The sequence below is a fragment of the Mustela nivalis genome (genome assembly GCF_964662115.1).
Source record: "Mustela nivalis genome assembly, contig: HAP1_SCAFFOLD_2036, whole genome shotgun sequence".
Taxonomy (NCBI): Eukaryota; Metazoa; Chordata; class Mammalia; order Carnivora; family Mustelidae; genus Mustela; species Mustela nivalis.
In genome coordinates this window covers 4,611-76,699 of record NW_028134628.1, presented here as the reverse complement: position 1 = coordinate 76,699, position 72,089 = coordinate 4,611, and the positions used below count along the sequence as shown (strand labels likewise).

At 37.4% G+C, this 72,089-nt stretch overlaps 1 protein-coding gene and 1 pseudogene across 2 annotated transcripts; one reads left to right on the top strand and one right to left on the bottom strand.

Moving 5' to 3' along the window:
* Positions 1-18,392: 18,392 nt before the first annotated feature.
* On the bottom strand, positions 18,393-19,479 carry LOC309858218 (undifferentiated embryonic cell transcription factor 1 pseudogene; annotated as a pseudogene). The gene has a single exon. The product of its transcript is annotated as an undifferentiated embryonic cell transcription factor 1 pseudogene (transcript).
* A 15,855-nt stretch (positions 19,480-35,334) lies between these two features.
* On the top strand, positions 35,335-58,660 carry LOC309858219 (ankyrin repeat domain-containing protein 26-like). Its single transcript, XM_082750892.1, has 5 exons — positions 35,335-35,452; positions 36,297-36,511; positions 37,767-37,932; positions 51,519-51,564; positions 58,423-58,660. Exons 1-5 carry the CDS (start codon positions 35,351-35,353, stop codon positions 58,560-58,562), a joined length of 669 nt encoding a protein of 222 aa, XP_082607018.1. The 5' UTR covers positions 35,335-35,350; the 3' UTR covers positions 58,563-58,660.
* The last annotated feature ends 13,429 nt before the right edge of the window (positions 58,661-72,089 follow it).

Genomic DNA, 72,089 nt, shown 5'->3' with positions numbered 1-72,089 from the left:
CTTAAAGAGAATCTATTTCTACATGCACCCCACCAAAATTTTCAATAGTAACTTCATATTATAGAATTTATGAGAGTTCAATTTACAAAGTAGGAATATTTTCTACATTCTAAACCCTTTGTAGTTTCCTTAGAGAATTTTAATCTGACTAATGATTTTGGATAGTAGAAGATATCCTAGAGTTAGATGAATTTTATCAAGCATGAAATACTGCTGTTGGAACTTAGAGTTTTTCTGTGGTCTTTCTAAGCATGAGAAAAGTGTTAATCAGGTTATATAATATTATATATCTAGAAAATTTTTAAGGAGTCTTTTGCTTGTATAATTTCATGAATTATTTAATGCCTTGGTCTGGCTTTTTAAAAAGATTTTATTTGTTTATATTAGAAAGAGAGTTGGGTTTGAGGTGTGGTGGTGGGGACCAGCTGGCTTTGCACTGAGAGCAGAGCCCTGTGCAGGGCTTGATCTCACAACCCTGAGATCATGGCCTGAGCCAAACCAAGAATCAGAGACTTAACCGACTAAGCCACTCAGGTGTACCCTTGGTCAGGCACTTAAAAAAAATAGTGCTACATGTATGCAATTTAAAAAACTTCAAGATATTACAAAAACACTACGTCATCATTATGTAAGGATTGAACTAAACAAGAAAATTAAGTCATCTATAATCATTCTACTTAGCAATGAAATCCTTAAAAGAACCATGTACACTCAGTGATCCTTATTTCCCTCCCATTCACTATTGAATTAGCACTAGTAATTTTCACTCCCATTACTCCAGAATTGATTTTTCAAAGGTTACCACTGATTTTAATTTTAATAAATCTAGGCATAATTTCTTAGATCTCATTTTATTTAACCTATCAGCAATCTTTGACCCATTGGAAAACTCTCTTCTCCAAAATCCTGTCTTCATTTAGCTTTCAGAATATCACTCACTCACCTGGTTTCCCCCCTGCCTTTCTAGTCTGTATATCTCAGCCCAATTTGCTTCTTTCTCTTCATTCTCCACGTCTTCCACATTGAAGTCTTCCAGGAATCAGTCCTTGATCTTCCTTCTCTTGACTTTTACTATCTTGTATATTCTTGTATATTCTAATGATCCTCAAGGTTGTATCTCCAGCCCACATCTCTCTGTGGAATTCCAGACCTACATATGAAACTACCTGTTTGATATTTCTTTGGGATAGTTATTGGGTATTGCAAACTTAAGATGTCCAAAATTGAACTACTGATATTCTTTCTTATACCTTCCCTTCCTGTCTTTCCCAACTAAGTTAATGACAATTCTTCTAGTTGCTCTGCCAAAAAACTTGGTATCATCTTTGACTCCTGTCTTTTTCTTTTTCATACATGTCCCATCTACTCTGTCAGCAAATCTTGTCAGGTCTTCCTTCAAAATATATCCAGAAGCCAAACACATCCTCCATGACCAAGCCACTGTCATGTCAGTGGGTTGAATCTCTGCCTTCAGCTCAGGTCATGATGCAGGGGTCCTGGGATGGAGCTCTGCATAGGACTCTCTGCTCAGCAGGGGGGCCTGCTTCCCCCTCTCTCTCTGCCTGTCTCTCTGCCTACTTGTGATCTCTTTCTCTGTCAAATAAATAAATAAAATCTTAAAAATAATTAAGGCCTTTCTTGGTTATCCTATATTTCAGGAAATATCCTGATTTGTTAGTTATCCTATAGCACATCAAAATTTGATTTCTCTGTTTTAGTTTTTCTCCTCTACTACTGGCTATTTTGCCTGTGTAGTTTATTGTTTATTGTATTTACTTCACTCATGAGTAGGATTAGAGTTATCTGTTTAACAGTTTTAAAACAATAATTGCTAGCTTTGTTTTTGTTTACAGTGCTCTTAGGGGCTCATGCTCAATTCCTAAATTAATAATCTCTTGTGGGAAATTTAGTCTTTTTGTGAGTTTATGTAGCTATATGCTAATAATATTCTCTTGCATGCATTTAGTCTATGAAAAAGTAATTATAATTTTGTATTAGTAAATCTAGCTTTTATATTAGGATTAAATAGTAAGCTAAAAGTATACAAAAGTTACCAAATCATTTTCTTTAAGAAAATTAAAAAGAAATTATTTGTGAGAGAGAGAGTATGAGCAGGAGGGAGGGGCAAAGGGAGAGGGAGAAGCTCAGTGGGGAGCCTGATTTGGGGTTCGATCCCAGGACCTGGAGATCATGACCTGAGCTGAAGGCAGACCTTATCCGACTGAGCCACCCAGGCACCCCCAAATAATTTTATTTTCAAACACAATTAAGCACATTATTGCTATTTTTGACATCTGAGTATTGTTGAATTTTGTGCAGATTTTTTGAGGTATAATTGGCAGATAACTGTGTAAATGTAAGGTATACCTGTATTACTTTAATATACTTTTATATTGTAAAATGCAATAGTGTTAATAGCTCTATCACCTCACATAATTATCATTTCTTTTTTAACAACTCTTTTAGCAACTTCTAAGTATATAACAGTATTATTAACTGTAATCATCATTCTGTACATTAGATCCTCAGATCTTACTCTTCTTGTAACAGGAAGTTTGTACCCTCTAGCCAATATCTACCCATTTCCCTCAGCTTCCTACCCCTGGCAAACACAAATCCATAAATGTGTTTTGTTTTTTTTTTCAAGATTCCATGAGTAAGTCAGATCATAGAGTATTTATCTTTTTGCGTGACTTCCTTCACTTAGCTTAATTCCCTCAAGGTTCATTCATGTTGTTGCAGATGGCAGGGTTTCCCTTTTTTTTGTGGCTAAAAATATTCCATTGTAAGTGTATACCACATTTTTAAATCAGTGAATCCACTGATGGGCACATAGGTCGTTTCCGTGTCTTGGCTGTTGTAAATAATGCTGCAGTAAATGTAGAGGGACAGATACCTCTTTGAGATACTGATTCATTTCTGTCAGAATGTTCCCAGAAATGGGATTACTGGATATTCTGATAGTTCTATTTTTTCGTTTGTTGAGGAACCTCCACACTGTTTTGCACAGTGGCTGTACCAGTGTACAGTCCTGTAACAGTGTGTAAGGATTCCCTTTTCTGTACATCTTTGCCAGTGGTGTCTCTTCCCTTTTTGATGTAAGCCATTTTAACAGGTGTGAAGTGATAGATCATTATGGTTTTGATATGCATTTCCCTGATGAATAGTGATGTCGAGCCCATTTTTTGGTCCTGTTGGCCATTTGAATATCTTCTGAGGAAAGCTGTCTATTAAGATGCCTTGCCCAGTTCTTAACTGAATTGTGTTTTTTTTCTGTCGAATTGTATGAATTTTTTATATACTTTACATATTAACCTTTTTTTCAGATAGTGTGGTTTACATATATTTTCATCCATTCTGTAGGTTGCATGTTCATTATGTTACTTGTTTCTGCTTTGTTTTTTAGATTTTATTTAAATTCAACTTAGTTAACATATATTGTATTATTAGTTTCAGGGGTAGACTTTAGTGATTCATCACTTGCATGTAACACCCAGTGCTCCTCACAAGTGATGAGCCCACCACACAGTTAGACCATCTTCTAATGCCCACCACACATTTAGACCATCTTCCTGCCCACCTCCCCTCCAGCAGCTCTGTTTCTTTTCTCTAGTTAAGAGTCCCTTACGGTTTGCTTCCATCACTGTTTTTATCTTATTTTTTCCTTTCCTTCCCCTATATATTCAATGTAAATGGAACTAGAGTGTTGCTTGTTTCTTTTGCCATGCAGAAACATTGCTTGTTCCACTGTTTTTGCTTTTGTTGGTTGTACTTTTGATTTCACATGCAAAATCATTGCCAACATCAATGTTGGCAATATCAGGGAGATTTCCCCCTGTTTTCTTGTAGGAGTTTTATGGTTTAAGGTTATATATTTAAGTTTTGGTTAATTTTTGTGAGTGGTGTAAGTTAGGGGTCCGGTTTCATTCTCTGCATTTGAATATCCAGTTTTCTCAGGACCATTTATTGAAGAGATTATCTTTTCTTCCTTGAGTGTGCTCAGCTCCCTCATCAAATTTTAGTTGACTACATCCATGGGTTTATTGTCCAGTTCTTGATTCTTTTTCTTTGGGTTTTGTGGTTCTTTTTTTTTTTAATGAACGGTCATCCTATTTTGATTTTTATACCTTTGTAACAGTTTGAAAACAGGAAGTGTGATGTTTCCAGCTTTGTTCTTTCCCAGGAATGATTTGCTTATTTGGGGTGCTTTTTGTTCTATATAAATTTAAGGATTCTTTTTCCTATTTCTCTGAAAAATGTCCCTGGAGTTTTGACAAGGATTGCCTTGAATCTACAGATGGCTTTGAGTCATGTGGATATTAATGTTGATTTTTCTAAGCTATAAATAATGAGTTATCTTCCTATTTGTGTCTGATGTTTCTTTGATCAAAGTCTCATAGTTTTTAGTGTACATATCTTTCACTTCGTTGGTTAAGTTTATTCCTAAGTATTTTGTTCTTTTTGATGCTTTTGTGAATGGTAGTTTTAAATTTCTTTTTCAGATTTTTTGGGTTAATGTATAGAAATGTAATGGATTTGTATATGTGGATATTGTGTCCTTCATCTTTGCTAGTTCCATCTTTGCTAGTGGTATCTTCAGGATTTTCTATATGTAAGATCAGATCCTCTGCAGACAAAGACAATTTGATTTCTTTTTTTCTGATCTGGATGCCTTTCATTTATTTATCTAGTCTGATGTTGAATACAAGTGGTAAGGTGAGTGCCTTTATCTTATTCTTGAACTTAGAGGAAAAACTTTCAGTGTTTTGCCACTGAGTATGATGTTAGCTGTGGGTTTTTCCTATGTGGTCTTAATTATGTTCAGGTATGATACTTTGGTACCCACTTTATTGAGAGTGTTTATCATGAAAATATGTTGAATTTTGTCAAATGCTTTTTCTGCACATATTGAGATGATCATGTAATATTTTTTCATTCTTTTAATGTGTATCAAACTTACTGATTTGATTTGATTGATTTCTATAGGATAATTTTGCTCAGTAAAGTATTCTTGGTTGGCAGTTCTTTTCTCTCAGCATTTTTTTTCAAGATTTTATTTATTTGACACAGAGAGAGGGATCACAAGTAGGCAGAACATCAGGCTGAAGAGAGGGGGAAGCAGGCTCCCCCCAAGCAGACAGCCCGATGTGGGGCTCAATCCCAGGACCCAGAGATCATGACCTGAGCTGAAGGTGGAGGCCCAGCCCATTGAGCCACCCAGGCGCCCCCCTCTCAGCATTTTGAATATACAATCCTATTCTTCTCCTGGCATATAAGGCTTCTGCTGAGAAACTGCTAATAGCCTTATGAGGGTTCACTTGTAGGTGACAAGCTTCTTTTCTCTTGCTGCTTTTATGATTCTCTCTTTGATTTTGATTTTCGATGGTTTTATTATAATGTGTTTTGGAGAAAATCTCTTTAATTAGTTTTTTTGATGACTGAGCTCCATAAACTTGGATTCCAAATGTTTCCCCAGGTTTGAGAGTTCTCGCCCATGACTTCTTTAAGCTTTATGTCTTTTTCTCCAATTTGCTCCTTCCGGAACTGCAGTAATTTACACGTTGTTTCTTTTAGTGGTATCCCACAATCACATAGGCTTTTCTCATTCTTTTCTTTCTTTTTTCTTTTTTCTCCACTGATTGGATAACTTGAAAGTTCTAAAATTTGAAAATTTTAAATTCACAGATTTTTTTTTGATCCATTTTCCTCTCAGAAATTTCTTTTTTTTTCTCTCTCTTTTTAAAAATATTTTATTTTTATTTATTTGACAGAGAAAGAAAGATCACACGTAGGCAGAGAAGCAGGCAGAGAGAGAGGGGAAGCAGGATCCCTGCAGGGAGCCTGATGCCAGGTTGGATCCAAGAACCCTGAAATCATGATGGGCGCTGAAGGCAGACGCTTAACCAACTGAGCTACCCAGGCGTCCCTTGTCAGTGATTTCTATTGCTTTTTTCCATTTCATTCACTATATTATTCAGCTCCAGAAATTTTTAGTTATTTTTTTTAACTATTTCCAGCTCTTTTAAAAAATATATATTTTATTTATTTATTGAGAGAGAAAGTGAAAGAGATCAGGTTGGGGGTGGGACAGAGAGAGGGAGAGGGAATGTCAAGCAGACCTGGGGCTCAATCCCACAATCCTGAGGTCATGACCTGAGCTAAAACCAAGACTCAGACACCTAACTTACTGAGCACCCAGGTGCCCTTCCTACTCTTTATTAAACTTCTCATTTTGTTCTTCTAGCATTTTTCTCATCTTATTGAACTGGCTTTTTTTGTTTTTTAAGATTTTATTTGTTTGTTTATTTATTTATTTTAGAGAGAGCATGTGTGTGAGCCGGGTGAGTGGGAGAAGGAGAGGGACATGCAGACTGCACTGAGCATAAGTCCGATGCAGGGGTGGATCTCATGACCTTGCGAACATGACCTGAAACAGAATCAAAGGTCAGGCGCTTAACAGACTGAGCCACCCAGGCACTCCTGAATTGGCTTTTTGTGTTTTCTTTTAGCTCACTGAGTTTACTTAAAACTGCTATTTTGAATTCTTTTTTGGATAAACTACTGATCTTCATGTGTTTGAGATCAATTATTGGAAGATTATTGTGATCATTTTGTGGTATCATATTTCCTTGACTTTTTATATTCTTTGAAGTTTTACATTGCTGTATTTGCATTTGAAGTAGTCTTTAATGACTACCTTTCCAGTGTATCCAAACCTGTTTTGCTTTGTTTTTGCTCTAGTGGTGTGCTGGAACTTTACTGTAAGAAATCTCGTTTTCCAAAAAGCCTCTCTCTTCAATGGGTGATTATCTAAGTGTGTTACAAGGGCTCCCAGATGTGGTTGAGAGGAAGGGGCTGGAGCCAGTCTGTGGGCTATTGCTGGCTCTATAGCTGGGACTGTAGTGAGTGTGTCTGTTATCTGATGCACGGGTAGGCAAGAGTTTTCCTAGGTCCCTTGGTTTATGATGCTTGGTTCCACAGCTCCTACAAAGAGGTCCACAGCTGTTTTGTTGCCACAAAGACACTGTATTGTAATTGTATATTTATCAATCTTTAAAGCAAGGGATGTGTATTTGCTTATATATGGTTGGACTTCATAACCGTTCTGTGAACTAATAAATGAATTGAGATGGCTAGCAGAATTTTACAAAAAAACTGGTTTTTTATTCTTTACCAGTAAAATTATTAGAAAACATTAGTTTATTAAATCTTTTAAAAATATTTTAAAGGATTTTTTAGAATTTAATTTTTTCTCAGTGCTCCAATATTTATTGTTTATGGACCACACCCAGCACTCCATGCAATTTGTGCCCTCCTTAATACCTACCACCAGGCTCAACCAAACCCCCACCCCAACCCCTCCAAAACCCTCAGTTTTTTTCTGAGTCCACCACCCTCATGGTTTGTCTCCCCCTCCGATTCCCTCCAACTCACTTTTCCTCTCTATCTCCCAATGTGCTCCATGTTATTACTTGCTCCACAAATAAGTGAAACCATATGATAATCGGCTCTGTCTGCATGACCTATTTCACTCAGCATGATCTCCTCCAGTCCCGTCCATGTTGATACAAAAGTTGGGTATTCACCCTTTCTGATGGAGGCACAATATTCCATTGTATATATGGACCATATCTTCTTTATCCATTTGTCTGTTGAAGGGCATCTTGGCTTTTTCCACAGTTTGGGGATTATGACCATTGCTGCTATGAACATTGGGGTACAGATGGCTCTTCTTTTCACTACATCTGTATCTTTGGGGTAAATCCCAGTAGTGCAATTACAGGGTCATAGGGAAGCTCTATTTTTAATTTCTTAAGGAATCTCTGCACTGTTCTCCAAAGTGGCTGTACCAACTTGCATTCCCACCAGTAGTGTAAGAGGGTTCCCCTTTCTCCACATCTTCTCCAACACTTGTTGTTTACTGTCTTGTTGATTTTGGCCATTCTAACTGGTGTAAGGTAGTATCTCAATGTGGTTTTGTTTGAATCTCCCTGATGGCTAGTGAAGATGACCATTTTTTCATGTGTCCATTAGCCATTTGTATGTCTTCTTTGAGGAAGTGTCTGTTCATGTCTCTGCCCATTTTTTGATGTGATTTTCTGGTTTTTTGTGTGTGTGTGTGTTAAGTTTGAGGAGTTCTTTATTAGATTTTGGATATCAGCCTTCTGTCCGTAGTGTCATTTGCAAATATTTTCTCCTATTCCATGGGTTGTCTCTTTGTTTTGTTGATTGTTTCTTTTGTTGAAACTTTTTTTTCTTGAGGAGGTCCCAAAAAGTTCATTTTCACTTTTGTTTCCTTTGCCTTTGGAGACATGTCTTAAAAGAAGCTGCTGTGGCCTATGTCGAAGAGATTACTGCCTATGTTCTCCCCTAGGATTTTGATAGATTCCTGCCTCACATTGAGGTCTTTGATCCATTTCGAGTTTATCTTTGTGTATGGTATAAGAGAAATGTCGAGCATTTATTTAAGAGAGAGGGATAGAGAGTAAGAGAGAGCACAAGAGGGGAGAAGGCCACTGAGCCAAAGGCAGTGGCTTAGCCAACTGAGCCACCCAGGCTCCCAAAAATATTAGCTTTTGTTTTTTTAAAGATTTTATTTATTTATTTGACAGAGAGAGAGAGAGAGATCACAAGTAGGCAGATAGAGAGGAAGGGAAGCAGGCTCCCTGCTGAGCAGAGAGCCCAATGCAGGACCTGATCCCAGGACCCTGGGGTCATGACCTGAGCTGAAGGCAGAGGCTTTAACCCACTGAGTCACCCAGGCACCCCCATTCCTTGATAATTTTAGATATTCAGTGTCTTTGACAGTATCATGAATGGTTATGCATTTATTAGGGACTTTGAATTATTTGGTTATATTTGCTTAATATTTGTTTAGATTCTGGGGGAAGGGGGAAGATTTTATTTATCAATCTATCATAGATTATTACTTTTGGTTTATAAAGTTCTAAATTACAAAAGCCGAAGATTCCTGTACCAACAGTGTCATTGACACATATATAGTATACTCAATAAGTGTCTGTTTGGGAGTAAACAGTTGAATGAATAAATGAATGCCCATTGATCAGTTTCTGTAGAAGAAGCAAATCTTGAGTTGTTTGAAAGTAGATTTTCAATATTGCCTACATATGTAGTCTTTTTATTTAAAAAATGGTTAAGATTTATGAATTATTATTACAATTATAGCTAAAAATGGAATACTAATAGATTCATTTGCTATCCGATTACTTAAAAACACTTAAATATTACTTTCACCATATGCTGTAAAACACGTGTTTTGAAGGCACATTTCCTGGATTTGAATTCTGGGTCTACTCCTGACCACCTGAACTAGCTTTGGGAAGTTACATTTTTCTGTGCCTCATTTTCTTCCTGTGTAAAATACCTAATATAATTACCTATGTTTTGTAAGATTGTTGTGAGGCTTAAAATAGCTTTAAAACATGTGAAGTTTTCATAAAAATGCATAGTACTTACACAATAGATCCTCAAAACACTAATATCATGATTATTTAAAAAGGGTTTCTTCCATATCAGAACTTAACTTGAAGTTTCCAAATAGTTTTTAGAACCAGTAAAAGCTTGATTTATTGAAAATGACAACAAAAATGTGGTATATTTCTTTGTATCAAATAATGCAAGTAATGTCATGATTTTCCTTTGCTCAGTTTGATCTGAATTTAGTGCTTTGTTAACATTATTAATAATATAGTTTAGATATGATTTAGATATTCCTTATATTTAAGTATTTAATATTTGACTGGAAAGAATTGTGTTTTTTTTTTTTAGATCTTCAAAGAAAACGTCTAGTGTCAAGGAAGAGGTAAATATATATATAGAAAATTTTTTATTAATTTTTAAATTTTTATTTTATTATGTTATTTTGATAAATAATGTTTATCAGGAATATTATTCCATGATAAAAGATTACTTTAGGAAAGGTATAGTGAAAAAAGAGAAAATCTGCCTTTGTTGTACAGACATATACTTTGAAAAAGTTGTTCAGAAACACTAGCTATTGATAAAGGTTGTTTTGATAAAAATCAGTCCTTTTGAAAGTACCTTTTTTTTTGCTCCTATAAAGAGATATGTGTATTTATCATCTCTCTACACTCCGTATATTTTATCAATATTCAGGGAACATTTTGAAGTAGTATTATTTATTTGTAGGTCAAAAAAACAATTGATTCTAAGGATGACTTCAATGACTTAACTTTGTCATCTGAAACAATTTCGGAGGATTTCCACATGCCTGACTGTCATCATATGGCTTGCATGTTGCTAACTGAACAGCATGGTATGTATTGTAAAAGTAAGACCATTGTGTAAATATGAAGCCTTTGTATGTACATTACTATAGTAATATGTGCACTTCTTGTCTAGTGCTGTACCATACAACACTGATGTGTTATAGAGCTACTCATCTCAGAAATACATTTTATATGAAAATAGAGAAATGTTGAATACTCTTAGCAAACAGCCGTAATTTCCACTATACTTTTCATCATGGGAATGGCACACCTGATGTGTGTTAACTCTCCTCTTCTGTGCCTTCACCCAAGGTCAGGTTACCACTATATTTGTCCTAGAATACTGAAACAATCTCGGGACTGTTTTCCTTGTGATTCCACCTCCCAGAATCTTGGTCTACTCTGCAACCATAGTTACCATATATTTTTAAAAAATTTATATTTCATCACGTGACCCCCTTGCTTAAAGCTTAGCTATTACTCTCATCGTTCTGGGATGAAAGACCACAGTTCTCAGCCTCATCTTGGATTGTTTCATATCCTTCTGTCCATATCTCAGCCACTGTTTTAGATATTTTTCCTTACAATAGAGCTTTTTTCCCCTCAACAGCTTAAGTTAGGACAACTGCACATGTATAAAGTGTATAATTTGATAGTTTTGACATATGTATATGCATATGAAACCATAACTGTAATTCAGGAAGGTAAATAACCCTTAAGTCTCGTGTCTCTTTGTAATCCCTCATTATGAAACTGCCGAATGGTTTTCTAAAGTAAATTGCACCATTTTCAATTCCCACCAGCAATGTCTGAGAGTTCTGATTTCTCCATGTATATTCATGAACACTTAGTATTGTCAGTTTTTTAAATCTCAGATGTTCTGATGGGACTGTAGTATATGTATCGTTATGGTTTTAATATACATTTCCCTAATAACTTATAATGTTGAGCATATATTTGTGGGCTTATTTGCCATCTGTATATCTTCTTTGAACTGCCCAAATCCTTTGTCATTTTAAAAATTGGGTTTTCTTACCTGTTGAGTTTTGAGAATTCTTTGTATATTCTAGATATAGTTCCTTTATCACCTGTATTTTTTTTGCAGAGATTTTCTCTCAGTCTATGACTTTTCATTCTCTCAGCAACATCTTTTTAAGAGCAATTTTTCTTTTTTGATAAAGTCCAGTTTATACCTTTGTTATTTTATGAATTTTTGCTTTTGGTGTTCCTATATGAGAAATATTTGCCTAGCACAAGGTCAAAGGTTTTCTCTCTGCTTTCTTTTAGAAGTTTTGCAGTTGAATAACAAAGTTTTATAGTTTTAGGTCTTACATTTCGATCTGTGATCCATGAGATCCAGTTTGTATTCTTTTTTTTTTTTTTAAGATTCTATTTGTTTATTTATTTATTTATTTATTTGACATAGAAAGCATGAGCAGGGGGAATGGCAGGCTGAGGGAGATGGAGAAACAGTCTCCCAGCTGAGCAGAGGGCTGGACATGGGGCTTGATCCCAGGACCCGTGAATCATGACCTGAGCTGAAGGCAGCCACTTAACTGACTGAGCCATGCAAGGACCCCCATTTTGAATTCTTTTTTATTTGTGATACAGGGTATGGGTCCAGGTTTATTCTTGAACTTAGTAAGTTTACTTATTAGTTTTAGTAGCTTTTAAAAAAATTCTGTCAGATTTTTCTACATAACCAAAGTTTATCAAACTTTTTTTAAACTACTATTTTACTAATTTCTTAAGGTGGAGCCAAAGGTCATCAGTTTGAGGCTTTTCTTCTTTTTTAGTACATACATTCAGTGCTATAAATGTTCATGTGAGTGCTGCTACTGCAAGATTCCAGAAATTCTTATGTGTTATATGTTCATTTCCATTCAGTTCAGAATATTTTCTAATTTCTTTTTTCTTTACTTCTTTGACCCAGGGGTTATTTAAAATTTTATTTATTTGAGAGAGAGAGAGAGAGAGAGCATGAGCTGGGAGGGGGGAAGAAGACTCCCCTCTAAGCAGGGATCCCAGAGTGGGGATTGATCCCAGGACCCTGAGATCATGACCTGAGCCGAAGGTAGACACTTAACTGACTGAGCCACCCAGGCGCCCTGACCCAGGGTTTATTTAGATGTGTGTTAATTAGTTTGCAAATATTTGAGTATTCTCCAGAGATATTTTTATTCTTGATTTCTAATTTGATTTCTTTGTGGTCATAAAACACACTCATGACTTCAGTTCTTTTGACTTACTTCTCCTATTATAATTTATTTTATGATCCAGAATATCGTCTCTTTCGGTAAGTGTTCCATGGATGCTTGAGAAGAACAGTGGTGGTCAAGTCTACTATGTCCTTGCTGATTTTCTGCCTACTGAAATCTCAGACTATAATTGTGAATTTGCTTGTTCCTCTGAAGTTCTGTCAATTTTACTTTATGTATTTTGAACCTGTTAATAAATGCATAAACATTTAGGTTTATTATGCTTCCTTTAGTTGACTGTTTTATCATTATTAAATGAACTTATTTACTGCTGCTAATGTTTTTTGTTTTGAAAACTATTTTGTGTGGTATTAATGTAACCGCTCATGCTCAGCTTTCTTTTGCCCAGTGTTAGTGTGGTCTGTCATGTTTCTGGCCTCTTAACACATTTTTAGTTTTTACATTTAAAATGCATTTTTTAATAGGTGGCAGATAGCTGGGTCTTCCTTTTTTATCCATTTTGATGTCTGCCATTTCATTGAGGCTTTTAGACCATTTTCATTTAATGTGATTATTGATGTAGTCGATTTGAATCTGTCATCATGTTGTTTGACTTCAATTTGTCCTTTCCGTTCTTCATTGCATTCTCTTCTTTTCTGATTTCTTTCAGATTGAGCAAGTAATTTTTATGATTTAGTTTTATTTATGTGTGTGTGTGTGTATGTATGTATTTTTCTTACTAGCTGTAACTCTGTAGTTTTGCTATTTTGATGATTAGAGCCTAAAGTATATGACCTAAGCATCATAGTCCTCCATCTAGTAATGTTATAACAGATCATATGTCGTTTAAGAAAATTATAAAGGTTTACTTCCTTTTCTTCACTCCTAGCCAGATCCTTCTAGATCTGTGGGTTTGTAGTTTTCATTAAGTTTAGAAAGGTTTTGGCCATTTTTTCTTTTCTTTTTTTAAAAAAGATTGTATTCATTTATTTGAGAGAGAGAAGGAGAAAGAGAGAGTTCACGAGCCAGGGAGGAGTGGCAGAAGGAGGGGGAGAATCAGACTCCCCTCTAATCAGGGAGTCTAACACCGGGCTTGATCCTAGGACCCTGAGATCATGAGATCATGACCTGAGCTGAAGGTGGACACCCACTGACGAATCCACTTAGATGCCTCCATCGTTTTTTCTTCAAATATTTTTTCTTGTTCCTTTCCTCTACCTCTTTGGGGAACTGTATATTAGTTACTCTAAGTTTCTCACAGTTTTCCGATGTCAAATTTCAGTCTTTTATTTTGAGCTGTCTAATATGTGTTTATTCCAATCCAGTGTGTTTTTCATGTCTGACATAATTTACATCTCTGTAAGTGCTATTTGGTTTTTCAAAAATTAGCTTCTATGCCTCCACTTACCTTTTTATGCTTTCTTTGGAGTTACAGCTCAGTTAATGACAAACAGTTTGATCCTTTCCCATTCTGCTTTTATGAATTGTTAGGTGAATCCAGAGTAGTGTTCAGCCTAGAGCTCATAATTCCCCACTGCTGAGGCACGACCTACTTAACTCTACTCATTGTGCTGCGGGTTATGAGTTTTTCCAGCATGGCTAATGGGGATAGATACTGCCCCTGGTGCTATGTGAGCTCCAGGAAGGGTTTCCTCTGCTCTTTCTAGATGGATCTTTCCCCCGGTCGCAGGAGATTTCCTTACGGGCATGCATTGGTTATTACTCTTCTGATCTCCAGGGTTCTTTCTTTGTTCTGCTTTCTCCTCACCAGGGCTTTGACCTCTGATCTCATCTGTCTTAGTTTCCTCAGACTCAGTTTCATCACCTCAACTCAGGGAGTCTGGTGGAGTTTGTCCGTTTTTTCACCTGTGTCATGGCCTGGAAATTGTCCCAAGGCAGTGAGCTCAGGTATGTGTTAGGCTAACTTCCTATGTTTTCAGGGATCCTTGTCCTTCATTGCCTGAATTCCTTTGAAAATGATTTTAAAGTGTATTTTACCTGTTTTTGTTTGGCTTTTTTCAGGTAGGAAGATAAATCAGTACCTGTTATTCCATCATGGCCAGAAGCAGATTGCAATAGAACTTTGGCACATGCTGTAGACTGTCTTTAATGCTCTCCTTCCTCGTTTGCTCACATGCTTCCTGCTCCTCCTTCATTTCTCAGAATAGTTCCTCAGGGAAATCTTCCCTTCTTACCATAGATCAAGTTATGTTATGTGGTCATAGAACTCTTTTATTATAGGAACTATCTGAATTTATAATTGTGTTCTCCTTCACTAGACTTTAAGCTAAATAAAAGCCAGAGATCTGCAGAGCTTAGTGTAATATGTTTTGCTTTTTAAAAAATTTTATTAATTTAAGAGACAGAGTGCATAAGCAGGGGGAGGGGCATGGACAGGGGGAGAAGCAGACTCTCCACTGAGTGGAGAGCCCAATGTAGAGCTTGATCCCAGGACCCTGGGATCATGACCTGAGTTGAAGGCAGATGCTTAACCAACTGAGACACCCAGGCATCCCAGTAATATATTTGATATTGAAATCATTCAATATATATTTGTTTAATGTATGAATGAGTGAATGTGAAAGCATACAGTCTTTTATATGCAAAAAGTACTCATATATTTTATTTAATTTTCTTTTTTTATATTTAATTAATTTATTTGAGAACGAACATGACTGGGGGTGTGGGAAAGAACAGAGCAGGAGGGAGGAAGGGTGGATAGAATCTCAAGCAGACTCTGTGCTGAGTGGAGCCCAATGCAGGGCTCGATACGACGACTCTGGGATTATGTATGACCTGAGCTGAAACCAAGAGTCAGATGCTTAACCAGCTGAGCCACCCAGGTGCCCTATATATTTTATTTGTTTTTGTTTTTTCTCTGATGTAGATTCTGTCAGTTTATTGAAAACCCAGAATGTGGTTCTTTCATATGAAAGACTAATAAAATTTAAAAAAGATCAATGTGAACAACTTAAAAGAAAAAATAAAAAAATGGAAAATATGGCTAAGGGACTACAAAAGAATCTATCAAAGACAAAAGAAATCATATCTAAGTTGGAGCTTCAAAAAATAAAATGGGAGGATGAACTCTGCAGTTTGAGGTATGATATCTTGGTTTTAAGGAAATACTTGTACTATTTACCTTGTGTGGTTTTTTTTTTTTAATAGGCTCACACAAAATATATGTAGGGCTTGAAGTCAAGAGTGATACCAAGAGTCACATGTTCTACCAGTTGAGCCAACGAGGCACCCCTTGAATTATTTTATCTACAGATGCATAGATGTTTTGAAATTGCTAACTTACCTTGGATTTTATAGGGAAGAAAACTTCTTTAGTATTGTGAAGTATGAGATTCTTCAAAATAATATAGCAAGTTCTTAATAGTGAATACTTTTAATAATTTAATGAATATTCCAAATCATAATCTTAATGACCATATAGAAACCCATTATGTGGAAACCTCATTATTTACCAAATTGAATTTTGGGTTTTTTACCCCCATTTTTCTATACTTTAATTAATGCTGTAAGGAATGTTTTTTATATAAATCTGTTTCTACATTTCTGGTTACTCGGAATAAATTCTTAAATGTAGTGTTGTTAAAGTATAAAAATTTTTAAAGAACATCTTTGATCCTATTTTTAAAATGTTGTCACGAAATTTTATATTAATTTATATGTCCATCAACAGAATAGAAAATGGCCATTTTTCTCAAGACAGAAAAAAATTTAAAAACTAGTTTTATACATATGTGTGATTAAAAGGTGAAATAGAAAATGATTACTGCTAAGTTTTTCAGCATCTCCCTTATATGTTGATGAAAGTAATTCAAAAGTCTATGCTGCAAGCACATATTACTCTTTATTATTTACTTAATATAGATCCTGTGTTGTTATAAAAAGAGTTTTCAAATGATTTATTAAATGGATAATAGGGGAAACCAATAATACATTATATGTTATGCTGAGTGAAATAAGTCAAGCAGAGAGAGTCAGTTATCATATGGTTTCACTTATTTGTGGAGCATAACAAATAGCATGGAGGACATGGGGAGATAGGAGAAGGGAGTTGGGGGAAATTGGAAGGGGAGGTGAACCATGGGAGACTATGGACTCTGAAAAACAATGTGAGGGTTTTGAAGGGGCGGGGGGTGGGAGGTCAGGGTACAAGGTGGTGGGTATTATAGAGGGCACAGATTGCATGGAGCACTGGGTGTGGTGCAAAAATAATGAATACTTTATGCTGAAAATAAATGAAAAATAAATTAAAAAAAGAAAAAAGATGTTTAAGTGTGTAATTTGAGTGTCACCTGCGATGAGAATTGGCAAGCTGTATATTTGAGTATTCTGTTATCTAAAACTGAAAATTTGCTATAGACCATTTTCTCCAAAATAATCCATATGTTTCTGTTATAGAGCTACAGTCCAAATTCACATGTATAATCTTCAACAGAAGGCTTTTCACATACATTTTTTTAAAAATTAATTTGTTTTTTTCTTTTATTTTTTATATTTTTAATGTATTTTTTATTTATTTTCAGCATAACAGTATTCATTATTTTTGCACCACACCCAGTGTTCCATGTAATCCATGCCCTCTATAATACCCACCACCTGCTACACTGACCTCCCATCCCCTGCCCCTCCAAACCCCTCAGATTGTTTTTCAGAGTCCATAGACTCTCGTGATTCACCTCCCCTTCCAATTTACACCAACTCCCTTCTCCTCTCTAACACCCCTTGTCCTCCTTGCTATTTGTTATGCTCCACAAATAAGTAAAACCATATGATAATTGACTCTCTCTGCTTGACTTATTTCACTCAGAATAATCTCTTCCAGTCCCGTCCATGTTGCTACAAAAGTTGGGTATTCATCCTTTCTGATGGAGGCATAATACTCCATAGTGTATATGGACCACACCTTCCTTATCCATTCGCCCGTTGAAGGGCATCTTGATTCTTTCCACAGTTTGGCGACCGTGGCCATTGCTGCTATAAACACTGGGGTACAGATGGCCCTTCTTTTCACTACATCTGTATTTTTGGGGTTAATACCCAATAGTACATTTGCAGGGTCATGGGGAAGTTGTATTTTTAATTTCTTGAGGAATCTCTACACTGTTCTCCAAAGTGGCTGCACTAACTTGCATTTCCACCAACAGTGGAAGAGAGTTCCCCTTTCTCCACATGCCCTCCAACACATGTTGTTTCCTGTCTTGCTAATTTTGGCCATTCTAACTGGTGTAAGGTGGTATCTCAATGTGGTTTTAATTTGAATCTCCCTGATGGCTAGTGATGATGAACATTTTTCCATGTGTCTGATAGCCTTTTGTTTGTCTTCATTGGAGAAGTGTCTGTTCATATCTTCTGCCCATTTTTTTGTTATGATTGTCTCTTTTGTGTGTGTTGAGTATGAGGACTTCTTTATAGATCCTGGATATCAACCTTTTGTCTGTACTGTCATTTGCAAATATCTACTCCCATTCCGTGGGTTGTCTCTTTGTTTTCCTGACTGTTTCCTTTTCTGTGCAGAAGCTTTTGATTTTGATGAAGTCCTAAAAGTTCATTTTCACTTTTGTTTCCTTTGCCTTTGGAGAAATATCTTGAAAGAATTGCTGTGGCTTATATCGAAGAGATTACTGCCTATGTTCTCCTCTAGTATTCTGATGGAGTCCTGTCTCACATTGAGGTCTTTTATCCATATAGAAGAATGAAACTCGACCATTCTCTTAAACCATACACAAAGATAAACTCAAAATGGATAAAAGACCTCCGTGTGAGACAGGAACTTCTCTTTTTAAATAGTAACTAAATTATCTTTTTTTTAAATTAGAAATTAACAATTTTTATTGAACATACCTAAATTTGGAGTAGGGGGGGTCACAGAGTGGGGTCAGGGCACAGGGTACACGGTGCTACAGAAGGGACGGGTGCAGGCCAGGCCTCACTCTCGGGGGTCCATTAGGACCCCTCGCTCGCCGCGGCGCTGCCTAAGATGAAGCCCAGGGCCAGGGACACGGTCTGGTCGAAGGAGCCGCGCAGCTGCTCCACGTGCTGGTTCAGGGTCAGCAGCTGGTCGCGCAGGGGGCCCAGGATGGCCACGATGTCGCCCAGGTGCCCCAGGGTCTGCAGAAGGGCTGCATTCAGCGACGGGGCTGCGGACTGCGGTGGCGCGTGGTCCTCCGGGCGGCTGGGCAGCGAGTCTGGATCCTCCTGGGCGGGGTCCAGAACCGGCGGCGGCAGGGATCCCGGAACGCGGAAAGGCGCGCGGTCCTCGGGCCAGCCCGACGCGGGGCTGGCCGTGGAGAGCGCCGTCGCCGTCGGGGAGCCGGGAGCTCGAGGGGCGTCCGCAGACTTGGGCGGGGTCGGGCTGAACCTGAGCGTCCAGGACCGGTCCGCTTCGGGGCCGCGCGTGGCCGCCGGCGGCGGGACGTCTGGCTCCGCGGGCGAGAAGGGCACGGCGGGGGCCGGGCGGCGTCCGCGCGGGGGGCTCCCGGGCCTCGGGGAGCGGCGGCGGCCGCCGCGCGGGTTTCCGTTGTCGCCCAGCAGCCCCATGAGCTCGCGGATCTGTGCGTCGAAGGGCCCGGGCGGCTGGCCCTGCGCGTCACGGAGCTTGTCCTTGAGGCACTTGTAGCGGCGGCGGCACTGCGCGGGCGTGCGGCGCACCTGCTGGCGGGCCAGCGCGGCCGACACGCGGCGGCAGGTGGGCAGCGCCTGGCGGCGGTCCAGCAGCAGCGCGGGCCACACGGCCGGCTGCAGCAGCGTGCCCAGCAGCAGCAGCTCCGTCTCGCGGGCGCTCCAGGGCGTGCGCTGCGCCGAGCCCGGGGACTCGGGCGACGCGGGGAGGCCGGGGGACCCGGGGGACGCGGACGCCGCCAGCGCGCCGGGTGAGGCGGGCCGCCCCGGCGGGGTTCCCGGCGCGTCCCCAGCCGGCTGCGGCTCGGGGTCCGGGCTGGCTGGCGATGCCGGCGCGGGGGCGCGGGGGGCGCGGGGGGCTCGGGCGGGGGCGGCCGCCGCGGCCGGAGCAACATCCCGGGGCCGGCGGAGCTCGCAGGGTCGCGGCGGCGGCCGGCCTAAATTATCTTTTCTAATGGAGGAGTAATTACTAGTATGTGGAAAAAACAATAATTTTCCATTCTCTCTTGAATAATTTCAAAATTCCTTTCCCTACAGTATCTCCCAGAGATGTCTTCCAGAGATACTAGTACTAAGCAGCATAATGCTTTTTCATTGCTTCTTTTCAACTATATATGTCTTTTGGAAGAGATTGAAGTGAGAAATTACAAACATGAGCCCTAGAAAGGAAAATAATTGAGAACATAGAAATTTCATTTGGATAATAAACGAGCATATGTGGCACCAGATCATAACATGAGCTTTTTATTGTTTACAAAACAAATTTTAAAATAAGCACATTTATTTGCAGATTTACTCTAAAACAAGAAATACAAAAAAGAGTAAATGCTGAAATGTTATATGGAAGAATTCAGGAGGAACTAACAAAAAGAGAAGAGCAGTATAAGAAAGAAGTTGAAATGAAACAAGAACTTGAATTTAATCTTACAGCACTAGATGTGGAATTGAGGAATCTAAGAAATAATGTCAATCAGGTAAGTCTTTGATAAAAATTGCATATTTCCATCACTATTATTTATAATATCCCTTTGATTTAATGTATATTACTTAGGTATAAAATAGATGAAAAATTTAGTTTTATACTAATAGGAACTATGATATTTATAGCTAAAATCATTAATTTATTGGAATTCTTGGTTTCTCATATAAACCCTATGTGTATTTTCTGAATGAAGGGATGGAGGGTAAATTGAAATAAATATGCATGTTGGCTATTTTTAAAAAAATATTTCATTTATTTTTAGAGAGAGAGAGCATGAGTAGGGGATGTGTAGAGGGGGAGGGAAAAGGAGGGATAAGAATCTCAAGCAGACTCTGAGTGCAGAGCCTGACTCAGGGTTGGATCTTAAAACCTTGAGATCATGACCCGAGCTGAAACCAAGAGTAGGACACTTAACCAACTGAGCTACCCAGGCACCCCAGTTTTGGATCTTTTATATTAAAATATAGGCTAAATCACCTTGAGACTATGATGGAATTAGTTAAGTGTTTTGTAAAAAAATTTTATTTCACATACTATATCTACCTGTATATCTATGACAAATTTAGCTGTCATTTTTATTAAAATTTGTGTTCATGTAGGATAAAAATCCTTGTATTTAAAAAGGCTACTTCTTTTGAACATTTTTTTTAAGTTCTCTTAAACTTTTACTTTTTTAAATATATATTTATAAAATATAAAATAAAAAATATATATATTATATATAAAATATATGTATATATGTATATGTATATATGTATATATATGTATATATATGTGTTTGTATATATATATTTTCTCCATGTATATATGTATATATATTTTAAAAGCCAACACTGCAAACATAGAGGATTTTTAAAGCATGCATATTTTGAAATTGAGATTCAATTAAGTGGATTAACTTGACAGTTAGCTCCAGATTTCCCAAGTGAACTGAATAAAAAGTACAGTATCTCAGTACTTTTTATCCATATATACAAGTATATATTTATAAGTATAAATATACGTATATATGTATATACATATATACTTTAATATATGTGTACATTTATGCAAACTATACATAGTACCTTTATATACATTTTAGGTTGGCTCGATTTTATTATTTATGTAAATTTGAATTTTTAGTCTGAAATCGTGTATCCTTATGACCTTTCAATCCTTTGAAGGCCCTTCCTTTTCATTAAATCATAATTTGGGGCAATTGTGATGAGCTTTAGCAAAACTATATTTGATTTAATCTTCCCACTGCTATTTATAATTTTTTAAGCTATTTTACAAATAATTTGCTCATTTCAAATCTCAGTTACTATCATTTGGGCCTAAGTTTATCCAACAGAAAGAGAATTGTATCTCTGTAATTTATTAACTGGGCATTGGATCTCAATTTTCAGATTAATGAGGGGTGGCAGAATTCTTGTGTAGCAGGAATGGAGGTCAGGGAGAGAGGTGAAAGCCAGGTCATCTAGGGTCTTGAAGGCCATTAGAATGACTTCACTTATGTTCTGAGATAGTTATCTATTAAAAGGATTTGAGCAGAGGATTGAACATGTGAGGAACTCTGACATTAATTGAAGCCTCTAATAAAAAAGAAGGAAAACATTTCATACTGTAGAATTTACCAATGCTAGTCCCACCTATATACCCATTTCTTTTTGAGACTTCAGTCGATTGGGAAGCTTTGGGAAAATTCACCTACAAGGAAAGGGTAGTGGGGCTGAATTAATTAACTAAGTAACATAATACTGACTAGGCAGATAACATCTTTTTGTGTATTTAACCAAATTCATTAAACAGCCATAATGTGTACATGTTAGGAAAAGGAGATGAATCGATGTTTGTAGTGAAATTTTCCAGGTAAATAGGTTAAAGTTATATATTGTTAACATATCTTAATAGTAAGATGATTTATAAAACCAGTAACAGAAATGTCTTATTAGGCTTCTATGAGACAACTTCAAGAAGAACTGGCCAATACCCTAAAAACACTGTCTATGTCAGAGGCTTCACTGGAGGTGAAATCACGTTGTTGTACGAATTTAGAAGATGAGGTAAAAGACTTAAAGGAAAAACTGGCTCAGAGTAAGAATCAGGTATGTATGAAATGTAACATGTCAAGTTAATCTGTAGTTGGTTAAATAATATGAAGTGTTTTAGGATGCTTATTTCCATGGACCACTTCCTTCTCTTTTTCATTATAATTAATTTAGTATAATTTTAGTATCTTCACAATATACTTATTTCTTAAACTTTGACTTTCATTCTGTTATTTGTTTTATACATGTTTTTCTTATGGTAGTTACCCTTAGGAAAGTTGAAACTTATACATCATTCTTCACAGAAATTGGGACTTTTTTTCCTACTAAATAATTTTTTTAAAGACTTATTTATTTATTTATGGTGGGGGTGGTTGGAGAGGCAGAGGGAGATGGAGAGAATTTCAAGCAGACCCCTGCCCAGCAGAGAGCCCCAAGCTGGCTTGATTCCATGACCCATAAGATCATGACCTGAGATAAAATCCTGAGTTGGATGCTTGACCAACTGAGCCACCCAGGTGTGCTAAATAATGTTTTTTAAATGATCTCTCTGTTACCATCATGAGCTAAGCCATGTAAAAGCAGAAGATAATGTTTAATAGAATGTTTCAGAAAATTGTCTTATTTCTCATCTTCTTTTTTTGAATGGATACAGAATCTGTACTGATTTCAGGATAACTTGTACAGAAAAGTGATTTCACAAACCAGTTGAACTTAGGCATTTCCTTCATTTTCTTTTCCTTTTCAATATATAATAAATGCACAGAAATATTTAGATCATGTATACTATATACACCCAAAAGAGAGAATTAAGAAAATTATCTAGGCCTTGCCATTGGATTTTTTTTAAAGCTGTATTGAGATGGAATGCACATTCCATACAATTCACCCATTTAATATTTGTAGTTCAGTGTTTGGGCATATTGATAGAGTGTGCAACCATTACTGCCATCAAGTAGAACATTTTAATTACCCTGAAAAGAAACTCTTAATCCTTGCCCCCAGGCTCAAGCAACCACAAGTCTATTTCTGCCTCTATAGAGTTGCCCATTCTGAATATTTCATATATGGGGAATCACACAATGTGTGGTCCTTTATGACTAGCTTCCTTTGCTTAATGTTTTTGGGGTTCATCTGTGTCATAGCATATATCAGTGCTTCATTCCTTATTATCAAACAGTACTCCATTATGGGACAAAACCCTTGTTCATTCATCATTTGATGCACCTTTGGGTTGTTTCCACTTTTGGCCATTAATAATGCTTCTGTGAACGTTCATTTAGTTATTGTCTGGACATCTCTTTTTATTTTCCTGCCATCACATTTAATCCTCTCAGTTAATTGGGTTGATTTCACCATCTCTCAGTCCTTTTTTTTAATTAACATATAATGTATTATTTGTTTCAGGGGTACAGGTCTATGGTTCATTAGTCTTACACAATTCACAACATTCAGCATAGCATATACCCTCCCCAGTGTTCATCACCCGGCCACCCCATCCCTTGCACCTCCCTCTTCACCAGCAACCCTCAGTTTGTTTCCTGAGATTAAGTTTGTTTCCCTCCCCGGTCCCATCTTGTTTCATTTTTTCCTTTCCTACTCCCCAAACCCCCCAAGTTGCCTCTCAAATTCCTCCAATCAGAGAGCTCATATCATAATTGTCTTTCTCTGATTGACTTATTTCACTCAGCATAATACCCTCCCTCTAGTTCCATCCACGTCATTGCAAATGGCAAGATTTCATTTCTTTTGATGGCTGCATAGTAGTCCATTGTGCGTATATACCACATCTTCTTTATCCATTCATCTGTTGATGGACATCTAGGTTCTTTCCATCATTTGGCTGTTATGGACATTGCTGCTATAAACATTTGGATGCACGTGTCCCTTTGGATACCTACATTTGTATCTTTAGGGTAAATACTGAGTAGTGTGGTTGCTGGGTCATAGGGTAGCTCTATTTTCAATTTCATGAGGAACCTCCATGCTGTTTTCCAGAGTCGCTGCACCAGCTTACATTCCCACCAACAGTGTAGGAGGGTTTCCCTTTCTTTGCATCCTTGCCAACACCTGATGTTTCCTGACTTGTTAATTTTAGCCATTCTGACTAGTATGAGACGGTATCTCAGTGTAGTTTTGATTTGTATTTTCTTGATGCCAAGTGATGTTGAGCACTTTTTTTATCTGTCTGTTGGCCATTTGGGTGTCTTCTTTGCAGAAATGTCTGTTTATGTCCTTCGCCCATTTCCTGATTGGATTATTTGTTCTTTGGGTGTTGCATATGATGAGATCTTTATAGATTTTGGATACAGCCCTTTATCTGATATGTCATTTGCAAGTATCTTTTCCCATTCTGTCAGTTGTCTTTTGGTTGTGTTGACCATTTCCTTTGCTGTGCAAAAGCTTTTGCTCTTGATGAAGTCCCAATAGTTCATTTTTGCCCTTTCTCCCCTTGCTTTTGGGGAAGTTTCTAGGAAGAAATTTCTGCGGCTGAGGTCAAAGAGGTTGCCGTCTGTGTTCTCCTCAAGGATTATGATGGATTCCTGTCTCACATTGAGGTCTTTCATCTATCTGGAGTCTATTTTTGTGTGTGGTATAGGACGATGGTCCAGTTTCATTCTTCTGCTTGTGGCTGTTCAATTTTCCCAACACCATTTGTTGAAGAGACTGTCTTTTTTTCCATTGGACATTTTTTCCTGCATTGTCGAAGATTAGTTGACCATAGACTTGAGGGTCCATTTCTCGGCTCTCTATTCTTTTTCATTGATCTGTGTGTCTGTTTTTGTGCCAGTACTACACTGTCTTGATGATGACAGCTTTGTCATAGAGCTTGAAGTCTGGAATTGTGATACCTCCGGCATCAAGCCCTGCATTAGGCTCCCTGCTCAGCAGAGGGCCTGCTTCTCCCTCTTCGTCTGCAACTCCCCCTGCTTGTGTTCTCTCTGTCTGTCAAATACACAAACAAAATATTAAAAAACCCCCACAAAAACTTAATTATGTTGAGCATCTCATCTTTTTATGTGTGTTATTATCCATTTCTATATCTTCCTTATAGACTGAATCAATTATTTTGCCCATTTCTTTATTGGGTTATCTTTTCATTATTGTAAGAGTTATTTGTGTATCCTAAATACAGATCCCTTATCAGATATAAGATTTTCAAATCTTTTCTCTTATTCAGTAGCTTGACTTTTCACTTTATTGATGGTGACGTTTGAAGCAAAGACGTTTTTAATTTTGATGAAATATACTTAATCATTTTTTGTCTTTTGGTGTCATATCTAAGAAACTGTTGCCAAATCCAGTCACAAATGATACACCTATGTTTTTTTCTGAGAGTTTTATAGTTTTAGCTCTTATGTTTTGAGTTAATTTTGTATATATGTTATGAGGTAGAGTTCTAATATTATTACTTTGCATGTGGATATCCATTTGTCCTAGTACCACTTGTTAAAAAGACTATTCTTATTCCATTTAATTGTTTTATACCCTCATTGTACATCAGTTCACCATAATGTAGCATTTTCTTTTTATATGGTCAATTCTAATACAATGATCTATATGTCTATCCTTATGCCACTGTCCAATCAAATTTTATGAGACATCTTCCCTAGTCCTCTTGCAAATTACCACTCACTTATGTAATAATAAAAATCACTGTAGTAGAACTTAACCTTATTCCTGTAGACATTTTTTGCTTCTTAAAAAGGAGAATTTTACCAACTTATGCCTTGCTGACTCCACGATCCGATGAGAAGTTAGGCTCAAAAAGCTAGAGTCTTGTTTCTTTTCTCCATTCATATCTTCAGTCTCTCATTCAGTGCCTCCCATATCCATTTTCATCAAATCTTGGTTGTAGGATCTACTGTCTACTATCTACTTCATTACGTTTTATGAACTTGTTATAAAGTGTAGACTCATCCATAAATTTCACCATCTAGGAAGGAAAAGATGAACTCTGGGCCTTTAACTTTCCTGTTTTGAAATCTTGCTAATCCAAAATTGCAACTCACAATTAGATACTCTTTTGACCTGGTTCTTGTGTATAACACTGGTGTTGATCCTGTTCTCGGCACAGATCCTACATTCTCAGAAAACACAGTTGCCTTTACCCGTCTTCTTTTAGTTTAAATAGAAAGATATGTACTTTAATAGCTCAATACATAATTAATGGAATAAACATTTATTACATTATTTCAAGGATAGAGCTGTAAATTATCAGGTTTTATTTAATGGAGTTCTCAGAGACAAATACTAGATAATCAGTTTGAATAAATCCAAAGCCTGTTTGTTTTATATGGGAAAGCTTTGTGGCACAACATAAAGATGAGATGGTCTTACTTACCTCCCCACATAAATAAGCTTGGAGTAAGATAAAGGAGAAGTTATACTCAATTTAAATAAAGCCAAAGGACAGTACCTTTGGTTTTCTACTGAAAAGATTAAAAATGATTCCATAATGTTCTCTTTATTTCCTCACTGATGAAAGAAGAATAAAGATTGAGTAGTAGATTGATTAAAAACTACTCAAAGCTGTCTATTTCTTTTAGAATTTCAGTTAATGGAAATCAGGTAAAAGGTCAAATTTTGGTTACCGAACCATTTCTAGTTTTTCAGCTATTATACTTCAAATCATATCGTCTCTCTGCTTGCGAGTTTTTCTTTTCCCCTAACTTGAGGGAGAAATCTGAAAAGGTGTTCCTGCCAGTTGTAATAATTTGTAATTGATGGGAAACTTAGAAAAATATCTCAAGAGTAAAGAAGATGGTGGCAGAGTAAGAGAAGCCTAGGTTCACCTAATCCCCGAAGACTAAGAGAACAAAGTCCACTATTAGAGAGGAGGCCACACCAAAGAAGGTAGGAAGTACAGAAATGTGGTTTAGGAGAGAAACAGATCCTGGCTGCTGCAGAGGAGAGGGAGTCATGGTCATGGAGAAAAGCAGGAGGGAGACACGGGACTGTGCAAAAAGAACGCTTTCCTGTAGCCACTGGCTACACTGGAAAGTGAGAGGAGCTTAATTTCATGAGTTCTTACAACTAGGGGGGCTTAAAACCTGGAATTCTACAGGTCATTGGCCTTGGCTGTGATAGAGCTTGTAGTGCACTGTGATGCTCTTGGAGAAAAGGCAGGCAAACAACCTGGGAGCATACACCATGGAAATAATGATCTGAACAGTGTCTGGGGTATACGGTAGGGAAATTACTCACTCTTTTCAGAGCATTTCCCTGAGAGGAAGTGTTCACAGAGACAACTCTCTAGTAACAAAGGAACCAGCTGGTACCATTTCCCTCCAGTGCCCCTCAGCACAAGCACAAGAGCCACCTGAGCGAAGCAGTGCAGCTCTTACACTGGCTGCCTAATCTGCCTACACTGAGCAACATCCCCTTGCATTCCAGTGGAACTGCCCTGCTCAATCATTCTTATTGAACTGAGGAAAGCCTCAGTTCCACCACAGCAGGCCTTTCCCCCAGAAAATCAGCACAAGCCCCTGCCCACACCTCATCTGACCAGATTCAGGAGGGCCTCAGTACCAGTGGAGGTGGTGACAGGTCTTATTTCACAAGCACACCAGGGCACACCTAGGTAAAAGTTGCTACGTTCAGGCCAGGTACAAAACACTGCCCACAGAAGTGATGGAGAGCCTCTGCAGATGTCTGTCCTGAAGGATAGAGCAGCCAGAACACAACAGCAGAGTGCATGCTGCACACACTAGATATACTCCCCTAAGCACGAGACCCTGGGTGCTACATGACGTCTTCTGTCATAAGTCCATTACTTTTGGGAGCAGATGATATAACTGGCTTTTCTAACACAGAGAAGCTGGTAGAGACTTAGATAAGATGAGAAAACAGAGGATTTTATCTCAAATGAAAGAACAGGATAAAGCCACGGGTCCAGAGATTGAAGTGAGACAGATGTAAATATCACGGCTGATGGAGGATTTAAAGCAGTGATCATAGGGACACTCACTGGACTTGAGAAAAGAACGACAACATCATTGAGACCCTTACAACAGAGATGTAAGAGTTAAAAAATAATCATAGTTGAAGAGTGGAATAAATGAGTTAAGAAACACACCTAATGCAATGAACGGCAGGCTGGAAAAAACAGAGGAACAAATTAACAACTAAGAAGTCAAAGTAATGGAAAGCAATGAAGTCAAAGAAGGGGGAGAAAGAAGAATTATGCAGAGACCAGACCTAGGGAACTCAGTGACTCCATCAAATGTAATAACATTCATGTTATAGGAGTCCCAGTAGAAGAAGACAGAAAAAAGGTGTAAGAAAACTTGTTTCTAGAAATATAGCTGAAAATGTCCCTAATCTAGGGAAGACAACAGACATCAAGATCCAGGAGACACAGAAAACTATCAACATCAACAATAGTAGACTAACACCAAGACCTATTGTAATTGAATTTTCTAAATATACTGATTAAAAAAAAAAAAAAACATCTTAAAAGCAGGAAAGCAAGTCAGTAACTTCCAGGGGAAACCCCTTAAGGCTAGCAGGAACTTTTTCAGCAGAAACTTTGCAAGCCAGAAGGGAGTGGTATTATCTATTCAACGTGGTGAATGGGAAAAATCTGTAGCCAAGAATACTCTATCCAGCAAGCCTATTACTCAGAATAGGAGAGATAGAGTTTCCCAGATAAAAACTAAAGGAGTTTGTGACTACTAAACTAGCCCCACAAGAAATATTAAAGGGGACTCTTTGAGTGGAAAGAAGAGACCAAATGTGACACTATAAAGGCAGGAAACACAAAAGTAGCAAAAATGAACATTTATATAAAAAATAAGTTTAGGAACTCAGGAAAAACGGATATAAAATGTAATACTTTTCCTAAAGCATGGGGAGAAGTGAAAAGAATGGGCTCAAACTTAAAGACCAGCAGCTTAATATAGACTGCTATATGCAGAAGAGGTTATATACAAATTATATATCAAAACCCACTAATAGTGGTGCCTGTGTGGCTTAGTTGGTTAAACATCTGACTTGATTTCAGCTCAGGTCATAATCTCAGGTTTGTGAGATTGAACCATGCACTGCACTCTCTTCTGGCCATGGAGTCTGCTTAAGATTATCTTTCCCTCTCCCCACTCCACTCATGCCCTCTCAAAAAAAAAAAAAAAAAAAACCACTGATAAACACTCAAAGAGGAGAAAGAAATCCAAATATATCACTAAAGAAAACCAGTAAAACATTGAAGATACAAAAATGATCAGAGAAAATCTCCAGAAACAACCACAAAGCAAGTAGTAAAATGACAAATACATATCTATCAATAATTACTTTGGATATAAATGGGGTAAGTGCTCCAATCAAAATACATAGGATGTCAGAGTGGATTAAAAAAAAGGAAGAAGAAGAAAAAACAAAAAAAAACAAGACCCATGGTATAAGCCACTTGCAAGAGTTTTATTTTTGTCATAAGGACACCTGCAGATTGGAAGTCAGGGGATGGAAAAAACATGTATCCTGCAAATGGATATAAAAAGAAAGCCAGAATAGTAATACTTATATTGGACAAAATAGAATCTAAAAGAACGACTACAGTAAAAGACAAGAGCACTATATCATAATGAAGAGGACAATCTGACAGGAAGAAGAACTATTGTAAATATTTATGCATCCAACATGGGATCACCCATGTACATAAAACAATTAATGACTAACATAAAAGATAATAATACAATAATAGTAGGGTCCTTTAATTTTATTATATATGTTTTAAATGAAATTCATTTCTTTTATTCCCACTTGCAAAAGTATCCATGAAGACAATGTACAATTTGGATATTTTAGGAAGGAATAGAAATAATCAATAGTTGGGTACTTTAACTCACCACTTACATCAATGGACAGATCAGAAAGTCAACAAAGAAACAGTGGCTTTATATGATGCACTGGACTAGATGGACTAAGGAGATATATTCAAAATATCCATCCTTAAACAACAGAATAACACATTCTGGAACATTCTGTAGAATAGATCGCATGTTAGGCAACAAAACAAGTCTTTTTTTTAAATTTAATTTTTTTTCAGTGTTCCCAAATTCATTGTTTATGCACCGCACCCAGTGCTTCATGCAATACGTGCCCTCCATAATACCCACAAAACCGGTCTTAATAAATACAAGAAGACTGAAGTCATACCATGCACCTTTTCTGATCACAATACTATTAAATTTGAAGTCAGCCATAGGTAACAATCTGAAAGACCACAAATACATGTTGGTTAAGTAACATTCTACTAAACAATGAGTGGACCAACAAGGAAATAAGAGAATAAATTTTTTAAAATACATGGAAGCAAATGAAAATGAAAACACAATTGCCCAAACTTTTGAGATACAGTAAATATGGTTCTAAGAGGGAAGTATATAGATAGCAATGCAGGCCTACCTCAAGAAATAAGAAAAATCTACAACAACCTAACCATCACCTAAAGAAGCTAGAAAAAGAACAACAAATGAAGCCTAAAGGCAGCAGAAGGAAGGAGATAATAAAAATTAGAGCAGTAGTAGTAGTAGGTAGCTCAGTTGGTTAAGCAGCAGACTCTTGATTTCAGCTCAGGTCATGATCTCAGAGTCCTGGAATTGAACCCTGCTTTTGGCTCTGTGCTCAGCAGGGAGTCTACTTGAGGATTCTCTCTCTCCCTCTCCATTTGACCCTCTTCCCGCTTTCTCTCTCTCTCAAATACATTAAAAAAAAAACTAGAGCAGAAGTAAACACTATAGAAACCTTAAAAAGACAAAAATAGGAGAGATCAATGAAACCAGGAGCTGGTTCCTTGAAAAAATTAATAAAACCGATAAGGCTTTAGCCAGAGTTATCAGAAAGAAGAGAAAAAGGACCCCAATAAAATCACAGATGAGAGAGGAGAAATAACAATCAACACCACAGAAATGCAAACAATTATAAAATCATATTATGAACGACTATATGCCAACAATTTGGATGATGTAGAAGAAATGGATAAATTCCTAGAAACATATAAATTACCAGAACTGAAACAAGAATAGAAAATTTGAACAGACTGACAACCAGCAAAGAAATGGAATCATTAATCCAAAAACTATGAACAAACACAAGTCCAGGACCAGAGGCAAATTCTACTGAGCATTTTAAAGGAAGAGTTAGTACCTATTCTCAAACTATTCCAAAAAGTAGAAAAGGAATCTGAGAGTTTTGAAGTGGCGGGGGGGGGGGGAGGTTGGGGTACCAGGTGGTGGGTATTATAGAGGGCACAATTGCATGGAGCACTGGGTGTGGTGAAAAAATAATGAATACTGGTTTTCTGAAAATAAATTAATTAAAAAAAACCTTCAAAAAGTAGGTTTAGAAGGAATATACTTCAACATAATAAAGGTCATATATAAAAAATGCACGGGTAATGACATCCTAAATGGGGGAAAACAGAAAGAAAAACTTCTTAGGTCTTGCTTCTAGTTATGGGCGTCTTCTCATTAGCACTGTTTGTCATTATTAAATTAATCTTAGGGCCACCTCGGTGACTAAGATGGTTAAGTGTCTGCCTTCGGCTCAGGTCATGATCTCCCGGTCCTGGGATCGAGTCCTATTTCAGGCTCCCAGCTCAGCAGGGAGTCTGCTTCTCCCTCTCCTCTGCCTCTCCCCCTGCTGGTTCTCTGTCTCTCTGTATCTCTCCCAAATGAATAAATATTTTAAAATTAAAAAAAATTAATCTTACCCTTTTTTTACTTCCCACTTAAATGGAGACCAATTTCTAATATATAAATTATGTATCTTATTAACTCTTTTTGCATTCCATTTTTCTATCTGTTTGTTTTTTCTTAACAAACTCCCCAAAGTTTAGTGGCTTAAATAAATAACGTTTATTTTGTTCACAAATCTACTGTTAGGAAAAGTGTGGCTAGGACAGCTTGTTCTCTTCCCCTAGCTTCAGGTGGGGCAGCTGAAAGGCTTGGGGCTGGAACTGTTTGAAGATTTGTTCACTCACATCTGGTGGTGTTGATGCTGGCTATTGTCTAGGACTATAGTTGGGGCAGGCAGCCAAAACACTTACATGGGCACACCTAGACACTTTGTGGCCTGAATTTTCTTACAAGATGGGGGGCTAAATTCCAATCCAAAAAAGCTGCCTGAACTGCAGAGCAAGGCAGAAGCTCTATTGTCTTTTGTAACCTAGCCTTGGAATACACAGAGCATCACATTCACCATATTCTGTTAGGAGAAAGTCACAAAGGTAGGCCCATGGTCTTTTTTTTTTTTTTAATGGGATGAATATTTAAAAAAGCTATGGACACATTTTAAAAGCAGCATGATTTAACCACTGGCCACAATTTTTTGTATTCCTCCCACATGAAAAATACACTCGCCTCCCCCCTCCCATACCTCCCACAAATCTCAGTTCTTCATTGGGTTTGGGCTTGAGTCCAAGATCTTACCATCTTCATCAGGTACAGCAGGGATAAGGTGCCTGAAGTGTAGTCCCTTGAGTGCAAGTCCCCTCCATCTGAACACTTGGGAATTAAGGAAGACAGTTCTCTACCACTCAAAATGGAACACTCTGGTAACCTGTTAAGGACTCTCCCATTGAAAGAAAATGGGAGGCACACTAGTCCATAGCAGTTTTGAAACACAGCCTGAAGCATGCTGTCAGTTCTTCAGTGAGGACTTAGTCCTAACCATGGGAATGCTTCTCCATGGTTGTTTGCTTTACTTTTTGAGCTCTCGGTTCTGTCCTTTTCATGAGGAATGACCTGCTTTTTCAGCCTTCTTCCTCCTGGTGGGAATTCTAAGACTCAAGGCCTATTTTTAGTTTGTACTATCTTGGTCTCTTTTAGTCCAAGCTCGCAAACAGTGTTTTTGCTACTATAATTCTCTTAGTTTTTTGAGTTTTCCATGAATACGATTTGATTTCATGCCATTAGAAAAGCCATTCTCCTGGGTCTTTTGAAATAAGCTTTCACCTCAGGTTTCCTGTGCAGCTCTCATTTGACAATGCCTTTCAAATTCTCACACTCTTAAGATCCTTAAAGAAATTTGAGGCACACCTTAAGTCCTTCTCAAGTCTTAATAAAGGGTTTATAGTTTTGGTTTCATCCATAGGCCATGTCTACCTGGATTTGCTTTTAACCCAGAAACCATTTCTTTATTTTAGCATTATTTGAGAATACAGCATGTGGAGAGGCTATAAATGAGGGAACAGATAGATGAACCCAGTAAGTCCTGGTTCCTTCATATTAGCTTTATCTTTAGCTTATCTCTCCTACCAGATTTACATTCATGTGGTTTGTGGCACAAGTTCCTTTTCCCTCTAGTGTCATTTTCTTCACTTGTCTAGAAGCCTTTGCTGTAAGCCCCTTCAAGGGACATCAGGTTTCCACTCACAGTCTCTTGGAAACCCGTTTGGTTTTCATTCTTACTCTTCTCTACTTCTCACTCTTACTCTTCTTTCAGGTTCCACCCACCTCCTGGTTCAAAGAAGGTTTAGTTTCAGTTTTTTGGTTTTCTTTTTTAATGGCAGCACCCCATTTTAATGTCAGTATCTGTGCCAGTTATTTATTGCCATATAATAAACCATCTCAAAACCTAGTGGCTCAAAACAGCATTTATCTTGTTCACAAATCTTTGGACAAGGCTGAGTAAGACCAACTCATTTCTTCTTCATTTGGCATCACCTAGGATGACTGGAAACTGGGAACTAGAATCATCTAAAACCTTGTTCATGCACATGTTTGGCTGTTGAGGCTGGCTTTTGGCTAGGATGTTAGCTTGGGCAGTCTCAGCTGGAATATTTGCATGAAGACTCTCTAGGTACCCTGGGCTTTCCCACAACAGCTGGATTCTAAGGGGGAGGTTTCCTAGAAGAAGAAAGTCATATGGAAGCTATATCACATTTTCTTACCTCACCTTAAAAATCACACAGCAGCTCTTCCATATTCTGTTCACTAGGAACCAGTTACTAAGGCCAGCACATATGAAAGGGAGGGATTGTCACGGGAGAAGTGTCAGTTTATAAACCCACCACATCCACTTGTCTTTCCATTCATATTTAAAGGAAAGGAGTTCTTCCCAACTCAGCATCACTGAAACTCCAGCAAGTTTTTTGGTTGTTTTCATTGCTTAGTATATTCTCTTAGTTTGTGGGAAGTATCAAAGGATTGTAACACTGTCGAGTTAAAGAATATTTTTTAATCCAAAAATATATGAATCATCTCACTAAATTTTTCCCCACTACTATTTTTCTTTTTTACTGAGAGATGTGATTTCTTAATCTTGTGAATCATTTCTCCTCAGAATGCAATTCAAATTAGCATAAGACATTTGTAATTCAGAAAAAAGGCTTATGGCAATAGAATCAGCATTTATAGATTCATTAATTAGAGTCTTATTTTCAATGTCTTATTTTGGTAAGCATTTATTGGCTCAGACCTACATAAGTCAATATGGTATTCCTAAAACTTCTTTAAAAATTATGGAGTACATGGGCACCTGGGTGGCTCAGTTAAGTGCCTTTGGCTTGGGTCGTGATCCTGGGATGCTGGGATTGAGCCACATGCTTGGCTTCCTGATCAGTGGGGAGTCTGTTTCTCCCTCTCCCTGCTCTTGTGCTCTTGCTGTCTTGCTCTCTCTCCCTCTCAAATACAGATATAAAATTTTTAAAAATATTATGGGGCATTAAGATGAGGGAAGGGTTAAGAGACTTTCTACTAAGACGTGACTTACAGTTATCTTATGGAGGAAAAATCTGAAACAATCAGAAAAATAAAAGTATAACAATTAAATAGAAATGTGTGGCAAAGAGGATGACAGCAGAGATCGATTTTAGCAACTCTTAGTGGTTTGAATTTTGTTCATTTTCTGAGTTATTTGAGGTTCTGCATTCCAAGACTGTACTACAATATAGATAATGTTTTGTTGAAAATGAACTTATTTTAAGATTTGAGCACCTGCCCGGAGCAGTCAGTAATGTATGTGACTCTTGATCTTGGGGGTGTGAGTTCAAGCCCCATATTTGGTGCAGATATTTAAAATCTTTGAAAAAATTTTGGGCTCTTAGTTTTGCATTAGACTCTTTTCACTTTACTTCCAAACTGTATTATTTTATTCATGCAGGTGGATGATCTTACAGCAAGAAACCAGGTTCTTTTTAAGGAATTATCATCTATGAAAGAAATACAAACAAAATGTGAAGAGCTAGAAAAGAATAAAAAGAAGTTGGAACAAGAAGTAGTAAAGCTCAGAAGTTGTGTAGAAGTCAACATGTTAAAATATAGTGAAATGGAACAATATAAACGGGATTTTGAAGAAACTACAAGATTGAACGTAGCAGAAAAATTAAAAGAAGTTGATCTATTTTTAGAGGTTAATTTATTTGTCTATAAAATGTTTTAATTCATTTAACTGCAAATTACATTTTGGTTATATGCAGTGTAGAGTTTTCCTCTACTTCCTTTATAGCAATTTGGTAAATTTCTGGAAGCATTTGTTCCTTCCCTTTAAAATTTTTAGTTTTCATTATTATTCACACTAATTGATCTTTCAGAATGATTCACAGTAGAAAGTCATTTTATTTTTTAAGACCAGTTAGTATAAAACAAGGCGATTGAGAGGAAAAGAAAAAACTGTGCTTTAAAAATTTTGATCATGTGGTACATGGGTGGCTCAGTCAGTTGCTTGTTTGGGCTCCATTCTGGGCATTCCTACATAAAAGAAGAAATGGTACCATACTTGGATTATTCCTTTTTTTAAAATATTAATTATCTTATTTACTTATTTGGAAAGCAGGAGTGGGGGATGGACAGGTAGAGAGAAAATTCCAGGCATATTTCATGCTGAGTAGGACACAGGGCTTTATCCCAGGACCCTGAGAACACTAGCAGAAACCAAGCGTCAGGCACTCAGATGACTGAGTCAGCCAGGCACTCCAGGTACCTCTCTTATTCTTAAGTTGTATTGTTCACTTTTTAAAAATTTAAATGATTTTATTATTCTTTGAATTATCAGATTGCATGAGCTCTAATGTAAGAATGAACATTATTCACATTTAATTCAGGTTCACATTAGTGATAAATATTTTACATTTCAGCTTTTTTTTTTCACTTTAAAAATTTCTCTCTGAATCATTGACACAAAACTAAAAGAAAGAAATATACTGTAATTACCCAGGTTGTAACAATTTTAAAACTATGCTTTTGATTTGCTTTAGATGCAAGTAGCATTTCAAGAAAGCTTAGCACAGGTAAGAGAAAAAAATTATGCTTCAGGAAGACGTCAAATGGAACTCAGAATTAAAGAGCTGGAATTTGAATTATCCAAAATGAAAAATTCTCAAGATGCTACTCAAACAGAATTGGACTTATACAAGCACCTCTACCAAGAAGAAGTAACACATCGAATGTCATTGACAAATGAACTGAACAAGTAAGTTAAACAATCATAGAAAGTAGAGTTAGCTTATTAATTTGCCTCTAAACCATACTTTTTATGGAGCCATGTTAATGAGATCAGTAGTAAGTGAAAGCCAACTAGATAGTATAATTTTGAAAAATGATGTTTGTAAATGAACTTATTGTCGAAATGCTTGTCCAAGTCAGTTTGAATTTCTCTCTCTCTCTCTCTCTCTCTCTCTCTTTTTTTTTTTTTTGGTTTTAAATGATTTTATTTTTTTCCGTTGCATATTTTCAGTTAATCTGATCTCCTAGTCTTTAAACTAATTGTTGGAAGGTTTATAATTTAGACAGCATATTATTACAAAATTGTCAGAATTACCCTAAATAGAAATGAGTTTATTAATAATTATTTATCAATGTTAGTTTATTTTTGGAAGAGTACATCTTTAACCCAAAATGTCAAGATGGAAATGGTAGATTCCACCCCCAGTACCTTGGTATCTGTGTTATAACCTAATTGCCTCTGGAGCTGTTTCAGTTCTTTCTGATCACAACCCTGCCATCTACTTGTCCTCTAGCAATTGTTCATCTAAATTTTTCCTCAGTGCCAAATGCTCAATCTCTCTGAGGTAATGTGTGAAATGTACAAGAGTGGTGAAAGCCAATGCTTGAAAAATGTCTTTGAGGGATTTTTAAAATTTTTATTTTCCTTTAAATATTTTACATATTTATTTGACAGAGAGAGAGCAAGTGAGCACAAGCAGAGGGGAGCAACAGGCAGAGGGTGAGGGAGAAGCAGCTCCCTCAAGCAGGGAGCCCAGTGTGGGGCTCAATTCAAGGACTGTGGGGTCCTGACCTGAGTTGAAGGCAGATGGTTAACTGACCGAGCCACCCAGACCCCCAGGATTGTTTATTTTTGCAGCTCTAAACTTGTTTACTAAGTATAAGTATGTATCATGGCATCCCCAAGAATCTTTTAAGTACAACCATTCCAGAAGGCAGCAGGTATAACCTGTTAGTCCATGAACATCACTGATAGCCATTTCTCTCCCTCCTTAATTTGAATTACTTGTTAGTTAGGAACCCTAGAAATATATGTACTTCTTTAGAACAGTTTTAAACCTATAATTTTACATAGTGGGTCTTCTCTGTCACATTTACCATGTTAAAACACTATTTAATGGCACATTCTGTTTACTATTATGGAAACTTAAAAAATGCAAGTAATTTAGGACTGATTCGGGGAGAAATGAAATACTAAGCATTGTGTTTTGTTATCTGAACAGGACTAGTGCGGTCAATATGAGGCCAGCCCCATATCTGCCTTATGGCATAAATGTTAATAATAATAGCTCGCTATTCAATAGAGATTTTTCTCTAAGAGAAAACATGGTGATTGGTACCTCAAACTCAAGGCGTTCAAGTAATGACATCGATACTTACATCACCAAGGTTAGTTATATTATTTTTCCTTTTTTTCCTTGGGTTTCAGATTCCTGATATAATTTTTGTTTTTAATTTGGTAAAATTCTGAGTTGTTTAGCTAACTAATACACACTAAGTAAAAGTCATAATTATTTGTGCTAATAAAGAAATGAGACAGAAATTTTGATTTTTTTCTTAGATCCTGGAACTCTTACTTTCAAGAGATACCTATTATAACCTTTATCAATAAATATAACTAAACTGACATTTTATTTTTTTTCAAGATTTTATTTATTTTTGAGAGAGAGTGTACAAGAGGGGGAGAGAGTGTGAGATTCTCAAGCAGACTTCCTGCTGAGTGTGGAACCCTCCATGGGGCCCAGTCTTACAATTCTAAGATCATAACGTGAGCCAAAAACAAGAGTCAGACACTTGACTAAGTTACCCAGGCACCCCAAAATGGACACATTTGAAATTTCTTAAAAACCTACATCTAAATTCGATTTTAGAAAGTAACTTTTATTGCTCACTAATGAAATTTATACTTAGATGCTTTGATTAATTTCCTGGTTGGCAATGGTTCATAACAATTGTAAAGTTTGCTATTACCCATTATTCCCACCCCTATGTATAAGTGAACAATAAGAATCCAAACACATAATCACATATGGATATTTATTATTTAAAAGAGCCTATGATAAGTCCTTTTTATGAATAAAATAAAATAAAATAAGAGATTAATTTTTCTTTTTCAGTTGTAATTGCTGTCATTTTCTCACCTGAGAGTACATCCTTAATTGTTGTGTTACTTGGAGCATTTTTTAAAACTTATAACACTTCTATTTCAATTTTTACAAAATGTCCTGCTGAGCAATTGGTAGAGCATTTTCTAAATCGCTAAATCAAATCAAACAGATACAGGATTCTTCTTCTCTCTCTCTCTCTTTTTTTTTAGAGAGATAGAGAGGGTGAGAGAGAGTACATGCAAGCTGGCAGTGGGGGGTGAGGTGCAGAGTGTAAGCAGGCTGCATACTCAGTGCAGAGCCTGATGCAGGGCTCAGTCTCAACAATCCCGAGATCATGACCTGAACCAAAGTCAAGATCAGATCCTTAACTGACTGAGCCACCCAGGTGCCCCACAACTGGAATTTTAAAAATGAAGTTCACAAATATCTACCTTGGCATCACTTGAATGACTGATGACTAAGATGGGAATAATAGGGAGTCTTTAAGTAGCAGCTGGTTTCCATTGTGTATCATTGTTATTAAAATATCCATTTCAATCAATGTACATAGGTTTATGGTTTTGAAAGTATATTCATGGTCTTACTAATGTAGACAAAAGTAGCATAGGCTCATGGTAAGTGAGGCCTCAATCTTGTTTTTTCATTTGGTTTACTTATTGTCTTGCTCTCATCCCTCCTAATTTGAGGACTTTCTTTAGTGATCACAATGAAGTTCATATATAACATCCCATGCATATAGAAGTCTTTAAGTTGATGGTTACTTAAGTTCAAACACATTTTAAAAACACTACATTTTTCCACCCCACCTTGTTTTATGTATTTGATGTCTTAGTTTACATCTTTTTATTTTGTGTATCTCTGAACTAATTACTGTAGATACAATTGTTGTTACTACTTTTGTCTTTTAACATTCATACCGACTTTATAAAACTGATCTATTACTTTTATTGTATGTTTGCGTTTACTAAGAAAACTCTTTCATAATTTTCTTATTTCTAGTTATGGCCTTGTCTTTCTTTCTTCTTTCTTTCTTTTAATCTATTTTTGAGAGCAAGCAAGAGAGAACACAGATGGGAGGGGAGGGCCACAGAAAGAGGGAGAAGCAGACTCCCTGAGCATGGGGCCTGGTGTGGGGCTTGATCCTAGGAGGTCCCTTAACCTGTCCTCATTTTAAAAATTTTCTTGTCTTTTTGTTTTTTGGCTTGGATGGCTTCTGCTGCCCTGTCCCGTAGATCACTGATCTGTTCATCTGCAGCTTTTAATCTGCTGTTGATTCCCTCTGGTGTATTTTTTCTTTTCAGTTATTGTATTTTTCAGCTCTGATTGGTTCTTCATTATATTTTCTCTTTGTTGAGATTCTCACTGAATCCATCCATTCTCCAAAGTTTGCTGAGCATTTTTATGACCATTTCTTTGAACTCTTTATCAGGGATATTAGTTATCTCTGTTTCATTAGTTATTTTTCTGAAGCATTGTATTGTTCTTTCATTTGGAACATATTCCTCTATCTCCTCATTTTGTCTTACTTTCTGATTATTTCTTAAATTGTTCTTTTCAGCTTTTTTCCCTCTTTAACGTATGTTGCTTTGAATAATGAATGTTAGGTATAAAGTCAAGGAAGAAGAAACCATTTCTAAGTATTGTCTGATCATTTTTCTTGTTGGAACTATTGTGGAGTAGGTGGCAGATGACATTGCTCTTCTTTTTCTGAGTTGAGAACACAGGAGTCAGGCAGCTGGAGACAAGCTTAGTGACTTGAATACATAGTAACAACTTGGAGGATCTGTCTTAGGTATGTAGCCACAGCGAACTTCCTAATACTTTATTTCAAATTAGGCACTTCCACACAGAGTTGTAAATGGAAGGAACAGATGTTTGATGCCCATCCCACAAAGATGAAAGCAGACCTCAATTCATGTTACTATGGCAGGCATAGTTTTACAAAGAAGAGATTTGGAAGCACATAGCATTGCTTAGTGCCTTCTCCCAAATTCACCCACTAGGTAAATCTCCTTTCCTGTCATGAAGAAGGTAAAGAAGTGTTCTCACATGGAAATGAAGGTTTACCTATAATTTCTGAGTGGATTTAATTTATAATTAAAGTTAATCGTGTCTTTTGTACATATGAACTAATGGAGAAGCTAGATGGCAAAGAGAAATCTGTTCAGTGTTTTAAATTTTGCTATAAATAACTCACAACATAGGTAACTCATTTGTTGATTGATTTTGATAAACCAAGTTTTATTTGAAGGAAATGAATAATTCTTTCAAGGAAGAATTTCCTCAGTTTCAGGTTCTTTCATTCAATTAAAGATTTTCTTCTTCAAGTTCTGTGTCCCTTCAAGTTAAAAAAAATTGTGCTTATAGGGCACCTGGGTGTCTCAGTGGGTTAATCCTCTGCCTTCGACTCAGGTCATGATCCTGAGATCATGATCCTGAGGTCCTGGGATTGAGTCCCACACTGGGCTCGCTGATCAGCAGGGAGCCTGCTTCTTCCTCTCTCTCTGCCTGCCTCTCTGCCTACTTGTGATTTCTCTCTCTGTGTGTCAAATAAAAATTGGAAGGGGAGGTGAACCATGAGAGACTATGGACTCTGAAAAACAATCTGAGGATTTTGAAGGGGTGGGGGGTGGGAGTTTGGGGTACTAGGTGGTGGGTATTATAAAGGGCACGAATTGCATGGAGCACTGGGTGTGGTGAAAAATAATGAATACTGTTATGCTGAAAATAAACAATAAATTAAATAAATAAATAAATAAATAAATAAATAAATTAAAAAAAAAAAAATAAAAATCTTTAAAAAAATTTATGCTTATAAATTGAATATATTGACTGTTACTAATAGGAGTTAAGGTAACTTCCTTCCTTTATTTCTGTTCATGACTGTAAAAAATTATGGTTAGAAAGCTGTTTTCTGCCTAATGCTTTAACTTTATTGAACCACATGACAAAGGTTTATGTATTCATTTTCTTTGAGTTCTAGTTAAAAATGCATGTATTTTTCCTGAATATGAGAAAAGAACTCTCATAAAACACTAGGCTCAGTAAGAACTAAAACACATGCCTGGCTTGCAATGAGGTGGTTTTTTGACCTCAGGCAAACTACAATCTTTCTGAAGCCTTTTTGTCTCTTATGTAAAATTAGGGACTTTGACTAAGTTAGTGACTTTTATACTGCTGGGGGAAAATTTTTTTTTTAAAGATTTTATTTATTTATTTGACAGAGAGAGATCACAAGTAGGCACAGAGGCAGGCAGAGAGAGAGGAAGGGAAGCACACCCCCTGCCGAGCAGAGAGCCCAATGCAGAACTCAATCCCAGGGCCCTGAGATCATGACCTGAGCTGAAGGCAGCAGCTTAAACCACTGAGCAACCCAGGTGCCCTGGGGAAAAATTTTTTTCCCAAAGAATAGAACTTAGCTTTAAAAAAAAATATATTTATTTTCAGCATAACAGTATTCATTGTTTTTGCACCACACCCAATGCTCCACGAAATCTGTGCCCTCTCTAATACCCACCACCTGGTTCCCCCAACCTCCGACCCCCCGCCCCTTCAAAACCATCAGATTGATTTTCAGAGTCCATAGTCTGGGTATTTACCTTAAAGATAGAGATATAGTGAAAAGAAGGGCCATCTGCACCCCAATGTTTATAGCAGCAATGGCTACGGTCGCCAAACTGTGGAAAGAACCAAGATGCCCTTCAATGGACGAATGGATAAGGAACACATGGTCCATATACACTATGGAGTATTATGCCTCCATCAGAAGGATGAATACCCAACTTTTGTAGCAACATGGACGGGACTGGAAGAGATTATGCTGAGTGAAATAAGTCAAGCAGAGAGAGTCAATTATCATATGGTTTCACTTATTTGTGGAGCATAACAAATAGCATGGAGGACAAGGGGAGATGGAGAGGAGAAGGGAGTTGAGGGAAATTGGAAGGGCAGGTGAACCATTTTGCATTAAACTGTATTATATAAAACAGAGACAAGTAGACCTGTTTAGCTAAAGGAGAAAGGAGACTACACCTATAGACTTCCTTGTCCCTCAATCCTGCTATGTCCCATTGGACCCTAAGATTTCTATGAGCCATAGTTTGAAAACTAACAGTTATGAGAAAATCCTTCTAGTTAATAATTCTTTGAATTAAAATTTGCTGATACATTGAACATTGTTTTTCTGTGTATGATTTTCTTACCCTCCTAATTTTTTGATAAATGGAAAAGTATAAATAAAATTGCAAATGCGTTCTCCTTATTAGTGGACTTCAAGCTATTTCTACATCTAAACACAGTTCTCTCCAGGAAATAAAGGTCACAGAAGTAAATATTTAGGAAATTATGGGGGAAAAGATAGTAACATTACATTGGTAATTCCTTGTCATGTCATATAAAAATATTTTATATTTTACATAGTATTGATTAATGGTATTATAAAATTGCTTCAATAAAAGTTTTTCCCATCAAGTGGTATTGAGTTATTAGTTTTAAAAGGCTGTCTAGTAATATTGTCAGATTATTAATTTTATAAGGCCTGAATAGAATGGTATTGTCAAAAAATGTTATGATTCCTCAAAAAATTAAAAATAGAAATGCAGTACAATTCAGTAATTCCACTACTGGGTATTTACCCAAAGAAAATGAAAACACTAATTTGAAAAGTTATATGCACCCCTATGTCTTTTGAAACATTATTTACAATAACCAAAGTATGGAAGCAACCTCAGTGTCCATCAATAGATGAATAGATGAATAAAGAAGATGTGATATATATATATATATATATATTCAGCTATAAAAAAGAATGGGATCTTGCCATTTGTGACAACATTGATAGACCTAGTATTATGCTAAGTGAAATAATGCAGAGAAAGGCCTATACCATATGATTTCGCTTCTGCATGGAATCTAAAAAACTAAACTACTAATAGCCTACTGGTGACTGGAAGCCTTACTTATAACATAAATAGTTCATTAACACAGGTTTTGTACATTACATATATTATATACTATATTCTCACAATAAAGCTAGAGAAAAAATGTTAATGAGAAAAACATAAGAGAAAATACACTAAAATACAGTATCAAAAAAAGTCCATGTGTAAGTAGACCTGCACCATTCAAACCCATGTTGGTCAAGAGTCAGCTGTATATTATAAGTATTCCCATTTAGAATTTTCTTACACATGAAAGGTATCCTCTCTCTGAATGCCCAAGATGTGGTCTAATGTAGGGTACCAAGCGGTGCCTGGGTGTCTTACCTGGTTAAGTGACTGCCTTCAGCTTAGCTCATGATTCCTTGGTCCTGGGATAGAGCCCCACTTCAGGCTGTCTGCTAAGTGGGGAGTCTGCTACTTCCTCCCCCTCTGCCTCTTCCCCAACTCATGCTCTCTATCTCTCATTTTGTCTCAAATAAATAAATAAATAAATAAATAAATAAAATTGCTGGCATAAACATTGGTGTTCAGGTGCCCCTTTGGATCAATATATTTATATCTTTGAGATCAACCCATAGTAGTGCAATTGCTGTGTCGTTGGGTATCTCTATTTTCAGCTCTTTGAGGATCCACCATACTGTTTTCCAGAGTGGCTGTATCAGCTTATATTCCTACCAACAGTGTAAGCGGTTTCTGCTTTCTCTGCATGCTTGACAACATCTGTTGTTTCCTGACTTGTTCATTTTAGCCATTCTGACAGGTGTGAGATAATATCTCATTGTGCTTTTAATTTGTATTAATTTCCCTGATGCCAAGTGATGTTGAGCATTTTTTCATGTCTGTTGCCCATTTGTGTGTCTTCTTTGGAGAAATGTCTGTTCATTTCTTCTACCAATTTCTTGACTGGATTGTTTGTTTTTCGGGTGTTGAGTTTGATAAGTTCTTTATGGATTTTGGATACTAGCCCCTTATCTAATATGTTCAATTGCAAATATCATTTTCCATTCTGTACGTCATCTTTTTATGTTGTCAGGTGCTTCCTTTGCTATGCAAAACCTTTTTATCTTGATGAAGTCTTTGTTTCCCTTGCCTTTGGAGATGTTTGTAGCAAGAAGTTGCTTTGGCCAGAGTCAGAGAGAATACAACCTGTGTTCTCTTTTAGGATTTTTTTTTTAATTTTTTCAATTTATTTATTTTCAGAAAAACAGTATTCATTATTTTTTCCACCACACCCAGTGCTCCATGCAATCCGTGCCCTCTATAATACCCAACACCTGTTACCCCAACCTCCCACATCCCCGCCACTTCAAACCCCTCAGATTGTTTTTCAGAGTCCATAGTCTCTCATGATTCACCTCCCCTTCCAATTTACCCCAACTCCTGTCTCACATGTAGGTCTTACATTCATTTTGAATCTTATTTTTGTGTGTGGTGTAAGAAGATGGTCCAGTTTCATTCTTCTACTTGTGGTTGTCCAGTTTTCCCAACACCATTTGTTGGAATGACTGTCTTTTGTTCCATTGGACATTCTTTCCTGCTTTGTCACAGATTAGTTGACCATAGAGTTGAGGGTCCATTTCTGGGCTCTCTATTCTGTTCCATTGACCTGTGTGTCTGTTTTTGTGCCTATACCATACTGTCTTGATGATGACAGCTTTGTCATAGAGCTTGAAGTCCGGAATTGTGATGCCACCAGCTTTGGTTTCCTTTTTTGACATTCCTTTGGCTATTTGATGTGTTTCCTGGTTCCATACAAATCTTAGGATTATTTGTACCAGTTCTGAAAAAAATGCTGATGGTATTCTGATAGGGATTGTGTTGAACGTATAGATTGCTCTGGGAAGCATAGACATTTTAACAGAATTTGTTCTTCCAATCCATGAGCATGGAAGGTTTTTCCATTTCTTTGTGTCTTCCTTGGTTTCTCTCGTGAGTGTTTGATAGTTTATCGAAGAGGCAAGTACCGATCCCTTGCCTCTTTGGTTGGGTTTATTCCTAGGTATCTTAATGGTTTTTGGTGCAATTGTAAATGGCTTTGACTGCTTAATTTCTCTTTCTTCTATCTCATTGTTGGTGTATAGAAATATAACTGATTTCTGTGCATTAATTTTATATCCTGCCACTTTGCTGAATTCCTGTAGGACTTCTAACAATTTTAGGGTGGAGTCTTTTGGGTTTTCTACATAGAGTATCACATCATCTGCAAAGAGTGAGAGTTTGACTTCTTGCTGATCCAGATGCCTTTATTTCTTTTTGTTGTATGATTGCTGAGGCTAGGGCCTCTAGTACTATGCTGAACAACAGTGGTGAGAGTAGCCATTTATGCCGTGTTCCTGACCTTAGGAGTGAAGCTCTCAGTTTTTCCCCATTGAAAAACAATACTCGCTGTGGGCTATTTGTAGATGGCTTTATGATGTTGAGGTATGTTCCCTCTATCCCTGCACCATGAAGAGTTTTAATCAAGAAGGGATGCTGTACTTTGTCACGTGGTTTTTCTGCCACTATTGAGAGTATCATATGGTTCTTGTTCTTTCTTTTATTAACATATTGTGTCACATTGATTGAGTTGTGGATGTTGAACCACCCTTGCAGACCAGGAACAAATCCCACTTATTCATGGTGAATAATCCTTTTAATGTACTGTTGGATCCTGTTGGCTAGTATCTTGGTGAGAATTTTTGCATCTGTGTTCATCAGCAGTATTGGTTTGTAATTCTCATTTTTGGTGGGGTCTTTGTGTGGTTTTGGGATCAAGGTAATGCTGGCCTCATAGAGTTTAGAAGTTTTCTGTCCATTTTTATTTTTTGAGACAGCTTCAGAAGAATAGGTGTTCATTCCTCTTTAAATGTTTGGTCGAACTCTCCAGGGAAGCCATCTGTCCCTGGAGTTTTCTTTGTTGGGAGATTTTTGATGACTGCTTCAGTTTCCTTGCTGGTTATGGGTCTGTTCAGGTTTTTCTGTTACTCTTTCTTCCAGATTGCCTAATTTGTTGGCAAATAGTTGTTCATTATACGTTCTCAAAATTGTGTTTCCTTGGTGTTGGTTGTGATCTCTCTTCTTTCATTTGTGATTTTGTTAATTTGGGTACTTTCTCTTTTCTTTTTGAAAAGTCTGGGCAGGGGTTTATTGATCCTATTCTTTCAAAGAGCCAGCTCCTAGTGTTGCTGTGTTCTACTGTACTTTCCGTTTCTTTTTCATTGATTTCTGCTCTGGTTATTATTAATTCGCCTCTCCTGCGGGATTTAGGCTTTCTTTGCTGTTGTTTCTCCAGGTCCTTTAGGGGGAAGGTTAGGTTGTATATTTATGACCTTTCTTATTTCTTGAGAAGGCTTGTATTGCTCTATACTTCCCTCGTCAGGACTTCCTTGGCTGCATCCCAAAGATTTTGAATGGTTGTGTTTTCAAATTCCTTTGTTCCATGAATTCTTTTACTTGTTCTTTAACTTCCTGGTTGACCCATTCATTCTTTAGTCGGATGCACTTTAACCTCTGTGTATTTGAGTTCTTCCCAAATTTCCTCTTGTGATTGAGTCAAGCTTGAAGCGACTGTGTTCTGGAAATATGCAGGGAATGATCCCAAACTTTTGGTACTGGTTGAGACCTGATTTGTGACCCAATATGTGATCTCTACTAAAGAAAGTTCCCTGTGCACTGGAGAATATGTATTCTGTGGCTTTGGGATAGAGTGCTCTGAATTTATCTGTGAAGTCCATCTGGTCCAATGTGTCATTCAAACCCCTTGTGTCCTTGTTTATCTTCTGCTTAGATGACCTGTCCATTGCAGTGAGTGAGGTGTAGAAGTCCCCTATTTATTGAATAATGCTCGATGTGTTTCTTTAATTTTGTTATTAGTTGGCTTATGTAATTGGCTGCTCCTATGTTAGGAGCAAAAACTCTTGACAATCGTTAGATCTTCTTTTTGGAGAGATCCTTTAATTATGATAGTGTCTTTCCAAATCTCTTATGATGTCCTTCGGCTTAAAATCTAATTTATCTGATAGAAGGATTGCCACCCTGGCTTGCTTTTGATGTCAACTAGCATGGTAAATTGTTTTCCACCCCCTCGCTTTCAATCTGGAGGTGTCCTTGGGTCTAAAATGAATCTCTCGCAGATAGCATATTGATGGGTCTTGCTTTTTTTATCCAATCTGATACCCTATGTCTTTTGATTGGGGAATGTGGCCCATTAATTTTCAGGGTATTATCGAAAGATATGAATTGAGTTGCCATTGTATTACCTGTAATGTCATTGTTTCTGTAGATTGTTTCCTTTCTAGTGTATCTCACTTTGAGGCTCTCGCTTTGCTTAAAGGATCCCCATTACTATTTCTTGCAGGGCTGGTTTGGTGGTCACAGTTTTTTTAGTTTCTGTTTGTCCTGGCAACTCTTTATCTTTCCTTCTATTTTGAATGAGAACCTTGCTGAATAAAGTATTCTTGGCTGCATATTGTTCTGGTTTAGCACCCTGACTATACCTTGCCAGTCTTTTCTGGCATGTCCTGAGCTGCTTTCTGGATTTTCTCTTTGTCTCTGAAATTTGCAAGCTTCACTACTATATGTCGAAGTGTTGGCCTATTCTTATTGATGTTGAAGGGGGTTCTCTGTGCCTCCTGGATTTGAATGCCTTTTTCCTTCCCTGGATTATGGAGGTTCTCTGCTATAATTTCTCTGATATACCTTCTGCCACACCTCCTTTCCTCCTCTTCTGGGATCCCAGTTATTCTAATATTGTTTTGGTTTATGGTGTCACTTATTTCTTGAATTCTCCCCTCGTGATCCAGTAATTGTTTATCTATCTTTTTTTTATCAACTTCTTTATTCTTCATCATTTTGTTTTCTATCTCACTAGTTCTTTCTGTTTCGTTTATCCTACCCGTTAGAGCCTCCAATTTTTTAAATTTGAAATAGTTAATATTTATTAGTTAATTATAGCTCAGTAAGTCTATAAAAGATAAGAAGTGTTTTATTTCACCATTACCCATTATGTATGTGATGAATTTTTAAAATTTCTATTCAGTTAGCTGATACATGATATATCAGTTTCAGATATAATGTTCAGTTAACCATCAGTTGTATATAATACCCAGTGCTTTACACATCACCTGCCCTCTTTCATGCCCATCACCCAATTACCTACCCCATCCTACCTCCTCTTCAGCAAACATCTGTTTTATTTTCCTATAGTTGAGACTCTCATGATTTGTCTCCCTCTTTGATTTCTTCTATTTAGTGTTCCCTCCCTTCCCTTATGATTCTATGCACTGTTTCTTATATTCCCCATATGTATGAAACAATAAGATAATTGTCTTTCTGTTATTGACTTATTTCTCTCAGTATAGTGACCTACATTTCCATCTACATCAATGTAAATTGTAAGAGCTCATCCTTTTTGATGGCTTTGTAATATTCCATTGTATTTATATATACACCACATCTTCTTTATCCATTCCTCTGTTGATGGACATTTGGGTTCTTTCCACAGTTTAGCTATTGTGGAGATTGCTTCTATAAACATTGGTGTCCAGGTGCCCCTTCAGATCAGTATGTTTGCATCTTTGGGGTAAATACCTTGCAGTACAATTACTGGGTCATATTTTTAACTTCTTGAGGAAACTCCATACTGTTTCTGGAGGCAGAGCCTCCATTTTTTTTATTGCATCTCCTTAATAACCTTTTGATTTCAGCTTGGTAATATTTTTGTTCTTTTATTTCTGCAGAAAGGGATTCTCCAGTGTCTTTTGTGCTTTGTTCAAGCCCAGCTAGTATTTTCATAGTTGTTATTCCATGTTCTAATTCTGTCATCTTACTTATATCCATACTGATTAGGTCCCTGACAGTCAGTAGTACCTCCTGTTCTCTTATTTCAGGTGAGTTTTTCCATCTAGTCATTCTGTCTAGAGAAGAACAGAAAATGAGAGAACAAAATACTAAAATAACAACAACCCCAGAGAAATAAAATTTTACCAATCAGAAGAGACCAGAAACCAAAATAAATAAATAAATAAAATAAAAATTAAAAAAGAGAGAGAATATAATCAGGTGATGAGAACAGAACAATACACTAGATTCTGTGTATATTTTAGTCTGTTTGCTGGAGGAAACTACATCCCAAAATTGTAAAGAAAGAAAAAAATATATATAATCAAAAATAAAGTTAAACACTATGAAAGGATAGAATGTAACTATAAAAATTGAAATAAAAAAATTTAAAAACCCGAGTTGATAAAATGAGAAATTAGTTGAAATGGAAAAAAAAAAAAAGAAAATTAAACTAGAAAGATTAAGGAGCCATGAGTCCTATATAGTATTTTCCCCCAGCACTAGAGTTTTGGAGTTCTCTATGATTGGTTAAAGTTGATCCTAGCGCTAAGTTCTTGCTGATTTTCTGGGGGAGGAGCCTTTGAACTTTAGCTGATTCTTGGAGGTCTTCACCCTGGTGGTATTGCACTGCCCTTGCCAGGGGGCAGGCTAAGTAAGGGCTTCCTGATTCCTCTTTGTGGCTTTTGTTCTCTGATGGTTTTCCACACCACTTGAGAGGATTAGAATGAAAATGTGAGCCTCCCAGTGTCCAGCCCTAGAGCTGAAAGTGGGCACACTCCACTCTTCAGGGTGCCCTCACAGAAAATCTGTCAATCACTCTTGTCTCCCTGATTTCTGTATTCACTCTCTGCATGCTCAACCTTTGAACATTTTTATCTCAGCCATGCTACCCCCTTTGGAGTTTCCAAACTTTTTCAGTCTCCTGTGGCAAGCCTTCATGCTGCTCCTACAGGGGAAGGGAGGGAGGTCTTGCCCTGGCTTTTCTGTGTGTTGGGCCCTTACCCTAAGAGCAGTTACCCAACGGGATGTGGTTTGTGGTTAATGGCAACACTGAGCTGAAAGCCCCCTCCTCTGCTCTTTGATTGCATCTGGCTTCCCTGCTAAAACACCTGGGAACTCTCCCATACTCAGGCACCCCATTCTTTCTGTGACCCCAGGGATCCTGAGATCAGGCAGTTCTACCAAGGATTCCGACCTACTTCTCCACCTGAGTGCTTTTCAAACAGGGATGTCTCTCATCAGATTAGACTTATAAAAGTTTCAGTTTGCATGCCACTGCTATATCACTTTCTGATAAGCGGTTTATGCACCCCACCCCACCAACAGTTTATCTTCCCATGTATCACCTTGGATTCACTTCTCCATGCCACACCTCCTACCTTGCAGAACATGGTCACTTTTCTATTTGTAGAATTATAACAGTTCTTTTCTTAGATCTCAGGTTGAGTTCACAGGTGTTCAGAATGATTTGAAAACTCTAGCTGAATTCCAGGGACTGGACAAAACTATGGTCCCCTACGCCTCTGCCATATTCCTCCACTTCCAGAAATTTTGTATATTTAATAGACCAGTATTAATTGTACTTTTTATCAGATTTATCTAAATAGCATTACCTGTATTTCTTCTGTTACCTAAGATTAAAAAACGTAGGGGTTTATTTTATTTATGTGATTATCTTTCTATTTAAGCAATCCCTAACTTAGTCTCTAGTAGTGGTTTTTTTTATATTAAATTTTTTTTAATTAATTTCTTTTCAGTGTAACAGAATTCATTGTTTATTCACCATACCCAGTGCTCCATGCAATCCATGCCCTCCATAATACCCACCACCTGGCTCCCCCAACCTACCACCCCCAGCCCCTTCAAAACTGTCATTGTTTTTCAGAGTCCATAGTCTCTCATGGTTCATCTCCCCTTCCAATTTCCCTCAACTCCCTTTTCCTCTTGAGAGTCCATTATCATATGGTTTCACTTATTTGTGGAGCATAACAACATGGAGGACATAATAGTGTTATTTTAAGTTCACATTTCATAAGATATATATAATTCCTACAGTAAAGTCTCTTGTTTAACTTGAACATTATAAATAATATTTGACTAATTTCAGGCGCTGCAGGAGTTTGACGAAACTCTAACTAGAGCAGCAAAGGAAGGTATGTTGCCAAATTTCTGAATTAAGGTGGTCATTGATTTCTGAAGTAAACTATGAATACTAAATGGCATTGTTTTCTATTGTTTGGATAATGGTACTATGTTAAAATTTTTAATATATATCTAATAAAATGTAAAACATAAACATAATGAGATATATATTTATTCCTCATTTAGTCATTGTTTCAGACTTAAAAAAAATCTCCAAATGCCTATTTATCTGTTATTTCAAGCTGTAATCTTCCTTCACTTTGGCCATCCCTCTGGAACTGTAAACCTAAATATGTGGGCTTTCTCAAATCCTTGTTTCTGCTAATGATATAAACATCCTCCCCCCCCAAAAAAAGAAGTCTTGTCTTAGGTAATAGTTAAGCAATTATAGTTCAAATAGCTGTCACTTGACAGGTGACATTTAAATCTTCAGTCATTGATTTTGTCATTGATTTATCATTTGCCATTGGGTAAAATTCCAACCTCCATACATGGAATAAAAACACCCAAATCAGTTTGGTTCTTGCCAGATTTTTCAGCCTTCTCTATTTCTAACATTTACCCTACTCTGCGGCTTTGCTCTCCCACCTCTTCAGCATCAACTACTTGCAGTTCCACAAGTGTTCTTTCTCACTCTCTGTGTACATTCTTTGTATATGCATCTTCCCTCTACCTACATGCTTCTTCCCTGTCCTTCAGGTATCAGCTTACATATCCCCTCCACCAAAAAGCAGACAATATTGATAGAAAACTAGGATTTTCCTTCTGTGAGTTCTTATGTTCAACGCTGAAACTTGCCTGCTTGATTTTTCAGTCTGTCCTATATGATCTGCTCTGTTATCATCTTGTAATGAGAAAAACAGAAGCTCTGATATTTATCCACAATAGCTATTACCTCAGTGGGCAACCATGAGCAAAATATATTTAAAAGTGATCTTGTAGAAGCAATCAGGTGGCTTGTTGGTCTGGAAGGTTCCCCTCTCTTCCTAAAGACAGGAGACTTTTCTGCTGGTCGTGACCATAAAAATCCAATGGGCCCTGCCATACTTGACCACAGAGATAAGAATAGATGAATGAGGTAAGCAGGATGGCTGGGAAGTAGGAGTAGGCGCCCTTTCAACCTGTATCCTAAAGTGAGCTGATTACCTTCCAAAGAACTCCAATCACCCACAAAATCAGCCTATATCAGAATTATACACATCTGGATCTCTACCGGAGCAGAAGACGCTAGTGGGCAGTCTTTTTGTTTATCTGTTTTTGTTTGTATACTTCATCAATCTTACCTTGGGGCCCATTTGGGCTGAACCTTCTCTTTTATCTTCCCTTTCTTCCCTATCTCTCTTTCTCTCTCTTTCTTTTCTTTTCTTTTCTTTTTTCTCTCATTTGGGTGGGGAATCCTGATTGCTCAGAAGCGTTCCCGGGTGCACCTTGACTGCACCATGGTCGATACATCCAGCTACATCCATTCAGCCATCTCTCACCAAGATGACTAGGAGGAGGAATGCCCAACAGAAGAAAAATACAGAGGATGAGCCTTTTGCAATAGAGCTAACAGCTATCAACATAGACAATATGTCAGAAAGAGAATTCAGGCTAACAATTATCCAGGCATAGTTAGGTTGGAGAAAGCCATGAATGATCAAATGGAACCGATTAGGGCTGAATTGAAAGCAAAGAGAGATCATGTTTTCAATGTTAGGGAAGAGCTGAAAGCTACAAGGAATGAGCTTCACAATGCTCTCAATGAGTTCCAATCTAATCTAAATTCTCTCTAAAGCTAGGGTAACTGAGACAGAAGACAGAATTAGTGATCTGGAGGACAAACTTAGAGAAAGAGTCAGGAGGAAGCCTGGAACAAACAGCTTAGAAGCTATGAAAACAGAATCAGGGAAATAAAGGATGCCATGAAACATTTCAATGTCAGAATTATTGGAATCCCTGAAGGGGAGGAGAAAGAAAGAATTCTGGAAGATATAGTGGAACAAGTTCTTCATCAAAATTTTCCCAATCATGCTAATGGAACCAGCATTCATGTACTAGAGGCTGAACGGTCTCTACCCGACTATAGATTCCAGAAAAACATCAAGGCACCTGATAGTCAAATAGAGGAATCATAAATGTAGATATAATCTCTAGAAAGCCGCTAGGTCAAAAAGGCTCCTTACGTACAAAGGAAAGCCCATCAGAAAACGTCAGACCTGTCCACAGAGACCTGGCAAGCCAGAAAGGGCTGGAAAGATATATTCAGGGCACTAAGTGAGAAGAACATGCAGCCAAGTATACTTTATCCAGCAAGAGTGACATTCAAAATGGATGGAGAGATAAAGAGTTTCCAAGACCGGCAAGTCTTAAAAGACTATGCAACCACCAAGCCAACACTGCAGGAAATATTAAGGGGGTTCTGTAAAAGCAGAATGAACCTAAGAATAGCATTGAACAGAAATATAGAGACAATCTACAGAAAGAAAGGCTTCAAAGGTAACACAATGTCAATAAAAATGTATCTATGAATAATCACTCTCAATGTGAATGGCCTAAATGCACCCATAAAATGACACAGGGTTGCAGATTGGATAAAACAACAGGACCCATCCATATGTTGTCTACAAGAGACCCATTTTGAACCTAAAGATACACCCAGACTGAAAATGAAGGGATGGAGAGGCATCTTACATGCCAATGGGCCTCAAAAGAAGGCCGGGGTAGTGATTCTCATATAAGACAAATTAGATTTTAAACTAAAGACTGTAGTCAGAGATACAGAGGGACACTACATCATTCTAAATGGAGTATCCACCAAGATGATCTAACAATTGGAAATATCTATGTCCCCAACACGAGAGCAGCCAATTACATAAGAAAACTGTTAATCAAGATAGTCATTGATATGAATACACTAATCGTAGGAGATCTTAACATGCCTCTCTCAGAAATAGATCATCAAAGTGGAAAATCATTAAAGAAAAAAGAGCATTGAATGACACATTGGACCAGATAGACCTCATAGATATATACAAAACATTCCACCCTAAAACAACAGAATACACATTCTTCTCAAGTGCACATGGAACCTTCTCCAGAATAAACCACATACTGGGTCACAAATCAGGATTCAACCGATACCAAAAGACTGAGATGATTCCCTGAACATTCTCAGATCACAATGCTTTGAAACTGGAGCTCAATCACAAGGAAAAGTTCTGAAGGAACTCAAACACCTGGAAGCTAAAGACCACCTTGCTTAAGAATGCTTGGATCAACTAGGAGATCAAAGAAGAACTGAAACAATTCATGGAAACCAATGAGAATGAAGACACTTCACTCCAAAACCTATGGGATACAGCAAAGGAGGTCCTAAGGGGGAAATACATAGCCATCCAAGCCTCCCTCAAAAAAATTGAAAAATCCAGAACACAGCAGCTGTCTCTACACCTCAAAGAACTGGAGAATCAACAACAAATTAAACCAACTCCACACAAAAGAAGGGAAATCATCAAGATTAGAGCTAAAATCACTGAGGTAGAAACCAGAGATGCAGTAGAAAGTATCAATGAAACTAGAAGCTGTTTTTTTGAAAGAGTCAATAAGATCAATAAACCACTGGCCACAGTAATCCAAAATAAAAGAGAGAAAGCTCAAATTCATAAAATTATGAATGAAAAGGGAGAGATCACAATGAATACCAAGAAAGTGGAAACAATCTTCAGAAGTTATTAGCAACAGTTATATGCCAATAACCTAAGCAACCTAGATGAAATGGATGCATTCCTAGAAAAATATAAACTCCCAAAATTGAACCAGGAAGAAATTGAGAACCTGAACAGACCAATATCTAGTAATGAGATTGAAGCAGTGATCAAAAACCTCCCAAAAAACAAGATCCCAGGACCTGACAGATTCCCTGGGGAATTCTACCAAACTTTCAAAGAAGAAATAACACCTATTCTTCTGAAGCTGTTTGAAAAAATTGAAGCAGAAGGGAAATTTCCAGACTCTTTCTATGAAGCCAGCATTACCTTGATCCCCAAACCAGGCAAAGACCCTACCAAAAAGGAGAATTTCTCAACAACATTCTCAACAAGGATCCAACAGCACATTAAAAAGATTATCCACCATGACCAGGTGGGACTCATACCTCGGCTACAAGGATGGTTCAACATTCTCAAATCAATCAATGTGATAGAACAAATTAATAAGAGAAAAGAGAAGAACCACAAGGTCCTCCCAATTGATGCAGAAAAAGCATTTGACAAAATCCAGCATCCGTTCCTGATTAAAATGCTTCAAAGTATAGGGATAGAGGGAACATTCCTGAACTTCATCAAATCTACCTATGAAAGACCCACAGCAAATATCATCCTCAATGGGAAAAAGCTTGCAGCCTTCCCTTTGAGATCAGGAACACAACAAGGATGCCCACTCTCACCTCTCATGTTCAACATAGTATTAGAAGTCCTAGCAACAGCAATCGGACAAGAAAGAGAAAAAAAAATGCATCCAAATTGGCAATGAAGAAGTCAAACTCTCTCTCTCTTTGCAAATGACAAGACTCTTTATATGGAACACCCAAAAGGCACCACCCCCAAACTACTTGAACTCATACAACAATTCAGCAATGTGGCAGGATACAAAGTCAATGTACAGAAATCAGTGGCTTTCTTATACACTAACAATGAAAATACAGGAAGAAAAATTAGAGAATCGATTCCATTTACTATAGCACCAAGAACCATAAGATACCTGGGAATAAACCTAAGCAAAGAGGTAAAGGATCTGTACTCGAGGAACTACAGAAGACTCCTGAAAGAACTCGAAGAAGACATAAAAAGATGGAAGACCATTCCATGCTCTTGGATCAGAAGAATAAACATTGTTAAAATGTCTATACTGCCTAGACCAATCTATACTTGTAATGCCATTCCGATCAAAATTCCACCAGTATTTTTCAAAGAGCTGGAGCAAATAATCCGAAAATTTGTATGGAATCAGAAAAGACCCTGAATCGCTAAGGAAATGTTGAAAAACAAAAATAAAACTGGGGGCATCACATTACCTGATTTCAAGCTTTACTACAAAGCTGTGATCACCAAGACAGCATGGTACTGGCATAAAAACAGACACATAGACCAGTGGAACAGAGTAGAGAGCCCAGATATGGACCCTCAATTCTTTGGTCAAATAATCTTCGACAAAGAATGAAAAAGTATCCAGTGGGAAGAAGACAGTCTCTTCAATAAATGGTGCTGGGGAACCTGGGAAGCAATATGTAGAAGAATGAAACTCGACCATTCTCTTACACCGTACACAAAAATAAACTTAAAAAGGATAAAAGACCCCAACGTGAGACAGGAATACATCAGAATTCCTAGAGGAGAACATACGCAGAAACCTCTTCGATATCAGCCACAGAAACTTCTTTCAAGATAAGTCTCCAAGGGCAAAGGAAACAAAAGTGGAGATGAAGTTTTGGGACTTCGTCAAGATCAAAAGATTCTGCACAGCAAAGGAAACACTCAACAAAACAGGGTTCTCGGAATGGAAGAACATATTTGCAAATGAACGTACAGACAAAAAGTTGATATCCAGGATCTATAAAGAACTCAAACTCAACACACACAAAACAATCATATGAAAAAATGGGCAGAAGATATGAACAGACACTTCTGCAATGAAGACATACAAATCACTATCAGACACATGAAAAAATGTTCATCATCACTAGCCATCAGGGAGATTCAAATTAAAACCACATTGAGATACCACCTTACACCAGTTAGAATGGCCAAAATTAACTAGAGAGGAAACAACATGTGTTGGAGGGGATGTGGAGAAAGGGGAACCCTCCTACACTGCTGGTGGGAATGCAAGTTGGTGCAGTCATTTTGGAGAACAGTGTGGAGATTCCTCAAATTAAAAATAACCCTGCAATTAAAAAATGACCCTGCAATTGCACTGCTGGGTATTTACCCCAAAGATACAGATGTCGTGAAAAGAAGGGCCATCTGTGCACCAATGTTTCTAGCAGCAATGGCCACGGTCGCCAAACTGTGGAAAGAACCAAGATGCCTTTCAACGGAAGAATGGATAAAGAAGATGTGGTCCATATACACTATGCAGTATTATGCCTCCATCAGAAAAGATGAATACCCAACTTTTGTAGCAACATGGACGGGACTGGAAGAGATTATGCTGAGTGAAATAAGTCAAGCAGAGAGAGTCAATTATCATATGGTTTCACTTATTTGTGGAGCATAACAAATAGCATGGAGGACAAGGGGAGATGGAGAGGAGAAGAGAGTTGAGGGAAATTGGGAGGGGAGGTGAACCATGATAGACTATGGACTTTGAAAAACTATCCGAGGGTTTTGAAGGGTTGGGGTTGGGAGGTTGGGGGAACCAGGTGGTGGGTATTGGAGAGGGCACAGATTGCATGGAGCACTGGATGTGGTGCAAAAACAATGAATACTTGGGCGCCTTGGGTGGCTCAGTAGGTTAAGCTGGGAACTTCGGCTCAGGTCATGATCTCAGGGTCCTGGGATTGAGTCCCGCATCGGGCTCTCTGCTCAGCAAGGAGCCTGCTTCCTCCTCTCTCTCTCTCTGCCTGCTTCTCTGCCTACTTGTGATTTCTCTCTGTCAAATAAATAAATAAAATCTTTTTAAAAAAATAAATACTGTTATGCTGAAAAAATTATGAAAAAAAGTACGCAGGAGAAAATAAAAATAAAAGTGATCTTGTATTTTATATTGTAGTTGTATTAGACATTTTTCATTCTTCATAACACTCATTAGGCTTCAACTTTGTTTTTTTAGTGACTTTTAATTAAAAATGAATTATTATAGATAAAGACTGTAATTCTTTTTCTTTTCAGCTGCTACTGAATTTGAATTAGGCTTACCTGGTGAGGCCACCTCTTTAGAATCTACTTTTGAAAGACATACAGATTGTGACGACTTAACGAAAGCATACAGAGAGTACTCAGAGTTTCTGAAGCAAAAGTATAGCATCTGAAAGATAAATAGTAAAAATTTATTTACTGGATGTTTACACAACATTTTAATTGTTTCCTATTAAATGTATGATATGCAAAAATCTTTAATAAAGGAAAATATTTCTGGACCATGTGTGTAATGAAAGTTTATATAATATTTTAAGCTATGTTTCTCAGCAGCTAATTAACTTTTAAGCAGATTTTTTATGTGGAAATCAGCATTATGGGTTTTACATGCTCCAGGCTGCCCAAATACAAGCTTTCTTTTTTTTTTTTTTGGGAGACACTTTTCAATTGGTTGCTTACATTTCTGCATTTTTTTTAATTTTTTATTTTTTATAAACATATATTTTTATCCCCAGGGGTACAGGTCTGTGAATCACCAGGTTTACACACTTCACAGCACTCACCAAAGCACATACCCTCCCCAATGTCCATAATCCCACCCCCTTCTCCCAAACCCCCTCCCCCCAGCAACCCTCAGTTTGTTTTGTGAGATTAAGAGTCACTTATGGTTTGTCTCCCTCCCAATCCCATCTTGTTTCATTTATTCTTCTCCTACCCACTTAAGCCCCCATGTTGCATCACCACTTCCTCATATCAGGGAGATCATATGATAGTTGTCTTTCTCTGCTTGACTTATTTCGCTAAGCATGATACGCTCTAGTTCCATCCATGTTGTCGCAAATGGCAAGATTTCATTTCTTTTGATGGCTGCATAGTATTCCATTGTGTATATATACCACATCTTCTTGATCCATTCATCTGTTGATGGACATCTAGGTTCTTTCCATAGTTTGGCTATTGTGGACATTGCTGCTATAAACATTCGGGTGCATGTGCCCCTTTGGATCACTACATTTGTATCTTTAGGGTAAATACCCAATAGTGCAATTGCTGGGTCATAGGGCAGTTCTATTTTCAACATTCTGAGGAACCTCCATGCTGTTTTCCAGAGTGGCTGCACCACCTTGCATTCCCACCAACAGTGTAGGAGGGTTCTCCTTTCTCCACATCCTCGCCAGCATCTGTCATTTCCTGACTTGTTGATTTTAGCCATTCTTACTGGTGTGAGGTGATATCTCATTGTGGTTTTGATAAATACAAGCTTTCTAAACAGCACCCAACCAACCAAGTTTTCATGAATACTTCAGTCATGTTAATTGATAACTTCTTGGTATTTTCCAATTGTTATTACTCCATATGAACGTAGAGATCTAGACAGACATTACTTTGATATATTGCTGCTAAGTTTAATGTCAATGTTTACACGTATTCTAATTTTTATAGTGCCATAATACCTATGTATAAATTTAATTTTAAATACTGATTCTGGGTTGCTTGGGTGGCTCAGTGGGTTGGGCTTCTGCCTTCAGCTAAGATCATGGGACCATGATCCTGGGATCGAACCCCACATCAGGCGCTCTGCTCAGCGGGGAGCCTGCTTCCATCTCTCTCTCCATCTATCTCTCTGCCTACTGGTGATCTCTCTCTCTCTGTCAAATAAATAAATAAAATCTTTTAAAAAATTTAAAAAATAGATAAATAAATAAATACTGATTCATAGCTCTTCCCTCACGTTAAATAAGATTTGCCTAAGGCTTTTCACCTTTTCTGTTTATTTTTTACTTTTATAGAACAGTCTTAAGATTAGAAGAAAAAAAAAGGAACTTTTACCCCAGAACCATTTGCAAGACAATTGTTAAATTATGTCTGATTACCATAGCATTTATATCCTACAAGTCAGTACATTCTGCATAACTACTGTACCACCTTGACAATCAGATAATTAATTCTAATACAGTTGACCCTTGAATAATGCAGGGGTTAAGGTCACCGACCCTTTGCAGTCAGAAATATGTGAATAACTTTTGACTCCCCAAGCACTTGAGTACTAATAATCTGCTGTTGACCAGGAAACTTACATGTACAAAAACAGTTACTTAACCTGTGTTTTGTGTTATATGTATTCCATACTATATTTTTACAGTAAAGTAAGTTATACAAAAGAAAATGTTATTAAAATCATAAGGAAGAAGTTCCAAAAGTTCATTTTCACTTTTGTTTCCTTTGCCTTTGGAGACATCTTGAAAGAAGTTGCTGTGGCTGATATGGAAGAGGTTACTGCCTATGTTCTCCATTGATCTATGTGTCTGTTTTTGTGTCAGTACTACACTGTCTTGATGATGACAGCTTGGTAATAGAGCTTGAAATCTGGAATTGTGATGCTACCAACTTTGGCTTTCTTTTTCAATATTCTTTTGGCTATTTGTGGTCTTTTCTGGTTCCATAAAAAAAAAATAGGATTATTTGTTCCATTTCTTTGAAAAAAAAATGAATGGGATTTTGATAGGGATTGCATTAAATGTGTAGTTTGCTTGAGGTAGCATAAACATTTTCACAATATTTGTTCTTCCAATCCATGAGCATGAAACATTTTTCCATTTCTTTGTGTCTTCCTCAATTTCTTTCATGCCTACTTTATAGTTTTCTGAATTTATATTCTTCATCTCTTTGGTTAGGTTTATTCCTAGGTATCTTATGGTTTTTGGTGCAATTGTAAGTGGGATTGACTCCTTAATTTCTCTTTCTTCTGTCTTGTTGTTGGTGTAAAGAAATGCAACTGATTTCTGTGCATTGAATTTATATCCTGACACTTTACTGAACTCCTGTACAAGTTCTAGCAGATTTGGAGTGGAGTCTTTTGGGTTTTTCACATATAGTATCATATCATCTGCACAGAGTGATAGTTTGACTTCTTTGCCAACTTGGATGCCTTTAATTTCTTATTGTTGTCTGATTGCTAAGACTAGAACTTCTAGTACTATGTTGAATAGCAGTGGTGATAATGGACATCCCTGCCATGTTCCCGACCTTAGCAGAAAAGTTCTCAGTTTTTCTCCACTGAGAATGATATTTGTTGTGGGTTTTTCATAGATGGCTTTGATGATATTTAGGTATGTACCCCCTATTCCTACACTTTGAAGATTTTTGATCAGGAAGGGATACTGTACTTTGACAAATGCCTTTTCCACATCTATTTAGAGTATCATATGTTTCTTGTCCTTTCTTTTATTAATGTATTGTATCACATTGATTTATTTGCAGATGTTGAACCAAACTTGCAGCCCTGGAATAAATCCCATTTGGTTGTGGTGAATAATCCTTTTAATGAACTGCTGGATCCTATTGGCTAGTATTTTGGTGAGAATTTTCGCATCTGTATTCATCAAGGATATTGGTCTGTAATTCTCTTTTTTGATGGGATCCTTGTCTGGTTTTGCAATCAAGGTGATGCTGGCCTCATAAAATGAGTTTGGAAGTTTTCCTTCCATTTCTTTTTTTTTTTTTTGATTAGTTTCAGGAGAATAGGAATTAATTCTTCTTTAAATGTTTGGTAGAATTCCCCTGGGAAGCCGTCTGGCCCTGGGATTTTGTTTGTTTGGAGATTTTTGGTGACTGTTTCAATCTCCTGGCTGATTATGGGTCTGTTCAGTTTTCTATTACTTCCTGGTTCAGTTGTGATAGTTTGTATGTCTCTAGGAATGCATCCATTTCTTCCAGATTATCAAATTTGTGGGTGTAGAGTTGCTCATAATATGTACTTATAATTGTTTGAATTTCTTTGGTATTGGTTGTGATCTCTCGTCTTTCTTTCATGATTTTATTTATTTGGGTCCTTTCTCTTTTCTTTTTGATAAGTCTGGGCAGGAGTTTATCAATTTTATTTATTCTTTCAAAGAACCAGCTCCTAGTTTCGTTGATTTGTTCTATTATTTTTTAGTTTCTATTTCATTTCTGCTCTGATTTTTAATGTTTCTCTTCTCCTGCTGGGACTAGGTTTTCTTTGTTGTTTTCTCTCCAGCTCCTTTAGGTGTACGGTTAGGTTGTGTATTTAAGACCTTTCTTATTTCTTGAGAAAGGCTTGTATCGCTATATATTTTCCTCTAGGACTGCCTTTGCCATGTCCCATAGATTTTGAACCATTGTGTTTTCATTATCATTTGTTTTGAATTTTTCAGTTCTTCTTTAATTTACTTATTGACCCATTCATTCTTTAGAATGGTACTGTTTAGTCTCCATGTATTTAGATTCTTTCCAAATTTCCTCTTGTGATTGAGTTTTAGCTTAAGAGCATTTTGGTATGAAAATGTGCAGGGAATGGTCCCAATCTTTTGATATGGGTTGAGACCTGATTTATGACCCAGGATGTAATCCATTCTGGAGAATGTTCCATGTGCACTAGAGAAGAATGTGTATTCTGTTGCTTTGGGATGCAATGTTCTGAATATATGTGTGATGTCCATCTGGTCCAGTGTGTCATTTAAGGCCTTTATTTCCTTGTTGATTTTTTGCTTGGATGATCTGTCCATTTCAGTTAGGGGGTGTTAAATATTGTATTATTGTCTCCTATTATTATTGTATTATTGTCTATTTGTTTCTTTGAATTTATTATTAATTGTTTTAATAGTTGGCTGCTCCCATGTTAGGGGCATAGATATTTAAAATTGTTAGGTCTTCTTGTTGGACAGACCCTTTGAGCATGATATAGCGTCCTTCCTCATCTCTTATTATAGTCTTTGGCCTAAAATCTAATTGATCTGATATAAGGATTGTCACCCCAGCTTTTTTTTTTGATGTCCATTAGTATGGTAAATTGTTTTCCACCTGGGACAAGGAGTCTTAAGCAGACTCTGCATTGAGTGCAGAACATGATGCAGGGCTCCATCTCATGACCCTGATCATGACCTAAGCCAAAACCCAAATCTGCATGCTCTACCAACTGTGCCAGCCAGGCACCCCTGTCTTCAGATCTAGTAGCATTTGCTTAATATATTTCGGTGCTCTCGTGTTGGATGCATATATGTATTTATGATTGTTGTATCTTCTTGATCAGTTGACTCTTGCATCATTCTATAATGGCCTTCTTTGTCTTTTGTTACTACTTTTGGCTTAAAGTCTCTTTTGTCTAATGTAAATAAAGCTACATCAATTGCTCTTTTTCGGTTTCCACTTGCATGGAATATCTTTTTCCATCCATTCACTTTTAGCCTATATGTATTAAAGCTGAGGTGAGTCTTTTGTAGAAAGCATATATGTGGGTCTTATATATTTTATCTGTTCAGCCACTCTGTGTTTTTTTCCTGGGAGAAATTAGTGCATTTTCATTTACAGTAATTATGGATAGATAAAGATTTACTTATGCCATCTCATTGTTTCCTAGCTGTTTTATAGTTCCCTTATACCTTTCTTCCTCTTTGACTGCCTTCCGTTCTGAATTGATGATTTTCTGTAGTGGTATGCTTTGATTCTCTTCCACGTATCATTTGTGAATCTATTGTAGGTTTCTGCTTTTTGGTTACCATGAGGCTTACATGAAACATCTTATATGTATAGCGGTCTATTTCATACTGATAATAATGAAACTTCAATCACATGAAAACTCTACCCTTTTACTCCCTTTTATATTTTTATATTATAAATATAAATATATATATATATATATATATATTTTGTATTATATACTATATGTTATATAGTATATATATATATTTTATATTATATACTACCCTTTTATATTTTTGATGTCACAGTTTACTTCTTTTTATATTGCATACCTATTAATAAATGTAGCTGTAGTTTTTATTTTATTTTACTTTTTTTTAGTGTTCCAAAATTCATTGTCTATGCACCATGCCCAGTGCTCCAGGTGATACGTAGCCATAGTTATTTTTAAAAAGTTTTGTCCTTTAACTGTGAAACTAGAGTTAAATGGTTAGCATACCAGTGTTGTGTATTTTCATGTGTTTTCATGTTTCTAATTATCATCCTTTCATTTCAGTTTCAAGTACTCCTTTCAGCATTTCTTTTAAGGCAGTTCTAGTGGTAGTGAGCTCCATCATCTTCCTTTTTTTGGGGGGGAAGTCTTCATTTTGCCTTCCTTTCTGAAGGCAGCTTTGCCAGGTTAAGTATTCTTGGTTGGCAGTTTCTTTCTCACAGGATTTTGAAAATATCATTCTATTCTTTCCTGGCCTGCAAGGTCCCTGCTCAGAAATCTGCTGTAGCCTTATGGAGCTTACCTTGTATGAGAGAGTTTTTTTCTCTTGTTGCTTTTGAAATTCTTTCTTTGTCTTTGATTTAGTGAGTTACATTACAATACATCTTCTAGAAGATCATTTGGGGTTAAAATTTTGTGGTGACTTATTACCTTTATTAACTTAGTTAACATTAACTTCCAAATATCTCCCCCAGGTTTGGGAAGTTCTCGGCCATTATTTCTTTAACTAGGCTGGCTCTTCACCACATTTTTCTCTCCTCTTTCTGGGACTCCAGCAATCCTTACATTGTTTTTTGTTTTCTTTTGTTTAGTTTTGATGGTGCCTCATAATTTTCATAAGTTTTCTTTATTCTTTTTCATTCTTTTTCCTTCTAGTTCCCCTATTTGGATAATTTCAGTTAATCTCTCTTTTACATCACTGATTCTTTATTCTGCTTTGTCAAGTCTGATATTTAAGCTCTCTATTGAACTATTCAGTTACTGTATTCTTCAGGTCCAAAATTTCCGTCTGGTATTTTTAAAGAATGTTTTCTCTTGGTTGAACTTTTCATTTTTCTTCTGTATTGTCTTCCTGATTTTGTTAAGTTGTTTATATGGTTTTTTTTAATAGTTTCCTGAGCATCTTTAGAATAACTGTTTTGAATTATTTGTTGAGCAATTCTTGGATCTCCATTTCTTTGGGGCCAGTTACTAGAGGTTTACTCTATTCCTTTGGTGGAGTCATGTTTTCCTAATTCTTTGTGATTCCAATAGCCTTTTGTAGATCTATGCATTTGAAGTAGTCACCTGAACTTTATGGCCTGACTTGGGTAATATAAGACTTTGATCTCAGAGTGGGGGCATGCTGATGCAGGGCACCAAGTGTGGGGTGTGGGTGGCATGGTTCTCTTTGGCTAGGGCCACTAGGGTTTACAGCATTGACAACACTGTTGTCCTTGGTAAGCATTCAAGGGATCCACAGTGACTTCAAGGGTAGTTGGGGTCCTCAGTGACACTTCCAGGTACAATGGCTAGGGACAAGGCATGTAGTGATGATGGTCAGAGCTCACGGTGGCATACTTGGCTTCAGAGTCTAGCTGCAAGTGCCTGTGTCATGTCATGTCAGTTGGCCACATCATGCAGTGGTGGGGTTATGGAAGGCAGCAAAGGGCAGGCCCAGCTACAGGCTCACTGGCATGCACTACTGTAGCTGTTGGGTATTGCCATGTGTGTATAGTAGAGTAGACCATTGACAGGATTCAAACCTGGGATGTGTGGGTACACAGTCAGTGGTGCTAGTGACAGAATACAGGGCCTAATCCAGGCCCACAAGCAATTACAGAATCCCTGGCTGTTGGTGTGCTCTTCTACGCCTCCACAATCTCACTCCAAGGCCTGCACACTTCAGCAGAGGCCAGTGACAATTGTCAGGCTTGCCAGGCCTGCAGTGTGCAAGTTCACAGGTAGTTGGGCTAGCCCTAAGTGCACACATGGTGGTGGGGTAAGTGTCGGGGGTCTAGACTGGCATCTTACGCTTGTGCAACAACAGAGGACTGGGCTAGCTGCTGGTGCAGTTTCCAGGCTCTTTTTGCAGCCAGAGAGGGGAATTAGAGGGAAGAGACCCCGACAACAGGTGTCAGCAAATGCCAATACCTGAAAGCTGGTGAAAACTGCAGGTTTTCATCTTAGTAAAATTTAGTGAAACTTACTTCCATGGAGGCTAAGTTGGTGGTTGATTTCTTCACTGACAAAACCTGCTGGGCTTCACTGCAGTGGGTCCTGCTATGTGGCTGCTATTAGTAGCTATTGTGTTTCTTGTTGTTCCTAGCCATCTATGCATATCTCACATTTTTTGGTCTCTGGGTGGGGTAAAACTGAAGTGGGACCTTTGTGCAGTATCCTGAAAGCCTGGAGAAGCTGGTCCCTCACTCTGCTTTTCCTCTTCTGGTAAGTGGAACTCTTTCTGGCTGGGGACTCTTGGCACTGAGCAGTGCCAGCTTGAAGGGTGAGATATGCAGGCAAAATGAAACATTTTTCTCTTCTTCTGCAATTATTCTCAATTTTTTTGTTTCACTGTGTTGCTAAGATTTCTTAAGAGGACTCCTAAGCTCTTCCAGAGCCATTTTTGTTCACGGATAGCTTTCTGATTATTGATCTTTGTGAAGGGATGGAGGTCTCCTACATCATTATTTTGGTAATGTCACTCCCACCTTTCCCAGATTTTTAAATGTACTCCAAAATTTGTGAATAATTGTGCAAGATAGTAAAGGAGGGAGAAGTCAAGAACCATGTTTTATTGATCCCAGGTCAGCACAATTCCTTATATTGACAATCATTAAAAATTTATCTTATTTACTCATCACTGTTACCCTTAGAATTAATTTTGGATTTAAAAGCTATAACATTTTTATTATTTTCTTTATCAAGCTCTAGAAGGCCATCCCACAGTCTGGGGAGTCATCAGTGCCATAACTGTCCATCAAAGTCAGCTACTTTCATCACTAGACCATCTCAGAAGAGTGGGGGAGGTCCCTACAGAGCATCTATTTGACTCATGTTGACCAATTGAGAGTACAGTACAAGACTAACCATGGGAATGTCTGCTGGAGATCCCACTAAAGTGGAGACCTTGGCAAACACCATTGGAAGAAATAAGCAACAGGGGACTCCTGCTCTGAAGGTTGGTCAGTGAAAGGCAGCAGTGGCCACACTGAATCTGCAGGGGGAATAATGGGCCTCATTAAGCAGCAGTATGTAGAGATCCTTCCATATTTGCACTATTTAGATAGTGTAAACTGCATAAACACTAATAATTTAAATCTGTCCATTGCAGCAAGCCTGGAGGCTTGCAAAGAGTCCCAAAAATTTATCAGGGGAGCTAGGGTTAACAATTTCAGATTTGGGGGGAACCAATGTTCATGTTGTCATTAGTTGTCATTAGATCATGGGTTGAAGCAGTAATCCCAGAATCTTAGGAGTCTAAATGAAACATTTCTATAGGCTACAGGTTCCAGGAAGTCCCTACAGCTCCCAATGGAAGACATGGCTTATTATCTGGGCCAAAGAATTTGGATGCATCCTTAATTGGCCATACTTTTATGGAGGTTTGAAACAACTCCAATAAATTATCTAAAATATTGGTTTGATCAAAAGAATCTTAAGACTTATTTAAAAAGTCTTCAGTTTATCACAAAAGTAAAAGGGGAAAGTGCAAAGATCTGAGGTAACAAAGAAATAAAAAAATATCAAATATATGGATATATAGTAGAAGATGAAATTGTAAACTAGATCATACAGGGTGCTTTGTAGACTATCTTTAAAAATGTCTGTTTTAAGTATGACGACATCACTGAAAGATTTCTTTTTAAGATTTTATTTATTTATTTGAAAAAGAGAGAGAGAGAGTGAGAGCACAAGCAGAGAGGAGAGGGATTGTTTTATTTATTTTTTTGGCTGTTATGCATAATGTTATGAACATTTTTTTCAAAGATTTCATTTATTTATTTGAGAGAGAGAAAGAAAGAATTAGAGAGAGAGAGAAAGTCTGAAAGGAGAGGTCAGCGGGAGAAGCAGACTCCTCACCAAGAAGTGATCCTGATTCAGGACTCAATCCTAATGTTCCAGGATCATGATTTGAGCCGAATGCAGTCACCCAACAAAAAGCTACCCAGGTGCGCTGCTATGGACATTCTTGGGCAATCCTAACTGGTTTTTGGGGTCATGATCATGGGCCCCAGACAAGCAACATATGTTGACTAGTAAAGTTGAAAAAATATTTTTCAGATACTTTTGAGTTTCTACTATGACTTTTGATGACATTAAGTGCTGAGATTTGGAATATAATTATGTTTGGGTTAACTATCCTAAGATTTGGGGATTGTTTTATTTTTGTTAATGTGTAGGTGTGAAAAACAATTGCTATGCAATTTTATATGCTGTATATCCTTCATAGTGAGGCTGCTGAGCTGTGTGGCAAGCAAACAGACACAAAATCTGAGGTCCTGAACTGCAGCCAGACTAGAGAAAGTCAGTCCAGGCTGCAGCTGCATAAAGAATGAAGACATGGGATGCCTGGGTGGCTCAGTGGGTTAAAGCCTCTGCCTTCAGCTCAGGTCATGATCTCAGGGTTCTGGGATTGAGTCCCATATCAGACTCCCTGCTCAGCAGGGAGCCTGCTTCCCTCTATCTCTCTGCCTGCCTCTCTGCCTACTTGTGATCTCTCTCTGTGTCAAAAAAAAAAAAATCTTAAAAAAAAAAAGAATGAAGACATGGAATATTCATTTAACTGAAATTGAGCAGAATGAGCAGTTGAGGAAAATGATTATTTAGACTTTAAACTGGAATTGGGGACTTTAATTTCTTGGATTCATAATGCACAGGGAGAGCAGAATTTTTTCACGCTTTAGCCCTTTGGGACTTCAGCTAAAAGATTTTGGATTTTAATTTCTTAAGATTTATATATTTTAATTATGCCACTATGAAATTAACAATGGGAGGGTTTTTTAATTGATTTTAGGACTATCACAGTATGTTGATATATGATTTTTGGAATATTTTAATTTAATTTGGAAGATTTAATTTCATTTTAATGGTTTAGTGTTGTTATTTAGCCTCATTGCAGAAACTCTGAGAGGCTAAGTTGGGCAATATAGCTGGACAAAATTTGGAATAGGAACTAGAACAGAAGTGAACGTTCATCTTTAAATTCAGAATGGCCACTGAGATCATTCAATTAGTATACCATTCTGTCCCATTTCAGAGCTTAGAGCAAAATCTAATTCTATTAGCAGTAAAAAAGGTTCTAGAAAGTCCTAGAGAGATCCACAAATGAGTATGGAAGGGCCATTATTTTCTTATAGCAAATATTTTCTTCATTTTGGTAAATGCATATTAATTCTATGCTAATAATGCCTCATGGACTGATTTTTAGAAGATATCTAAAAAAACAGTCAGAAACTCACATTTAGAATAAAATTTTTTAAAAACACCCCACAAGATAACTCTTCTATGCAAAGGTAAAGGAAAATACAAGGAATGATGATTGTATTATCACTTACTCGTCCATCTGGGAGATGGAAAATTTCTTTTGTTGTAGATTTTTTAAGCAGTTAGATGACAGAGACATTCAAATGTGAAAAAAAAATAGTTCTGGATTTTCCTTTCTTACCTGAATCACTGCTACTTTCACTGCCAGGAATGTAAAAATGGTGATTGCACTTTGGCCCCTTAGCTTTTTCTCCTTGGGCCAAAGTGGAAGATAAATTTGACCATTCTTCCAAGTGTGGGCCTTGAGCCCTTTTTTGCCAGCTTGGGAAAGAGGCTAGCAACCAGCTATGCTCTTTCTGCTCCTGACCTGTCAGCACTGAGGGTTTTCCAGAATTTTCCCACTTGCTAGTACTTTGCATATTTTTCTCTGGAAAGGAAGTCCCTTTTCAATTCCTGGCATTATATCTTAATTTGGTGCAAGGTTGTGTTATAAGATTGGACCTCTTGTTGGTTTGTTTGTTTCATCATGAAAGATCTGTTCTTTACTGTTTTTATTTTTTAAGTTCATGTCATTCACTTTCAAGAGTGATTTCGAAAGGGATTTCAAGAAGGCCACCTGGGTGGCTCAGCTGGTTAAGCATCTGACTCTTGATTTTGGCTCAGGTGGTCATTGCATGGGTCGTGATCTCATGGGTTGTGGAACTGGTCCCCATGTCAGGCTCCATGCTCAGTGGGAAGTCTGCTTGAGATTCTCTCTCTCCTTCCCTCTCCTTCTGCCCCCACCCCCTTGCATGCATGCTTGCTCTTTCTCTCTCTCTCTTTATTTATTATTAAATAAATAAATCTTTAAAGAAAGAGATTTCAAAAATTTGTGCATATATGGCCATTTTATCCTGACTTTAAGATACTTAAAAATGTTTCACTATCTCCTTTAAAAAAAAAAGTCTGGAATATTTGTTTAGTTAATGTATGGACACCATGCGAGGTTCTGAAGCAGAATGTCCTATACATTAAAAGCCATCTCTGGAATTTTGAAGTTAGAGAAAAATTCTGCAAAATATCCCATCTAGCTATCTAATTCTAGTAGTGTTAGAAGCTTACCTACTTTTTTTTTTTCTTTTTCAAAGATGATTAAATATTACACAGTCAGAATTTCACATTTTACCTGGCATATGATGAGTGTTCAACAAATGCTTTTATTATTACTACTCTTTAATTTGCTCAACAACATGTGGTCATCACACAACATTTTACCCTATGCTTATGTAATACCTTTTTACTCTCCTTCTCTCTTCCCTCCCTGGCTCTTCCATTCTTTACTTTTTTTCTTTTCTTCTTGCTCTGTTAAGCTCCACAATCATCCTCTAAGTCTGCTACTATTTCTATTCTCATTGTTTCTATCAATAACTCCCATCAGGCAAATAGTGCAAATTCTTATGTTTACTTAAAAAAAAGATTCTATTTATTTATTTGAGAAAGAGAAAGAGAGCACATGAGTTTTAGGGCGTTGGGACAAGGGAGAGAGAGAAGCAGGCTCCTGGTTGAGCAGGGAGCCTGACATAGGGCTAGATCCTAGGACCCTGAGATCATGACCTGAGCTAAAGGCAGATGCTTAACTAACTGAGCCACGGAGGCTCTCTTGTATATTTACTTTCTAGTACTATAAAGTACAAATGTGTTTCTTCTTTTTTTAAAGATTTTATTCATTCATTCATTCATTCATTCATTCATTCATTCATTTGACTGAGAGAGACAGCAAGAGCAGGAACACAAGCAGGCAAAGTGGGAGAGGGAGAAGCAGGCTTCCCAAAGAGCAGGGAGCCTAAAGAGGGGCTCCATCCCAGGACCCTGAATTCATGACCTGAGCCAAAGGCAGATGCTTAATGACTGAGCCACCTAGGTGCCCACAAACATGTTTCTTATTGAGGTATATTGTTAATTTAAACATAAATTATTTAAATTACTGTATCAACTTATACTAGGAGGTCCTATATGTTAGTATAAATGCAGAACACCCAAATATTATTACTTATGGGGATATCCTTTTAGTCTTCATGGACTGATGTGAAGTATAGGAATGCCTTTATAATGCAGAAGAAGGTCTGCTTCTGGTTGGCACCATTTTGTATTCAAAGTAAGGATGCTTGTTAGTTCATGGCATTTCCCTTTAGTCTATAAGATGTGCAGCATTTGCGAGGACATTTAACTCATGCTCATCTTATGTCTTTGGTCACTCCAGACAATTCTGGGAAGAAGGATTTTAACACTTTTCATAGCGTTACATTTTCTGGAAGTCAACCTATACTTTCATGGACTCTTAAAAAATCCAGTCATATGTTGTTTCCAGCGCTTGGAATCATCTCTCAAAGACATTTGCTGATTATCGTGTTAATGCCTAAAACATGTCTTAGAGCTCTTTTCCATGAATGCATTACCTTAGCATTCATAATTAAGATCTGTTTCTGATTCAAAAATCAAAGTATAATCATGGAAACTATTTTTTCAGGAAATTAGATTTTTCTGG

Excerpts from the sequence above, each read along its gene's own strand:
- LOC309858219 (XM_082750892.1), top strand. The coding sequence starts at position 35,351 with ATGTTAAAATATAGTGAAATGGAACAATATAAACGGGATTTTGAAGAA. Across the intron at positions 35,453-36,296 it reads AAGTTGATCTATTTTTAGAG|ATGCAAGTAGCATTTCAAGA; the intron begins GTTAATTTATTT and ends GATTTGCTTTAG. Across the intron at positions 37,933-51,518 it reads TCGATACTTACATCACCAAG|GCGCTGCAGGAGTTTGACGA; the intron begins GTTAGTTATATT and ends GACTAATTTCAG.